Raw genomic sequence first — 72,089 nt, 5'->3', positions numbered from 1 at the left:
ACAAAAATTGGTTAACTTATTGCATGTAGTAAATGTTTTCTGTATACTAATTTTATAATCAAAACTTGATAGAAATATATTCATTTAATACTTATTTATATAACATCCCTTTCAGATAAACTAAACAGCCCATTTTATTATATTTCACATGGACATTTTTACCAATTATCTATTTATTTTCTTTGATCATTTTTGCTTTGGGCTTATAAGTTTTAAAAATCATTTCCACACCTGTCAAAATGGCTAAAATCAACAACACAATAAACAACAGGTATTGGTGAGGATATGGAAAAACGGGAACCCTCTTGCACTGTTGGTGGGAATACAAACTGGTGCAGCTACTGTGGAAAACAGTATGGAGGGTCCTCAAAAAGTTAAAAATAGAACTACCCTACAATCCATCAATTGAATGACTAGGTATTTACCCAAAAATACAAAATTACTAATTCAAAGGGATACCTGCACCCTGATGTTTATAGCAGCATTATATATGATAGCCAAACTATGGAAAGGGCTCAAGGGTCCATCAACTGATGAATGGATAAAGAAGTGGAAGAATAAGAAGAAGATAAAGAATTCCTTTACTTATAAGGAAATAAAATAATTTGCTTTGCTTATAAGGAAATAAAACACACACAGTGGAATATTACTTAGTCATAAAAAATTAAATCTTTTTTTAAAAGATTTTATTTATTTATTTGAGAGAGAGAGAGAGCACAGGAGTAGAGGGGAGGGGCAGAGGAAAAGGGAGAAGCAGGCTCCCCTTTGAGCAGGGGGCCTGATGCTGGGCTTGATCCCAGGATGCTGGGATCATGACCTGAGCTTAACTGACTGAGACACCCAGGCACCGCAAAAGAATGAAATCTTGCCATCTGCAATAACATGGATGGAGCTAGAGCATCTTATGCTAAGGGAACTAAGTCAGTCAGAGAAAGACAAATACCATATGATTTCATTCATATGTAGAATTTAAGAAACAATACAAATATGCAAAGGGGGAAAAAGAGAGACAAACCAAGAAATAGACTCTTAACTGCAGAGAGCAAACTGATGGTTACCAGAGGGCAGGTGGATGAAGGGATGGGTTAGTGCCCCCCCCCCCCCAGCAGGGGGAAGTGCCTGGTGGCTCAGTCTTGGGATCGGGCCCTGCGTCGGGCTCTCTGCTCAGTGGGAAGCCTGCTTCTCCCTCTCCCACTCCCCCTGATTGTGTTCCCTCTCTCATTGTCTCTCTCCCTCTGTCAAAATAAATAAATAAAATCTTAAAAAAAAAAATAGGTGATGGGGATTAAGGAGTGTACTTGCTGTGATGAACACCAGGTATATGGAAGCACTGAATATATCTTACACCTGAAACTAATACTATACTGTATGTTAACTAACTGGAATTTAAAGATTTTATTTATTTATTTATTTTAGAGAGAGAGAGAGAGATCACTTCCATATGTACCCATGCTTGCCAGTGTGGGGAGGGGCAGAGGGAGAGGGAGAGATCTCAAGCAGGTTCCATGCTGAGTGTGAATCTCCACTCTGGGTTCACCCTCAGGACACTGAGATCATGACCTGAGCTGAAACCAAGAGTTGTACGCTTAACTGACTGAGCCACCCGGGTGCCCCAACTAACTGGAATTTAAATAAAACCTTTAAAAAAAGGTGGCTAGACTTTTAAAGGACTTGCATCTTTTGCTTGGCTTATAAGGAAATAAAAATCCTAATAAACTTTAAAAATATATAGTAATTTTATATATTATAAATAACACTATGGAATCTGCTTTTATGTTACAGGTTTGTGTGTTGTCTTTAAATTTTACCTCTGCTTTATTTTGCTGTACATTGTACTTCATACAATGCCAATGTGCTACAAGTCACTTAATACTTTCCTTTATGCTTTTTTTAATTCCTCAGTATGCTCTTCCATAGATTGTTCTAGTTCTTTTTTTTTTTAAGATTTTATTTATTTATTTGAGAGAGAGAATGAGAGAGAGAGCATGAGAGGGGGAGGGTCAGAGGGAGAAGCAGACTCCCTGCTGAGCAGGGAGCCCGATGTGGGACTCGATCCCGAGACTCCATCACGGGACACCAGGATCATGACCTGAGCCGAAGGCAGTCACTTAACCAACTGAGCCACCCAGGCGCCCAATTGTTCTAGTTCTTAAGAAGATTCTGATTTTTACAAGGAAATTTTAATACATTGATCATTAAATCAATACATGATGTGAGATGAGGAATTCACTCTAATTCTTTTTTCATATTTTTTAGTCCGTTATATCTACATCTTTAATTGAATAAACCATTGTTTTCTCATTTTTTTAAACATGCTGTCTCTATTACATATTGTAGGAAGGATAATAACAGCCCCTCAAAGATGTTCCCTCTTATACTAATACTTGGAACCTGTAAATATATTCAGTCATATGGAAAAGAGGAGTTAAGTTTGTAGATGAACTTAGATGATTGCAGATGATTTTAAGATTGGGAGATTATTCTGGATCACATAGATGGGCTCTTGATAATCAAGAGGATCTTGAAAAGTGGAAGACAGAAGAGGAAGAATCAGAGGGATGGCAGCATGTGAAGAACAGCCAGATGTTGCTAACTTTCAAGACGGAGAGTGGAAGTTGAGCCAACTTCCAGAAGCTGGAAAAGGCAAAGAAACAGATTGTCTTTATAGAGGTTCTGTAAAAAACCTCTCAGAAGAACCTGGGCCTGCTTAATACTTTGATTACCACAACTGTGTGGTAATTTGTTACAGCAACAATAGAAAAAAATGGACATAATATAATATCAAATTGCCCTATGCTTGGTTCACTCAGTGCCTTGGGTCTCCACACCTCTTGCTCTGCAGGCATATTCTCCGTGACTTAATCCAGCCTGGGGCTAGAAAACCATCTCCAACTTTTTATCTCCAGTTATTGCCACTTCCTTGAACTCCGGACTCATCTGCCTAACAGCCTGTTGGACAATTCCCCACATTGGGGTCCAATAGACATCTCAAACATAATTTGCCCATAATCAAACTCTTGATTACCGAAACTTCCCCGAATTACTTCTTCCCTATCTCAGTGAATACAATCCCTACATACACAGTTTCTTAGATCAAAAAGCTTGAAGGCATCCTTAATTCACGCCTTTGCTTCACAGCCAACATGCAATCCATCATGATTCTTCATGTTCCCCTTCAAATCCCAAGTTCAACTATTTCTCACCTTCTTCACCACAAATATCATGGCCTAACATACTACCCTACTGAAATTGTTTTCTAGTTAGTCTTACTCCTGCCATTTTGTCTGTTACTGTTTATGTCTCCTGCTTCTTCCTGTGGCTTTCCATCACACTTAGAATAAAACCAGCATCCCTACAATATATGGTCCCTAGTTCCTTTGACTTAAGCTCCACTGCTCTGGCCTGAGAGCCCTCCATGCTCTCTCCCTTCATATATGTGCAGACCTTCCCATGTGCTTTTTTAAGATCTGTCAAATGTTACGTACTAAGAGGAGACTTGACCAGTGACCACTCTGTCTAAACTAGAACTTCTCCATCACTCTGTCATTTTTATCCTTCTTTATTATTTCTTTAAAATCACTTATCACTACTAAACCTTATAATATAAATCTATGCATTGATATTTTTATTGTCTTTCTGTCTAAGCAAACTAAGAGAACAAGGACATATTCTGTTTTATGTACTAATATACCCCCAGTATTTAGACCAATGCCAGAAAGATAGTATGGGTTCAAGAAATATTTTTAGACTATTTTATTAAAAGTATACTCATTGTTTCTGGATTTTCTATTCTGCCTCATGGGTTTATAACTTTCTAGAAATCTATTCATATTTTTTGTCTGCTTTGTAAATGGGCTGGATTTCTTTTTAGTCTAATTTCACATCAATACATAATCTTTTATTTATTGTAATTTTATTTAAAAAAACTGTTGTCTGCTTTTTAAAAAAACTTTTGCCTTTTTTTCAGATGAAATTTAAAGCACTTTTGTTAAATTAGTAACAAAACACATTGGATTCTGATAGGAAATATGTGAATGCTATTATATTAAGAATGATCAAGAGTCTTACTAGTCTTACATATTAGTTTTCTAATTTATATCTCTTAGTAATTATGGTGTCTCACTTGATTTGGGGTGTTTTATTTTGTTGATTTTATTTCTAGGTGTTTTATACTTTTGTTATGATTTGGGTCTTGTATTATAATCTGAAACTGCAAAATAAGAAAATTATTAATTTTTATGCATTTATTTTGCTGCTAACTATCTGAACTATCTGCTTAGTTCTAACGGTTATCTACATTTTACAAATGAGGAAATGAGGCAATCAGAGACAGCAGACAATGTTCAGAGCCTGACTTCAAACTCTGACGTATCTCAGTTCAAATGAGCTACATCTCTCCTCCTTGAATTGTATGCTTCTGACCTGCAGGGACTATGTAATTTCATAAAGGCTCCACCTTCTCCCCACAAAATTTATTACATTATAAAACAATGGTTCTCAAGATTTTTCCCCAGGGGACATTTGGCAATATCTGGAGACATTTTGTTCACACTGGGTAGATTCTGCTGACATCTAGTGAGTGGAGGGTAAGGATGCTCCCGAACATCCTGCATTGCATAGGACAAGCCCCCAGCACAAAGAATCATGGCTAACACTTTGTTAAACAAGGAGGTATGCCACACAGATGATATGTATCATTACCCGTGTGATCAGCATTATCACTTATCATCATTAAAACTCAAAATAATGGGCGCCTGGGTGGCTCAGATGGTTAAGCATCTGCCTTCGGCTCAGGTCATGATCCCAGGGTCCTGGGATCAAGCCCCACATCTGGCTCCTGGCTCAGCGGGGAGCCTGCTTCTCCCTCTCCCTCTGCCTCTCCCCTGCTCATGCTCTCTCTCTCTGTATCTCTCTGTCTCAAATGAATAAATAAAATATTTTAAAAAATAAATAAAACTCAAAATAACCCCATAGGGTTGGCATTATGTTCATCTCCATCTTTCAGGAATGGATACCAGACATGGCAAACTAAGGTGGGAGGTCATCCAGCCAATGTAAAGCCAAGATTCAGGCTCAGACAGGGTGGCCTCAGAGCCACATTTTACAGTTCCATATGCTACCTTAGGTTTGTTGCATTTAATTAAATTGGAGTTAAGTGCTCCTTTAGCCTTAAAAACATACGGATTTATCGTACAAAAACAAATTAAAAATCAGTAACAATTGACACTTAATTATAAATTTAATTGCATAGAAATGGAAAATTATCAGGTTCTTCCATAGTTAATTTGAAAGTTAATGTTTCATTCTGAAAGATGAAAATATAAAACCAAGGCTCTCCACTATCTGAATTCAGTGCTTTCTCCTAAACTTTTTAATTAGGATCATAAAAGCTGAGGGTGAGAACACTTGAAGTTTTATGTAATACTGCTCAACTATATAATAAGGTAGTGAATATTTCGTAGCATTTAGTGGTTAAGAAAAAAGAGATAGACACACCTTCCTCTGGCACATAAAATCCATAGGAGAATATGATTCACTAAGACCCTTTATAATGACTGATGTCACAGGACATAAAAATTTTAATAAGAGGACAGATAATTGTACTGTGGCCTGAGGAACAAAAGCTTTATACATGTTACCAAACCTTACGACATTCCCAAGAGAGAGGGCAGGAACAGGTGCTACATCTGTTGTTGGTTGTGGGAAAAGTGAGAATAAAGAGCAGCTTAGTGACTTGGCCAAAAGCATTCTACAAATCAGTAACAAGAAAAATATTTTTAGCATCCTCTGCTTTTAAGCACTCTTCTTTGAATTAATAATTCTTTTGTGGGAACAGTCGTAGTATGTTTTGCAATTCTGACATCTTTTCAAGAGTTTTGTTGTCTAGATATTGTGGCCCAGCAATGGCTCAAACTAAATATGCATAATTAACAAGAACATATGTATCAGTTATTAACAGTTTATTCACCAATGTTCAAATGCTCCACCCTCAGGGTGATCTGGCTGTGACATCTGTCATCCCATTGATCACCAGGGTTGATTGGGCTGATCTGGTTGGCTAGGCGGGTGTCCCTTCCTCCCTCACCACTTCATGTGCGTGCCTCCTAAACCTGAACACTCTGCCCCATAGAGGAAGGCTGTTCCTGGGTCAAGGGTATACAAGTAGTTGCTCCCCAGCTAGAACCTCCAAACAAGCTCTCAAGGTCCATTTGTAGGAGAACATAGCTCTGAGACAAGACTTCCAAGACTGAACACACCCAAATGAGGCACTGCATATGGCAGTCTGCCTTTCTTTACAAAAAAAGAAAAAACAGCTCTACCTTCAAAGAGCTTACCATCTACTTTAAGAAACAGGACTGGGGTGCCTGGGTGGCTCAGTCATTAAGTGTCTGCCTTCGGCTCAGGTCATGATCCCAGGGTCCTGGAATCGAGCCCTGCATCAGGCTCCCTGCTCTGTGGGAATCCTGCTTCTTCCTCTTCCACTCCCCCTGCTTGTGTTCCCTCTCTCACTGTGTCTCTTTCTGTCAAATAAATAAATAAAATCTTAAAAAAAAAAAGAAATAGGACGAGTAGTACCTTGGTACTAATCAGAAAAATACCTAATATGTACTAAGAAATTAAAGAATTAATCTTTAATCTTGCAACTGACATGGATTTTCTCCCCACAGCAACCCAGTGAGATAGCTGCCAATTCCATTCACTTTTTACAGATGCGGAAAATGGAAACACGGAGAGGTTGGGTGAGCTGCCCAAGGGCACAGAAGGTATCTGAGATAGAAACCCAGACAGGGAGATTGCCGAGTACACACTCTTGATCACTACATCACATGTACAAACTGTAAAAGTTGTCAAGTATTGAAGAAATGAGAAAATAATGTCCACAGGGATCACTTGTAAATACTCAGGAAGGTGTATTGTTCAAATAGGCCCTTTTAAAAGGATAAGATATTCCTCCACCAGTGGTTCTGAATTGGAGCAATACCATCTTAGGAGCTTTCTTGTAAAGGTGTGTGTGTGTTTGGGGGGGAGTGAAATTTGTTCGCCACAAAGATTGAGAACTTGGCTGGCATTTAATCAATGGAAGCCTACTGGTTATCTTGTACAAACAAGACATAAAAGACAGTCCTGCACAAAGATGTGTTGTCCTGTATATTATGCAATTTCCTAGTGATTTTGTGGATAGTGTGAAAAACCTGTTTATGATTTTGAACATAGAACTTTACTCCACTTTTAAGTAAAAACCTTTTTTTTTTTTTTTTTTTTTTTTAATGAACAAAGAAAAATTCAGGAATGCCGTAACCAGTAATTCAAGGGCAGGTTGAATTTTGTTTTGTTTGGAACTTATACTAAGAGCTGTTCATCATTAAAAAAAAAAAATTCTACTGTCCATGGCAATGGTAGTCAGGGAATTTGAGACACAAATCTAATTTTCCTATTAATCTATTTTTGTAGCTCTCATATTGACAGTGAATCCACATATAAAAGCAAGCATCTAATTTTATATCTTTCAGTGTGGAAGTTCCAATCACATAATGAAATATGTATTATCTTAAATAAATTATTTTCCTTTAAAATTTTCCTTATGTTATAGATAGGACATAATAAAGACATATCCAAATGACTATTTTATATGATCTGTGACTCACATTTCAGAATATTCCATAAGACATGACCAAACATTTTATATAAAAGGAGGCATCAGGTGCAATTGAGCAGTGATATCCTCATTTAGATTAATATATGAGAAAAGGGCATAGAGAGTTAAGACAGTTTCATTGATTCATTTTTTACTTCAGCATATTATGTAAGCACCTACTATGTGTTAGCTCATTCCACTATGCACTGGTCATAGAAGAGTGGGTAAGAATGGTAAAGCCCGGGCGCCTGGGTGGCTCAGTTGGTTAAGCGACTGCCTTCAGCTCAGGTCATGATCCCAGAGTCCCTGGATCGAGTCCCGCATCGGGCTCCCTGCTCAGCAGGGAGTCTGCTTCTCCCTCTGACCCTCCCCCCTCTCATGTGCTCTCTCTCTCCTCTCATCCTCTCTCTCAAATAAATAAATAAAATCTTTAAAAAAAAAAAAAAGAATGGTAAAGCCCTTGCTGTTATAGACTTCACGCCTGTAATAATAATAATTAAAAAAAAAAGATGTACTATTTAGAAATCAGGCAAAGTAAGAAGTACATGTCCTTTCAATGCCATGCAGGAACATTACTCAACAGACTCAACTAAGGATTCTTTAATTTTTTAGGGGATTATACCTTTGTTTTACTTGGTATTTACTACTCGTTAGTGCTCAAACTTTGTGAAATTACATGCTAACTTACAAGTTTTTTTTTTCCTATAAAAATGCAAATAGTTTCTGGGCAGAGATAACTTATGTTTTATGACTCTTGGGACACTAAAGAAGTTTGTCTTTAACTTATCTCAGTGTGGCTTTCTTCAAATACTCTTGCAACCAGCTTTCCTGACCTAGTAGCTCTCATGAATGGGTTAAGTACCTTTTGAAAGCTATATTGGCATAAAAGTCATATTTTTAACCCATTAAAAACATTAACTTTAGACGTTTTAGTAAGATTTATGCAGTAAAAGAATGAGGTTGAGGTAAATACTAGAGAGCCTTAAAAGTAAGAAGAGTTTAGATTTTTTGAGATAGAATATTGAGGCAAATTATAAATCTCTCTTTTTTTTTTTAAGATTTTGTTTACTTATTTTAGAGAGAGAGAGAGAGAGCAGAGGGAGAGAGAGAATCCCAAGCAAGCTCTGTGCTGAGCATGGAGCCCAATGTGGGGCTCTATCTCCCCACTCTGAGATCATAACTTGAACTGAAATCAAGAGTCCTAAGCTTAACCAACTGAGCCACCTAGATGTCTTGCAATTATAAATTTCTTAAGCAGGTTATTTATTTGACAAGAATGGTATTAAAACAAATCATAAAATCTGAGGAATATTTTTTTTGTTAAATTTAATTCAGTGATTATTTAATTTCCATTAGAGAATCTTCTTGTGCTATTAAGCATAGGCTATCAAATCAGCACTTCAGTTAACATTCATCACTTTCCTTGTTTATCTTGGAAACCAATATTCTATCATTTCCTCAGTTAAAAAAAACCAAAAACTAAAATTCTTGAAAGAAAAAATCACCTTATTCAATGCATAGGAAGTTTTCAAGAAAATAGGAGAAATATTTTGAGAATAAGAACAAAGCAGAAACTTTATTCTTAGGAGACTAGCAAAAGAGAAATCGATAAGTGGCCTTAGGGAATCTACCATTCCCTGGTGGTCTAGGAGGCTGGTTGGGATGGATGGCACATGGGACTTGGGCAAAAGCCTGGATTCATATTAGACACTTTAGAATAAGGATGAGATTCTCAAGAGCAACAACTTAAAGAGAGAGGTTAAATTAGAAAGTATTTCTACCAGTAAGTCCAAAAGAAAGTAAATCTGCTTTGTCTCAGACTAGAATTTCAAAAGTAGACATTGTGGGCATGTAGACATTTGGGTCTAGATTAAGACTATTTGCATGGTCCACAAAGTTACAAGCTGAGAATTTTATTTTAAAGCAGATCTGGGTTGGTAATACCTAAAAGTGCCTAACAAAAACAAATGTAGCTCTTTTCTGAAGGAGTCCTTCATGAATTCCCAGTGACAGATTTTCAATAACCAGAGTTCATAGTCACAAAATCCAAAATACACAAGGAAACATCATAATATGTGAGAACTGGCAGAAGAAAAAAAATAGCAGAATCAGATCTCCAAAAACTTGACATTGAGATATTGGACTATAAAATATATAGGTATTCTATAGGATAGAATATAAAATGAATATAGAATATATTCAGAATATAAAATGAGAATACATATAATAAAATAAAATGTAGACTCAAATTAAGAAGATAAAGTTTATCAAAAATGAGCAGGTGTGTTTCAGACAAAACAAAGTAAAGGGAAATTCTAGTAAAGTTAAGCTTTAAAAAATTTTTAAATTGGTTTTACAAGAGATTTAAAAAATGCAGATTATTGGAATATACATTTAAAGAATTATTTACATGTCATAAGGAAAAAAGTCAGAAAAATATTTAAAAATTTCAAGTGTTGTGAGGGTAGAGAAAGTCAAAGTAAGTTTAACAGGAGTTACATTTAATTGGAGATAATATAAATGAAGAAGGCCATAATGAGAAATAATAAGAATTTTCCAGAAAGTCAGAATCTGAAATCAGAATTTTCAAGTAGTCAGAGTTAGGTCTTTTCAACATGTGGTGTTTGGAAAACTGGACAGCTACATGCAAAAAGAATGAAACTGGACTATTACACTATACACAAAAATCATTTCAAAATGGATTAAAGACCTAAATATAAAACCTGAACCCATAAAAATCCTAGAAGAGAGCACAGGCAGTAATTTCTCTGACATCAGCCATAGCCACATTTTTCTAGATATGTCTCCTAAGGCAAGGGAAACAACAACAACAAAAATAAACCATTGGGACTACATCAAAATAAAAAGCTTTCTGCACAGCAAACAATCAACAGAATGAAAAGACAACCAGAGTTAGGAAGCACATTTAATTCTCAGCAGATCAATAAAAAGATACCCTTCCTAGATGTATTATGGTAAATTGCAGAATACCAATGACAAAAGACCTTTATTACAAAGAAACAATTGGAATAACTGCCTGTTTTAATTTTCTTTTTTTATTTTTGCAACTTTATTGAAGTATGACTGGCAAATTCAAATATTTAAGGTGTACAATGTGATGTTTTCAAATGTATATACATTATGAAGTGATTGCCACAATCGTGTTAATTAACATATCTATGAACTCACCTAATTACCTTTGTTCATGTATGTGTGTGTGTATGTGTGTGTTTAATGAGTTCACAAAAGATCTGCTCTTACAGCAAATTTCAAGTACACAAGTCATTATTCTTTATGGTAGTCACCATGCTATATATTAGACCTCTACAACTTACTCACCTTATAACTGAAATCTATACCCTTGACCAACATCTTCCCATTTCCCCAACTCCCAGTCCTTGGTAACTTTTTTTTTTACTCTCTTACTATGAGTTCAATTTTTTTTTTTTTTAAGATTTTATTTATTTATTTGACAGAGAGAATGAGAGAGAGAGCACATGAGAGGGGGGAGGGTCAGAGGGAGAAGCAGACTTCCTGCCAAGCAGGGAGCCCGATGCGGAACTCAATCCAGGGACTCCAGGATCATGACCTGAGCCAAAGGCAGTCACTTAACCAACTGAGCCACCCAGGCGTCCGAGTTCAATTTTTTTAGATTCCAAATATAAGTGAGATTTTTCAGTATTTATCTTTCTGTGTCTAACTTATTGCACTTGGCATTATGTCCTCCAAGTTAATCCATGTTATAATAAATGACAGGATTTCTTTCTTTTTACGACTGGGTAATATTTAATTTTTGTGTGTGTGTGTATCACATTTTCTTTATCTATTCATCAGTCAACGGACACTTGGGTTGTTTCCACATTTTGGAGTAATTATTATTAGTTATTGTGAATAATGCTGCAAAGAAGATAAAGTGCAGCTTTCTCTTTGAGATAGTGATTTTATTTTCTTTGAATATATACCCAGAAGTCAGATTAATCGGTAATATGGTAGTTCTATTTTCAATTTTTTGAGGAACTTCCATAATGGCTATACTGATTTATGTTCCCACCAATGGTGTACAAAGGTGTATCCTTTCTCCACCTCCTTACCAATACTTGTTATCTTTTGACCTTTTGATAATAGTCATCCCAGCAAGTGTGAAGTAAAATCTCATTGTGGTTTTCATTTGCATTTCCCTACTCTGATGTTTGTTATTCTGATAACTTTTGTCTTGGTTTGTTCTTTTTTTAAATTTCTTGATATGTAGGGCGCCTGGGTGGCTCAGTTGGTTAAGCGACTGCCTTCGGTTCAGGTCATGATCCCGGAGTCCCTGGATCGAGTCCCACGTCGGGCTCCCTGCTCAGTGGGGAGTCTGCTTCTCCCTCTGACCCTCCTCCCTCTCATGCTCTCTGTCTCTCATTCTCTCTCTCGCAAATAAATAAAATCTTAAAAAAAAAAATTAAATTTCTTGATATGTACAGTTAAGTCAATTTGATGTCTTTCTTTTTTCTTAATGTAGGTGTTTATCACTATAAACTTTCCTCTTAGAACTATTTTTGCTGCATCCCGTAAGTTTTGATATGTTGTGCCTCCACTATCATGTTCTAAGAGTCTTTTTTTCTATTTCTCTTTTGATTCTTCTTTGATCCATTGGTTGTTTAAGAGTATGTTTTTTAATTTTCAGGTATTTATGAATTTTCCAGTTTTCTCCCATTAGTTGATTTCTAGTTTTATACCACTGTGGCCAGAAAAGATATTTGATGTGATTTCAATCTTCCTAAATTTGTTAAGACTTGTTCATGACTTACCATGTGATCTCTCCTGGAGAATGTTCCATGTGCACTTTAGAAGAATGTGTATGCTGCTGCTGTTGGATGGAGTATTCTATTTATGTCTGGAAGGTCCATTTGATCTAAAGTGTAATTCCATTCCAATGTTTCCTTATTGATTTCCCATCTGAATGATCTATCCATTGTCTTAAGTGGGGCATTGAATTCTCGTACTATTTTTGTATTGCTGGCTATTTCTCCCTTTGGATCTGTTAATATGTGCTTTATAAATTCAGGTGCTCCAAAGTTGGGTGCATATATGTTTACAATAGTTATATTCTCTTGATGATTTGTTCCCCTTATTATAGAACGACCTTCTTTGTCCCTTGTTATAGTTCTTTATTTAAAGTCTATTTTGTCTGCTATAAGTATGGCTACCTCTGCTCTCTTGGTTTCCATTGGAATATCTATTTCCATCCCTTCACTTTCAGCCTATTTGTGTGCCTTCTTCCAATCCTAGAGTTAGGCCAGCTTTCTGCATGTTCTTGCAAGCCTTCTGCAAAGGCTCCCATTCACTGTCCATGGAGGTATGTGCAGGGTGCCAGCCACTAGAGTTTGATGAGGCAAGTGGAGCATTGGGGTGGACATGAGTCAATTGGTGGGTCTTTAAGGGAAGCATTCCAAGTGGCTCCTGGGCGGGCTTCCTAATGGAGTATGTAAAGTAGTAGGATCCATGGCCCTTTAATGAGTTCTGAGCCCTGATTGTCATGCTGCTAGCCTCTTCCAACCCCTCAGCCACATCAGTCACCTCTTCTGAATAGGGCAAGATAGGAGTGGGACTTCTAAACAGCATCCCACTTGGCTGGTCTGGGAAGCTGGGCACTCACTCCCTGTACTTTCACTTTCCCCATAAGAGAAATCAAAGGCCAAGGTGTACCTTCTTGGTACTGAGCTGTGCTGCTTTGGGGGAGGAGTGATGTGGGTAAAGTAAAACTGTTCTTCTCACTCTCTTCATTGCATTTATTCTCAGATTTTTTTTTTTTAAGATTTAATTGGTTTATTTGACAGAGAGAGCACAAGCAGAGGGAGAAGCAGGCTCCCCACCAAGCAGGGAGCCCAACATGGGTCTCCATCCCAGGACTCTGGGATCATGACTTGAGCCGAAGGCAGACGCTTAACCAACTGAGCCACCCAGGCACCCCTATTCTCAGATTTTTTTGTACGACTGTGTGCTGAAACTTATCCACTGAACTCCCAGACTCTCACAAAGCTACTGTTGTCCATCAGTGACTGTCAAAATCAATGTTTTGTGGTGAGGATATTGATAGAAAATGTCTATTCTGCTGTATTGCTGACCTGATAGCTATGTTTTCAACAGCAACAATGAAGCAGGAAAACCATGCAATAATATCTTTAGAAATTAGGATAGGTTTAGCCTCTAAGGGAGATGCAGCCATTTTGAATTGGGTGGGGCACACAGGCAGATTCGGAGAGCTTCTCTTCTAGAGCAGAGAAGTATCTTCCCAACTTGTCTTGCTAATTCCACCTCTCCAAACCCCCAGTACGTAAAACAGATGTAAATTCAGTAACTATCATTTATTTAGCAAGCAGTGTCTACTTGTGATTTCAGAAGTAAATAAAACATAGCCTTAGCCATACAAGGTAGGGTAGACAGAACAATGGCCCTCCCCTCAAAGATAGCCACATCCTGCTCCCCTGAATTTGTGGAAATGTAACCTTACATAGCAAAAAGAACTTTGCAAGTGTGATTAAATTAAGGATCTTGAGATGAGGTCATTGTGCTGGGTTATCTGGGTGGGCCCAGGGTAATCACAGGACCCTCATAAGAAGGAGGCAAAGGGTCAAAGTCAGAAAAAGGAGATGTGGCAATGGCAGCGGAGGTTGGAGTGACACCCTCTAAAGATGGAGGATGGGGCCGTGGATGATGGAATGCAGATATCCTATAGAAGCTAGGAGAGATGAGGGGACAGATTCTTCCCTTCTAGAACCTCCCAAAGAAAGGCAGACCTGCTGACATCTTGATTTAGTCCTATAAGACTCATTTTTGGATACCTGGCCTCCAGGACTGTAAGAGAATAAATGTGTGTTGTTTTAAGCCATTAAATTGGTGATACTTTGTCACAGCAAGAAAGGAAACGAATTGCCAGTATTTTATATTCTCTTACAAGGACTGTGTGCTATATAACACTTACGAGTGGTTAAGAAATTATTATTATTATGTCATGTTTGGCTCAGAGGATGACATGGAGAATTCTGCCAGGTAGAGAAGAAAGGGACAGAAATATTTTTACAGAGAAATGAAACAGGTCCAAGTCTGGAAACTTGTGTGTTTGCCAGGCAAATAAACCCATGGATTATCTCTCCCCACATGCCCTCCCTTTCTCCCTAAGTCTGGGGTTTCAATTAGGTGCTCCTCATATGGGCTCGCAGAGCATGCTGGTCATTGTCAGTTTTGGGTCACCTTGTGCTTTTTGCTACCTGTCATAATAATGGGAATCTTCCTCTACAGAGGTTTGTGTCTCTGACAAAAGAGGAGGACCTGGTAAACAATGGATGTGTGACATATTTTTTTAAATCAATGACTTGCAGAAAAGGCAGTGATATCAAGGACATAGAGATGTGAATCCACCAGTATTTTCAAGGAACCAAGTGTCATTTAGTTTTATTGGGGTATAAGATGCAAGTTAAGATAGGAACAGAGATTGAAGAGCTATATGTATCTCACCTGTTGCTGAATAATATTACATTGGGCAGCTCTGACCATGTAATTCTCTTACTCCATAGCTTCTGATGCTATTAGGGAAGTATTTTCACTTGGCATTCATGGTCCTAGACCCATATTATGTATCCAAACCACTGTTCTCATCAAATTAGTTATTTCCTTTCATTTAATCACAACCCAGTTAAATACACCCTTCACTGTTCCAGCTCCATGCCTTTGTCAAAGTTCTTCCTTCATCCACCTTTACCTGAAAATTTCCAAGTCCTTCACACCCAACCAAATCTCCAACTATTTATCCTTCAAGTTTCATCTTAATTTCCATCTAAATGAACTTTTCCCTGTTTTTTCCCATACTCACCTCCAGATAGGAATTATTTTCTCTCTCCAGTAAAACCTATAGTCTTATGAGAGTCTGTCCCTTTGGATACCAGTCATATGCTTGTTTATGTCACCTTTCTCCTCATGTCTGGATTTAAACATCTCTAGGATGATATCTTACTCATCGATTCAACTTTGTCTCTTTCAATACTTAAGTTAAATTTAAAACACTATATGCTCAATAACAATATACTGAATTAATTTTATTTTGAAACTAACACCAATACACAGTGTGATGAGTGGTTTAGTAGAAATCTAATGTGTTATTTGATTCATTCCTCTGGTGTAATATGTAAAGTGTATTAAATAATGTTCCCAAAAGCTTATGGATAAATTTACCAGTCATGCAAATTTACATTTATGGTGCAAGATAAGTTTTGTCACTTGTCAGAGAAAGTAGAATCTACTCTTAAGGCATTTCAAGATTTGTCCTTTTAAAGCAACAGGTGGTCATTACTCTCCCAGGCAAGTCTGTATTGCACTTTGAAAATAGCAAACAGCCACATAAATCAGCTATACTTTTTCATAGAATTATCAGGGAAATGTACAAAATTACATAGAAAAAAAAAACACATAAAGCCCATGAGAATTCATGATCACAAAAGGTTTCACCTTACTTAATATTTTAGATGGGACTCTCTTAATAAGTAAAAATGGTTTTTGCTCTTTTTGTTGTGCTTAATGTATGTGATTCACATCTAAGGGAATAAAATGTCAAACGTTCATTCACCTGAGTAGAAAACCTTCAAAATTTGATCAAGCGGTGACCTCTAGAATATAACATTTTCTGAAGAATATCCAAAAGCTACCAGTCATAAATAAATAAAAAACCAAAAATGCAGCTCTTAGCTGACCATAAACTCACTAATCAGTGATTTGGAGAGGAAACGTATAAACACTGTGGGTATTTTTTATATTAATTGTAACTCTTGCTCATTATATATGTATATAATAATATTTATCAATAATTGGCTTCCCTAAAATTAAAGGTGAAAGTGTTTTCTTTTTAAAATAATAAGCCATATCTTGGCAAAACTTTAGCCAGTAAACTTAAGCAGGAAAAAAGAAAATAATAATAATATATTTTTTAAAACTTTTTTTTTTTTAAGATTTTATTTATTTATTTGAGACAGAGAATGAGAGACAGAGAGCATGAGAGGGAGGAGGGTCAGAGGGAGAAGCAGACTCCCTGCTGAGCAGGGAGCCCGATGCGGGACTCGATCCCAGGACTCCAGGATCATGACCTGAGCCAAAGGCAGTCGCTTAACCAACTGAGCCACCCAGGCGCCCTCTATTTCTTTTTCTTTTCATAACAACCAGGCAACATGCTGCCCAGGATTCCTTGGACAAATAATTAATTCAATTGTCCTTGTGCTAAGAAGGACAAAAGCCTAATTTATGATAATGATGAAAGTTTCCGTAACTGTATCCTAAAACAGCTGACAGTTCCGTAATACTTTTCCTTGAAAGAGGTCAATTCCAGCTCACGGGTTTTCTCATTCATCTTTAGAACATAGGTATTATCTCCTGGGCTTCCCGTGCTCTTGTTTTTCACTCCACTCAGCTACCCACTCTCATGGTATTCAAACCTTGCCTGCATATTAGAATCATACAGGAGAAATTGAAGGAAATACTAATGTTTGGGATCCATCCCCTGAGATGCTGATTTAATGCGGTTTTGACTTACACTCTCCAGGTGATGCCAATGTGCAGCCCCAGAGATCGGCTTTCTACACATTCTTATTCTCATCAGCTTCACCCTCCCATAGTGTATTCTCAAGCTTCCCACTCTCTGGCCTTCACCACCTCCCTACTCAATTGCCAATAACTCTTTGATCCCACTGAAATCTACAGTTCATTGATTTACCATGTTTTTAATGTCTCTAACTTAAGTTATGTCCTCATTTTCTCCCTAAAACACCTTAGATGCCCTTGCATACACCCTCAATTTCTAACCCCAATTTTCTTTGTTTTATTTCTCTGGCAAAATCTCAGTTTTGTTGAAACCCAACTCTCCACAGATTCTGTAGTCAATCTAGGAGGCTAAATATGACTAAGAAAAAGTTTAAACAGACACTCCATCACCACTAACCTCGAGTGGGTCCTTATTTCTGCCATGCAGTCATATTACTCTTCCCTAGTCTATTATTTGCCCACACTCTTATTGCATACTTTTCCTCAACATACCTCCCCAGTTCTCCAATTTTAGCTGATGCTGTTGATTTGAACTTCACTGAAGAAATTGTGGAAATGCTTCTGCCACTGAATGTATCAACTGATTGCAACTCAATTTTATACTATACCTGTTACTAGAATGAAATCCTACCTATGTCCTTCCCTCTGTGCACCAGATCCCATTTGATATCTCTAAGATACAGGTTGAAAGACATCATTCCAGATGTTTCCATCTCTCCCCTGCCTTATCATTTTCCCTTCTTGATTGTATCATTCCCAACAGCATTGTATTCACTTTTGTTGCTGATATTGCAAATTGCAGCACATTTAGTGGCTTAAAAGAACTCTAATCTATTAACTTACAGATCTGGGGATCAGAAGTACAAAATGGATTTGCAGGGCTATATCCTTTTGGAGTCCCTAGATGAGAATTCATATCTATTTTTCCACCTTCTAGAGGCTACTTTCATCCTTGGCTCACAAGCCTTACTTTGATCTTTAAGTACAGCAATGTAGCATCCTTGAATCTCAAGCGCTCTCTCTCTCTCTATCTCTATCATCTCTCTCTCTATCTCTCTGTCATACACACACACACACACACACACATACACACACTTCCATCACATCTCCTTCTCTGACCCTCTTGCCTCCCTCTCACCCTTATAAGGACTCATGTAGTTACATTGGGTCTACCTGAATAAATAATGGCACTGGATCCACATAGAAAATCAGGACTAATATCCCTCATCAAGATCATTAATCAAATCTTGCAAAATCCTTTTGATTTTGATTTGAATTGATTTGAAAGGTGACATATTCACAGGGTTTGGGGATTAGGACATGGCCATATTTGGTGGGCCATTATTCTGCTTAGCATAAACATCCAAACCTATTGCAATAGAGCCAAACTTAAAAAAACAAAACAAAACAAACACCCAAAACTTTGCCTTTGACCCCCACAGCCCCTTCCTACTGCAGTTTCTTACCTCTTTTTTATTTATTTATTTATTTATTTATTTATTTATTTATTTATTTATTATTCTTATGTTAATCCCCATACATTACATCATTAGTTTTAGATGAAGTGTTTCATGATTCATTGTTTGTGCATAACACCCAGTGCTCCATGCAGAATGTGCCCTCCTCAATACCCATCACCAGGCTAACCCATCCTCCCACCCCCCTCCCCTCTAGAACCCTCAGTTTGTTTTTCAGAGTCCATCGTCTCTCATTCTTACCTCTTTTTTAAGTAAAATTGACAGAGCACTGCTTCTTCTTCCTTACCTGAAATTTACCCTCTCCCATTCTGCCTTTGATTTTTGTTCAAACAGACTTTATTCTTCACAATTCCCATGAAAACTATTGTAAAAGTCATTGACAATTTCTAAATTGTTAAGTTTTATCATCAATTCTTAGTTTTCATCTTACTTAACCCATCAGAAGATCTGTCCTCAGTGACAATGTCCTTATTCTTAGAGTTCTTTTTTTCACTTAGTGTTGGAGAGGCCACTCTCTCTATTGGTTCTTTTTTTTATCTCCCCAGTCACTTTTCTCAGTCCCCTTTGTGAGTTCATTCTCATTTTTCCAACCTTTAAACACTACACTGTTCCAAGGTGACCATTCGAATGGCTTTAACTCTTCATATATGCTGACAGCACCCACACTTTTATCCCCAATCGGAGCTCTCTGTAATTTCCTTTGAACATCTTACAGGAGTCTCAAATTCACTGTGACTAGAACCAAATTGCCAGTTGCCACAAATAGCCACCCAAAAGCACTTCTCCCCTTCCCAGTGGTTTCTCTTTCCTTCCAAGTTCATGCATCCAAAAGCCTTGATTTTTGTCCTCTTATCCTCTTTTTATTTCACCCTTCAGACAATACATCTGTCAGATTTGCCTTCAAACTGGGGTGCCTGGGTGACTCAGTCAGTCAAGTGTCTGATTCTTGGTTTCGACTCAGGTCATGATCTCACGGTGTGGGATCGAGTCCCATGTTGGGCTCTGTGCTCAGTGTGGAGTCTGCTTCAGATTTTCTCTCCTTCTCCTTCTCTCTCTCTCAAATAAGTAAATAAAATCTTAAAAATAAAAAGATTTGCCTTCAAACATATTCAAAACCAAAAAACGTCTCATGAGCTCCACTATACTATCCCCCCATCTAAACCACTGCCATCTTTGTCTGCATTACTGCAACCTGCTCCCTACAGTCTACTTCAACACAACAGTCAGGGTGTTACTTCGAGAACTAAGTCAGATCATGCCATTCCTCTGTTTCAAGTTCCAAAGGTGTCTCTTCTTACTCTAGAGCCTTACTCTAAGGCTCACTGCCTCTCTGAACTCCTACCTGGCCACTCTCTCTCTCTTTCTTGTATTGACTCTGAAAATGTCCATTTTTCAAACCACATAAGCAGTCTCCCCTTCAAGATTGTACTTGCTCTTCCTCATACAGGGATGCCCCTCCCTGGATATCCACACAGCCCAGCCCTCACTTACTTTAGGTCTTTGCTTAAAAAGTCTTGCCTCACCACTGTACATAAAATAAACCTCTCTCCCACAGGTACTCCTATTCCTTAATTATGATTTATTTTTCTCCATAATACTTTTCCAAACCTGTCATATTCTATATATGGAAACAAATAAAGACTAACCAAAGGAAAAAAGCGAAGGCTATTTATTCTGAGCTTGCTATATAGCAAGGAAGTCAGCCACCGTCATCTGTGTTTGACAGAGACTCAAAGGCAGGCAAAAGAAAGGGAAAGTTTCATAGACGAAGGAGGGAAGACGTTAGGTGTGCCCTGATTGCGGGCTGTGGGCATGGGGAAGCTGTAGGCAGACTAACCAGAAGGCAGGCATCCTATGTGATTGGTGAGGGGCACATATTGTGCTTTCTCTAGTTGGTGTTAAGTGGGAAGTAGAGGCAAACGTTAGGGAAGCTATCAATTATTAATCAAGTCCTGGTCATTTGGGTCAATTGTTAAAGAAGTTATTGTTTAACATCCTGGGTTATTACTACAGATAGCAGTTGGACTTCTTAGCAGGCTGATTTATAGCAGGTTGACTTCCTCAATTGTTTATTATAGATAGAGGGGCTGGTGTTATGGGCAGGTTGCAACAGGTTGTGGATCAGAGTTTTATTTTTATATTTGGTTTGGCCATTGTCCATTTACATATTCAGTTTCTCATATATTTGCCTCTTTGGATACCCATTGTCTGTCTCTTCTCACTAAAGTGTAAGCTGGGGTTCAGTTTAATGTCAAGTGATTTGTTATGTGACGAATCAGGATTGATGTTTATGAATTTCCTTATTCCCAAGGCCTCACACGTAGTCCATGCTCAATAAATATTTGTTGAATGAATGAATGAATGAATAAAAATAGGACAGATAGGATCTTACCTATTTTCATGAATGATTAAATGAAGGATAAGTCACATTAGGGAGAAATGGAGACTGAATTATTTAAGTAATTTGACAAACCCCATCATTAGCAAATACTATCTCTCTCCTCTATTTTACTTCTGTAGATACAATATCTCTTGCCTACAAATGACTTGGAAATGACTTTTAAAACTATGGAGTCTCTAAGGAGAGTTTAAAAAAAAAATCCATGTGGTACAGGGCAATGGTGGTCTTAATGTTAGAAATAGCTTTACATTGTTTTCCCATGTATGGCTCTCTTTTGAAATTCAAATAAATAAGAAAAAAAGATTTGTGATGAATTCTAAATTTAAACCACAATAGTGAATTGTTCCAAAAGTCTATCCTGACCTTTAGTACATTTTGACCTTCTCAATATATAAAGGTGATTGGGTGTTTTTTCCCTTAAACTGAGAGCGACCCCTGGTGTCTGGGTGACATCACTACTCCCTCTTCTGTTAACTAATCAGGGCTCTCTGGGTTTCCATAAAGTGTCTGTGTGAGTATAGTCTCCTGAGTGTGAGCAAGAGAGAGGTTTTAAGGTTATAATCTCTGACAATACTGAATGCTGGTCCCAATCAGTTTTTTTATGACCATTTTGATTGTAGAGCACCATTGATCCACTAATTCTCATCTGAGCTTAGAATTCCAATATTTTTTTTTCCAAAATCTTACCTTGTCTTCATCCCAAATACCTAAACATCTATGTGTAATATTTAAGTGGTACACAGATATCACTTACCTTTCAAGAAGGGCCATTTGTAATTCAATTATTATTGGGAATACCTACACTGTTCTGGGCCCTGGTTAAGTGCCTTATAGGCATCATTATATAGAATCTTCTAAGGAACTAATTTATGAAGTTCTGTTATTATTTGATTTTGCAAATGATAAAACTAATTGTCTTAGAGGCTTAATAATTTGTCCAGGTTTTCACAAGCAGTGGGTCACAAAGGTGGGATCTGCTGCTGGGTCTATATGACCTAATGGCCTAGCTAGCTTAACTAGTCTACTAGATGGTCTTCTTCTTACATGCTATATTTTGATTTGTCCAGATTCTTTTCTTTTTCATGAATAAAACAGTCCTATCCCCACAACGATATGTACACAGATTCCTTGTTTTCCAAGGATATTCTTGTGATCCTCTTAATTGAAGCTCAAGTTTCAACACTAAAGGACATACCTGGTCCTAAGAAAAATTATGAGACAGATCAATTATTTAGATCCCAAGAATCCTGCAATTTCAGTCTAAACTCCCTTCATCATCCATTGTCTTATTTTAGCTTTTTCTCAGATGCTTCAGGCCTGATGCTCTTTTGAGCATCATAAAATCCAGCAAGGAACAGCCTTAAGGTTAATGAAATAAAAATATATTTTAATTATAAAAAGGCCCTTCAGGATAATTCAGGTCTTAAAAGTCAAGATTTAGAAGATGTAGATATATAGGTGCTTATTAATCATTTGCTGAATGAATGAATCATGCGTGCATGTAATCCATTCAGGGTAGTCTACAAAACCCCAGAAATTATGTGCAGACCTCGCATGTCAGTATACATATATGGTATATGTGTGTATAAATTTTTTTTAGGATGAGATTTCATGGCTTTCATCAGATTCTATAACAGTTCTGGAACCCATAAAGGCTAAAGGCTATACCTCTATTTGCCTACATTCTGAATAATCCGGGTTAGGTTCAACTTATCCAGACTTAGAATTTATTATTCACTAGTTTGTTTATATTCTCCTGTTAGAGTCCAACATTTCAGTTTATGAATTTCTTCACACAGATACCATTGAATATGTTTTCGCATAGCTGTGGAGTGATGTGGAGACCCTCCAGCCTGGTCTGGGAGGAATCACTGTCACTGAGCTTGGTGCAGATCATCTGCAAATGTTTGGTGAATTTGAAGGACTGGATCTTTGGAATTACCAATCTGGGAAATTTTTAGAAAAAGAAAATTTCAGGAGATTGATATTAAATTTGGCGAGAGGGAGGAGAAGAGATCCACCAAAATAGGACATGAGAAATAATAGAGTATTAGAAGGATGTCTCTTTTTTAAAAATTTATTTATTTCAGAGAGAGAGAGAGAGAGCAGAGCGAACGGCAGAACGAGTGAAAGAGAACATGAGTGGGGGGAGGGGCAGAGAGAGAGAGAGAGAGAAGCAGGCTCCGCACTGGGCAGGGAGCCCAACGTGGGGCTCCATCCCAGGACCCCAGGATCATGACCTGAGCTGAAGGCAGATGCTTAACTGACTGAGCAACCCAAGCACCCCAGGACCTCTCATTTTTAACTGGATTGTAGATGCTTGGAGAGAAAGCTTCATCCCTGCTTAGGAGTGTGTTTCTCATAAATCTATCCTCTTATGCTATACTTTTGTTCTCCTTTTTAACAGTGATAGATAGGGTTCTTCTAGCATGAACACAGAGCATCCAGAGATAATCTGTCTCATCCTAATAACCAGAACAAGCAAGATAAATTTAAAAAACACCATTTATTCTTTTTAAACCCAATGAATATATGCAATATTGGACCCAATTCTGCAGAAGTAGATACCCGATTAGAAATTTGCAAAACACCCTTTTTTGCCGGCAAATAACTGTCTTTGTTCCATATCTTTCTCACATGTACATGAAGTCTGATCCTGCTGAGAATCTGAAACACATTAGTACATTGAGCGCTGCTTTTACTGGGAGCAAGTAATAATTTGCACATCTAAAGTTAAGCCTTTCGTCTCTTAAGAAGTAGTGTAGTTAGGAAATAACAAAAGGATCCCAAAGATAAAGAAGGAAACACTGAGTGGTAGAAAATGTTTTGCTAGATTTTTAAACAATGTTGGCTTTCCATTCATTCTTGGAAGTGAATCAGTAAGTGAATTTGTTTCAACATATACGTTAAGTTAACAAAAAATAAATCCGTTTGTCTTATTTCCACTGTATAACTACTAAATGGATATTTAAAGGATATTAATTTGAGGTACTAAAAGTATCAACACGTCTGGGATACAAACCAACTCCATCTGCCACAGAGATGGAAGTGATACTAGCTTTCCATGATGGAAAGGCACAGGCTTTGGATTCGGATACATTTACATTTGTGTGCACTCCTCCACTCCCTTATGCTCTTATCTCTTCGGGGTGGAGTTTTGGATGGTATATGGCTAAATTTTTAAATGGAAAGCACTACATAAAATTTCATATATTATATATACATACATATGATATATGTAATCAGAAACAGAACCAGTTAACAAATTGATTTTGAATGCAAAACAATAAGAATGGGTGGGTTTTGGATTTCAGGCTCTAGATTCAAGGAACCTCATCACAGAACTTTGGTCTGAATTAATCCAAGGTTTATTTTCAAACAGCACATGGTAAACACAGTCCTCCGTTATCAAGGAATTTGTGACGCCATGTGCTTGAGACCCAAGGTCATGTACACTGAGATGGTAGACCAATTTCATGCTACCCAGTGATTCAGACAGACTTCATAGTAATCCCAGTGTATTGGGGTCTGTCGAAGACATGACAATCACAAATTGATGCTTCTGGATAGGTTCTCAGTTTAACAGGTTTCAAAAGATTCACTATTAAAAGACTAGTGCTTGTATAATAGGTTTTCAATAAACATTTGCTGCTTTCTGGGTTTACCACTTAGCTACTTGAGCTGTATAAACAAAATCCAGCAATTTCTTTTATCATTTATTAACTTGGCTCTTGTGTAAATGTTATGCAGATACTGAAAACCTTCTCCAGGCACCAAAGGAAAGGAAACATAAAGGATCGTTATTGGTTGTCAGAGATCCATGTATCCTACACTGTGTACTATGGCCATAGTCGTAGATACCTTACCTGTCGGTAAGCCTTGACAAATCTAGTATAGAATTTTTCTTGGATTAAGTCTCCAGATTATCAGTGTGGGCAGACATAAATGAGAGCAAATAGCATAGGAAGATTTGGGTTCCAAAATAGCACTAAAATGACTTCTTAGGGCCATTGGCAAAAATAAAGTGACATCTGTATTTTTGAACCTGATACCAGCCCCTCAAAATTCACAATTTTAGAGATTGATTGAGTTCTAATGTGTCATCTAGTCTACCTCATTAGTCTTTATGTTAGCAGTGAAGAAGCAGATTCAAGAACTAGTTAGATACATTGCTCAAATTTACACAGTTAGTTGGAGAAAGCATTAGAATCCTGACTTCTTAAATGAGGTTCTAGTCTTCTACATCGAGCCTGATAGATTTTTGGTAGAAGGCTTTCTGATTAAACCTTGATTTATAAAAGCCCTCTCCAACTGAATATTGCCAACTGTGTTCTAAACCCAAACTGCTCTTATGTCACAGTGGATTTTGAAATTGGAAAGAATAGATGGGAGCAAGACACTAACTGAGAGTCCCTGTCACAGTTGTTAAAAAAGACAACAACAACAAAAACAAACAAACACAAAAAAACGATTTGATCTGGTCTCCTCATTATTAACACATTTTCTCCTTCTTGGTGTTTATTGTGCAGTGAATTGGGGCAAGCACCCTGTGAAAGTATTTCCGTTAAGAAGTCAGTAGAACTGAAGTATATTTAAGACAAGTATCCACAGACTTGATGAAACTACCAGTCTTTATATCAATTAGTGATAATCTACTTTTAAAAGATCCAGAGATCAATGAAGCAGAATAAATAGCCCAGAAACAGACAGTGAGACATGTATGCATTTACTACTTGATAAATAATGCATCAGCAAACGACAGGGAATGGATTTTTTAACAAATGGAGCTTAAAAAATTAGCTACTTGGAAATTTAAACGTTTATATTTACCTGTTACCATGCTAAAAAGAAGTGAATTCTCTCTACAGAATAAGACAGTTTAAAGGATTAAATGCCAAAGTCAAAGTCAAACGACAGAATGGAACAAAAACTATTTGCTATTGTTTAAGGGTAGAACTCGAACATACACCTTATAGTTCATTTGATTGGACCATTTTTTTTTTTTTAATTTAGGTATTTCCAAAATGCTTTATCAGACTTATTCTTCACTTAACATTATTAATTTTGCTTGAAACATTGTAAACTGGCTGGTTTTCCTTCACAAGTCTTTCTTTCCACAGGTCTGGAAAAATGTGCTTTGATTCTTCCTTTTGTTTTCCTATCCACCCATCATTTCGTATTCTGTTTTGTCATTTGTCATCACCTTTCCCCATAGTTTTATGATTTTCCTCAGAGTTTAATGATCTTTCCTAATCCGTTTCCACCACAGTTCTGTTTTGATTTTCTGCCAAGTTAATCACCTACTGTTTTCTGTATACTTCTAGCCTTAAAATGTACTCATTTATAAGTTTATTTATTTATTTTTCACCATGAAAATACTTGTTCATTAGAAAATGAAAGTACAGGGGTTCCTGGGTGGCTCAGTTGGTTAAACGTCTGCCTTTGGCTCAGGTCATGATCCTGGGGTCCTGGGAATCGAGCCCCACATCGGGCTCCTTGCTCAGCAGGGGAGTCTGCTTCTCCCTCTTCCCCTACCCCTCCCTCCACTCATTAATGTGCAGGTGCACTTTCTCTCTCTCTGTCTCGTTCTCTCTCTCTCTCAAATAAATAAAATCTTTTTTTTTTTAAATGTAAGCACAGAAAATATTTAAAAGAAAGTAATCACATATAAGTTTACATTTCAATCAATTTTTCCTAGCTGTTTGTTTGTGTGTATCTGTGTGTGTGTATATGAGAGACAGAGAGAGAGAGATTTAATCATGGTTGTGGTGAGTATGGAATTTTATTTTATTTTATTTTATTTTATTTATTTTTAAGATTTTATTTATTTATTTGACAGAGAGAGACACAGCGAGAGAGGGAACACAAGCAGGGGGAGTAGGAGAGGGAGAAGCAGGCTTCCTTCCGAGCAGGGAGCCCGATGTGGGACTCGATCCCAGGGCCCTGGGATCATGACTTGAGCCAAAGGCAGACGCTTAACGACTGAGCCACCCAGGTGCCCAGTATGGAATTTTAAAACTGGTTTTATTCTATTTTCATAACATTATATGAGAAACAATATGTATGTCATTAAGGATTCCTCGGTAGCAGGAAAATATACAATTGCATGGACAGGCTCACCATCTCTTATATAACCTCTCTCTGTGGATCACTTAGATTGTTTCCAATTTCCATCATTGTAAGTAGGGCTTCTACGTCCATTTGCAAAACATTTGGAAACATCTCTGATTATTACCAGGCATAAATTTCTAGATTATGGAAATTTTTCTCATCTGTGTTTTTTTCTTATCATGGCTTATGTTGGGGAAATGTAATTAAAAACAAAATTTTCCCACCCAGAAACTTTTCCACAAACGTAGTAGGGAAAGAAATCAATTTCATTATTATTATTATTTATTATTATTATTATTTTAGAGAGAGTGAGCACACGTGTGTGAGTGGAGAGGGTGGGGAGAGGGAGAGAGAAAGTCACACGCAGACTGTGCTGAGATCATGACCTGAGCCAAAATCAAGAGTCAGGCGCTTAACCGGCTGAGCCACCCAGGTGCCCCAAAATCAGTTTCATTATTGAATAAGCATTTTTTTTAAGATTTTTATTTATTTATTTAAGAGAGAGAGTGTGTGCACATGAGCAGGGGGAAGGGCAAAGGGAGAGGGAGAAGCAGGCTACCTGCTGAGCAGGGAACCCGATGCGGGGCTCGATCCCAGGACCCCGGGATCATGACCACAGCCGAAGGCAGATGCTTAACCGACTAAGCCACCCAGGCGCCCCTCATTATTGAATAAGCATTAAATCAGAATGTGATGTGCATGACAGGCGATCTGCTAAAGGATTACAAAGACAGAAAGAAAGATCACCTTTTTACATAGTCAGGTGGATACGACCCACTACATACATGTTTTCGAGATAAACAGCTATTCCTCAAGCAAAAGGACTTGACAACACCTTTCTCACACAGAGTTCATCCCAAATTTGCCTGGTAATTAAGGTGATCATCTATGTTAGCTAATGACTTTATTCAGAAGAAAAACAAACTTCTCATATTTTTATGATTAATCATTTTGCAACTTGGCACAAGACTTACACTCCCACAAAAACCAGAGATGGGGTGCTGTCTCCCCTCGTGCTTACATTTAAAAGGGAGAGCTCCCAAGTCCTACAGAAAAACATTCCTGGATCACAAAGCTGACAGAAGTCCTGTCTAGTACTTAAAGGATTTATATACATTTCAAAGAAAGGAGAAAGCACTTACACGTTTTCTAAAGCAAATGCTCTAAGAAAAAGGATTCGAGCGAAATCTCCTCCTTTATTTTCAACAGGAAGAAATAAGCCTCTTATTTTTAATTCATATTTGTCCTTACACCTGCTTTTGTCCAATAGAAAACATGTTTCCTTTTATCTAATTTAAAATACAAGACACCATTTAAATTGTGCCTGTGTTTCATGAAGTGAGTCCATTGGAAAGAAAAAATTCTCTTTCAATTCTTAAAATCTCACTTGGACCTAGAGTGGATTGAAGATGGTCTGTGTTCTTTGGCCGTCCTCCCTTTGTACAATAGAGTTTATTTTCCCTCTCTTTGACCCGTGACGCCTTTGACCAATTGCAAATGGTGAAAACTATGCCAGGCCTATCAAAAGTATTGTTTCTTTCCCTTGGATCCTGAGAGCTCCCATCCACCATGCTCGGTGTCTGACTACCTTGCTGGAAAGAGATGGTGAAGAAGCCCTAAAACCACATGTACAAGAAGAGGGGTCCATTTGAGTCCAGACTTTCAGACATCATTGCCAAGTGCTAGGCAGTGAGGGAAATTGTCGTCATGGGCTCTTTGGACCCAAGCTACCAGCTGTGGTCAGTCTATAGGCCAGCTAGCCCTGCTGGGATTTCTAACCTACAAAATCATGATATATTAAACAGTTATTGTTTTAAGCCACCAAGTTCTGGGACAGTTTGTCATTTAGTAAGAAATAACCAGAATGGAGCCCAACGCTAAATCTTTTTTTTTTTCTCTTTTCATTATCCCTTTGATAAATGTAAAAGCATTGTATCAAGATTCAGTGTTGGACCACAGTTGGGCTGTAAGATTAGGCTTCGTTGCCTTCAGAAGGCTTCTCTGCTTTAAAGCTGGAGGGCAGTTTAATTTCTAAAGCATTTCTACAATTTAGCATCTAATAAATCACAGTACCCTCTTCAAAGAGGATCTCAAGGTATCTACCTGTATTTCTACTCTGAGGGGGATAAAAGCATAAGAAAGCTGGTCCAATTCAGAAAAAAATAAGAGAGAGAGGTAGAAAGATTCATTTACAGTTCTTGCACAAGTATATTCTTACTAGCTTGCAGACAAAAACAAAGAAAAAAGTCTTCAACCATGGGCTTTCTTCCTTCCCACCACCCCCCCCACACACACATATCAATTGCAAAATGCAAAAAATAACCAAAGATAGGAACAAAGTTAATGATTTTAGAGACTTGTAGTTAAGGAAGAAGATGGGGTATCTGGAGAAAAGCCAAGTAAGAAATAGGTGGGTACATGGATGGTTTTCCTATTTGTTTTGTTTTGCTGCCTGCTAGTAAAATTTATCCTATCTTTTAAAAAATTAAAAGTAAAACAAGAAAAGCCAATTTTTCTCTTAGCCCATTGCTAAGAAGGACTGTATAAATTCTTTCCTGAATCAGGAAAATGTTCAATTTAGATTTTTTTGTCTTTTTTCACTGCATTTTTTGAATGCAGTATTTCTTTTCTCTATTTTTTTTTACAATGGAATATTATTTTTTCTGCATTTTTAAATGGAATATTTTTTCTCCTGATTTTTTTGTATTTTTATAAAAGTTTCTTTCTGTCTCAAATACATTCATATGCATTTATTGGCATATGAAGAAGAGTCGGGGAAAGGGGCAGACAATGGGATTAAGCAATATAGGGCAAAGAAGATTTATGATCCACAGTGATTTGAGGGACTAGGAGGGGGACCCACAGAGCTCTTAGTCTAAGAAAAACTAAGCTTGCTTTCCAGGTGGAGAGGCAGGCCAGCTGGTACACATCTGTCTTAGAGCAGGACCCGGCTGACACTGGGCTGGCCTGGCACAGGGGGTGCATGGGCGAAGCCAAAGGAATCCAGGATAACAGCTCAAGGGCTCAACCATCTCTGATGATAAAGGATGATGAGGGCATTGCAGACAATCAAGGTCTTGGGTAAAGAATTCCTGGGTGGCAAAGAAATGACATGGAGCCTGATGGGCTAGAATATGGACTCTGTGGAGCCTGGAGCAGAAGATCAGAAGAAAAAAGAACTCTGAGGCTGGACCATTAGATGACTTTGTATTCTTCTGTTTTCCATGCTAAAGGAGTCCAGTTATCTGCAGGATGGGGAAGGCAGTGCTTCTGAACTTGAGCGCCAATGGTGACATATTTGTAGTAGTTTCCTGGAGCAAATGTTCCTCCCAGTTCTGGGACCAGCCAATTCCTTCTGTTTATTGCACGAGTCATGGCTGACCAAAGCTCCCCTCCTTTCCATGTTGCCTTCCTTGCAGTGACCTCCACCATTCATTGCTTTAGTATTGGCTTCAGATTAGCTTTAGGAAGAATAGAGTTGCTAGATCCTAGACTAGCCACAAAATGCCTTTCTCTCTTACTCACAGAAGAATGCGGTTCTTCCTGGGAGTAGACTCCTTAGGTTGGGGATTTGCTCTCCCATGGCCTTTACTTAGTAATCCACAATCTAGCTTCTAGGTTTGTGGTGGAAATATTGGGTGCAAGTATGATTTTTTTTTTTTGTTACTGTTATTAAGTAATTTCTTATGGTTGGTGAAATCGTGCATACTTGGGTTTTTTGTTTGTTTGTTTTTGTTTTGTTTTGTTGTCACTTTAAGAATTTAACTACGAACTTTCTTTTTAGTTTTCCCAGGACCTCAAAGAGCTCTTTCTATCTGCGAGTTTGAGCCTTTCATTTTAAATACTGATTTTTCATGTCAAAGGACTGCTCCTCCTTCCATCTGGTCTTTATTCTTCTCTCCAAATTTGCTCTTTAGGTCCTTGAATTTGTTCTCAGAGTCCTCTATTTTTCCTCATGAATTGCATCTTTTCCTCTGTTTGCTCTGTGTTATGAGCTTGTCTTCTACTTGGTCTTCCAAACATCCAATTCTTACTTCAGCATTGACTCCCCTCAACTCTCCGTTTCTTGCAGATTTTTTAAATGTGGGAACTATATTATTCAAGTAACAAGAAGCCTTTTAATCCTGAAATTGGATCTACTTTAGGCTCTTATAGGTATTTGTTTGTTTGTGTAAGATGTCCTCTCTTTCCCAGCAGGTCTATTTCCTCAAAGGTTGCCTGCCAGTTATGAGCATTCAGCCCACACTTCCTTTTGCTGGCTGTTGAACTCTGTACAGGATTCTAGCATCTCTTTTCCTTGTGGAAGTTAAGTTGCCATAATCAGCCACAGCACACTGTAGCATGGCAGGAGCCCTCATTGTTGGCTGGTGACCTAGTGACCTGAAAGTTGCCATCTCCCTGCTGGGGCCCTGCAAAGTCACCTCTGAGCTCCCAGCCCTCAGTATCCTCACTCTCCCAGGCCCCAGAATAAGAGGGAACCCAGTCCCTGTGTGGGCCTCCCATAGTTTTTCTGACCTCTGAAGTTATCCCCCTTGAAGACACAGGAGTACAAATGTCTCCCTCCTCCTAGGACTATTTGTGAGGCAGGCAGAACCTACAGGTCTCCCTTTGGCTCCCTCACCCCCAGCACAGAGCTTCAGGCCTGGCCTGAAGTGATCCCTGCCTTCTCACTATTCTCAGCGTTGAATGCTTCCCTGCTCTTTCCTCTTAGAATCTGGCAGAGCCTGAAGATCTGCAAGAAAGCAGGCCTCTGGGCTCTGCCTTTTGGCTGGGTCCCAGCTGCTGCCCTGCGTTGCACATGGAGGGAGTGGGGTCAGGGCTGGAAGGAGGGGTCGCAGGGATCCAGGCAGCTCTGGGAGTCCTTCTCAGGACAACAAAGAAGGCCTGGAGAATTTGAAATACGAGACCTATGACAGGGGTCTAGAAAAATACAATATATTCCAAGGGAAAAAAAAATGATGGATGTCAGAAACTAAGAAGCAGCAAATCCTGTAGAGTTTAAGACAGGGGAGAAAGGGAATAAAAGTGTAGCAAAAACTGATGGTGAGGTCTACCCTGGGGTCAGGGGGAAAGGGTACTGTGACCAGGGAGGTATAGGGAGCCTAGGAGATGAGGTGGTGAGATCACACCTACTGTTCACAGAGTTTACTCTGGAAGGGATGTCTTTGGACAATATTGCAGTAGGAAGAACACAGGCTCTTGAATATATATATATATATATATATATATATATATATATATATATATATATACACACACACACACACACACAAATACACATGTATGTATATATGATGTTATATATAACATAATCTGAGACACAGTGTTCTCATGGTCTCATATGTAATTCACAGAATTGTTAGTTTGATATGGTAGAGAAAGAAAAGCACCAAGCACGTGGTAGGCATGCAGTGAAGGCTACAATTCTTGCTCTTGCCTCTTATTATTAGATCATAGATTCCTTCAAAACAAAAACATCCCTGAATTCCTGAAACTCAGCATGGTGCAGCCTAATGACTCTTTCAGCAGTGCATGAGAGAGTCCTTTTGAATACGGAATCAGTGAAAGGGGTTCCTGGTGGGGTAGCAAGTAGTACAGTGAAAAACAAGGAGTAAAACAAAAAAAAAACCACCCAGCCCTAAGGTCAGGTTATAAAACTACATCCTCTGTGTTCTTTCCATCACGTCACCTTGTTTCTCCATAAAACTACATTATAAAACAACATTATAAAATGTCCTCTTGTACATAATGTGCTACTAAGCAAGTCATTTCCCAATTCCAGTGCTTCTCTTTCAAGATATTGAAGAAGCCCTTTGGCATGTGAATTATTCTAGTGTCTGGACATTGGCTTCGTAATTGTAATCATACTGGTTATATGCCAGTGGACTGTGTGATACATTTTGTCTCCCTCCCCATAGTTATCATCCACTAAGACATGTCTACCTCCTTTCTGCCTGTGGAGCATTCCTACAAGGATTATGGGGGTTGAGATGCATTTTAGGAAGAACTGAGATAGGATCGTGGTGGGGGGCTGGGACAAGAAGATCCTGCTGGTCGTGACACAAGTCTGGAAGGCTTTTTCAACCAGGCAGGCAAAGAGCTGAGGTGACAGGAAGTGTGGAAAGTTGGAGAAAGATTTCAGAGGTACTCAAGAGGTGGTGACAAAGAAAAACTAGCAGGGTTATAATTCTGTTGTAGAGAAAAGAAGGGGAAAATAAAAATTGAATTTGGGGCTTTCCAGAGAGCTTTCTAGGTAAAGAGGATGTTTGACCGGTATTTAGAAGATTGGATTATTTCTCCAAGGCACTCAGTTTTCCCTACTTTCTGCTCTCATGAATGGTGCAACCCAAGGGGGCAAGCCTTCCTAGGATAAATTAGCACTTAGCTCTTGCAAAATCACCAACCCCCAAAAAACAGAACAAAACAAAAAACACTGAAAGTTTTCCCAACTAATACTAGTGAAGCAGGTCATTTCCACATACAAAGATTAGTTGATAAACTGAACGCTCCTAAAGAAAATCTACTTTCCCTGAAAAGAAAGAGCATGAGCTATGAAGTCAGATGGTCCTTTTCTTTCCCCTGCCTCTATTAGGTCATCACTGAACTGTCCCCATGTGTCCTCATCTGTGATGATCGTTAGTGATATAATTCATATAAAGCAGTAGAGGTCCTAGCATATAATATGTGCCCCTAAAACATTAGCCACTAGTATTAATTAATGTTATTTCTCAGAAGTAGAAACTTCTTTAGCTATGGAAAGCTTTTATAGAAATGGCTTAACAGTAGTTTAATAGAAATGGCTTAAACATACATATTTATAGTATATAGATTTGTTGGACCCTACAGCACTATCTTAATAATTACAAATACATTGTCCGCGTCAAATATTAGTGTATGGATGCAATGATTATAAGGAATAATGTTGTTAAATAATATGTAGTATTTTATATTCTCAAAAATTAATGCTGAATCTAACTTTATATTTAAAATGTGGCCTCTTTTTAAAATTGGAAAGCTAAAAATATCAGGATTTTAAAAACTCTTCACAAGTTAATAAACAAAAAAAAGAATGAAAAAATATCAAATTTATATAAAAGGCACAATTTATTAATATAAAGGACATAAAGCACATACATATATATATATATATATATAGTCATTTAAGCTAGAAAAATATGGATACAAACTTTCAAAGTGAATTATCAGTTGCATCAGGTTTGGGGGAAACACAAAGATATAGTATTTCTCTATACCTTAGTAAGACTGAATAAAAAATGGAATAAGTAAAATATTTACTTTTGATGGGATTGAAATGACAATTTGAACTCAGTATCTACCGATATCTTAGGAGCAGATAGAGTATACAAAGAATAAATTGTTTTTGTTTTTTGGTAAGCAACTAAAAACTAAGACATATTATTGTCCTATCCTGTTATTTATATTAATAAAAACCCAAAGTCTATATTCAAATAGTTACGAAAATATTCACGTACATACATGATTTCTTGTCAAAATGTATCCTTCCCTGACCATAAAAACTTCAGAGGAAAAAGAAAAATTCACTTTCCTGAAGTCTTTAATGTTTCTTAGACTATGGTTTTATCTTTCTTCTTAGTATAGCCCTGGAAAAGCAGTTTGAATGCAAAGCCCCTTGACAAAATATCTGCCTTCTAAAAGATGTTCATTTAATATACAAGAAAAGAAAGGCCTCTGGGGAAAGAGGATAAAGGAGTTAGGATTTCTAACTTCTAGGTTGAAAAACAAGATATCAGAAAGCCATTTATTTTCCTTTACGCTGCTGATTAAAGCCTTCATTTTAACCTTTGTTATAAATCGAGCACGTTAATCACTAAGCTGTTTTTACACAATTAATATTAACATTCTTCAATCTTTTCCCCGACTCCCCTGAAAAGCAATAGTTGTTGGATTTTATTTATTCAGTGTATTGAATCAGTATTTCATTTAAAATAGAACCCTGTAAGCCTGTCTCTATTTATGTGAGATATAAACATCATGCTGATCTATATACATAATGCTGTGTCATAGAGAAATCACAGCTGTAAAATAATACAGCCTTTAACAATGTCGTTTTGAAGTAACTGGTGAAAGGAAAAGATGCATGAATCATTTTAGAAAACATATTATTGCACTTCCTAGAACAATCAAAGCACTGGGTGTAATATCTCATTCTGCGAAATAGCTTATAGAATCATAAATAGCCAATGCTCAGTTCCTGTAATTAATGTTAGGCAATTAAGAATGGCAAATCAATGTTCCTTTGGGTTCCATTTTTAGAAAACAGTGGGCATTTCAGCCATTTGCTGGCTTTATCAGTAAAGTTAGAAACTAGACCCAACTACACATACTGACTTCTGGAGTACACGCTCGGTGACTTCTTTTCCATGTGATAGCTTTTCTGGGTTGTGCGATGGGAAGGGACAGAGTATCTGTAGCTTCGGCTCTTTTCACTGTAACAGGAAACACAGCAGAACAGTGCCCCTCCAGCGATCAGCACCAGCGCCGTGGTCCAGCCTATGTAGAGAGCATCTCCAAGCTCGTGCTTTTGGGCAGTCTCCACTATCGGGTTGTAGAACTCTCTGATGATGGAATTGGCAACCCAGCTCACCGGGATGAGCACCAGGATGCCTGTGACGATGAAGATGATCCCAGCCGTTAGCAAGATGTGACCCTTCACTTTCTCGTCGTCCCCAGTGCACCTGGTGCATTTCATGCCCAGGACAGCGGTCATGAAAGCCAGGAAGGAGAGCACAGAGGCAGCACACATCAGCCCTCTGGATGCCTGTAGGTCTGGAGAGAGAGCCAACAGGGAATCATAGACTTTGCATTGCATCCTGATGTTAGCTTGCCTCACGCAATTCATCCACAGTCCTTCCCAGAAGTTTTCAAAAACCACAATGTTGCTTCCGATGAAGGCAGACACTCTCCACTGAGGCATGATGGTGACAGCTAGCGTGCCCACCATGCCAACACCACCAAGCACCAGTCCAGCGATTTGCAGGGCATAGGTAGCCATTGTCCTCCTGGATGGGTTTTATCCCACCAAACTCCTGAGCCGGTAGGAGCAAGTTTCTCTGTGCCTCAGGAGAGAACAGTTTTCCTGTAGTAATGAACTCAGAGCCCAGTGGTTTTTCAGAGCTGCTTTGCTACTTCTAGCTGGATTAAATCCAGTGTTGGCTGGCTGAAGTGCCACCGCCGCCCCCCCCCCCCCCCCATTCACTAGGACAGGTAAACTTACAAATCAGGTGGGGCAACTTTCTCAGCCAATAAGAGGGGGATGGTAACCCAGGTGTGTCTAAACCGACAAGAGATACTTGGAACGACTGGACCTGCACATAAACATTCTTTGTAGTTCTCAGTTTTCCAAGAAGACAGCAATATGTTTACCTGCAGGCACAATTACGAGTGTTTGCACAATCATCAAGAAATGCACCAATCTCTTGCAACATCAAAGGTGTACTTTGTACAGGCAATTCTGAAACTCTTTATAAGAGCTTCTGTGACCAAGGCATAAAATAAAATAATCTGCCTAAGAAATTGGTTAGGACTGTCAGAATGCCAAAGTGAAAGGAGAGTAGGGGATTGATAGATTGCTCATACCTGGGAAACCACATTCTTTAGGACACATGTGATCTGAGTGGTTGATTTAATTGTGTCTACAATTTCAAAGCAAGCTTGACTGTGGTGAAATCAGGGAACTGATCACACCGAGGACAAAATAAGACGAAAGTAATTAAATATAAAGGTTGTTCTCCTCCATGGTACCAAACACATATTGTTCTCTTTTGAACCAGAAAAACTATTTGATTGGTACTTTCCTGATAATCTTGATTTATAAGAGAAACAGTCACAGAAACAATAAATTAATCCATATGATCTTCTTACGTAGCAAGCATGCGTGATAACAAGCAATGAAGTGATTTACAAATCTATCTTCTTTTGTGGCTCTATCTTTGCTGCTCTGTCTTCCTAGACTGGAGGAACTCGAATTCTGTAGATAGTACAAGAGCCCTGGGTCTATGTAATGGCTGATATTTCTATATGAAATATTTACAGGATAAGGTGACTGTGTTCTTGAATTGAATTGTACTACGTATTGACTAAACTGGTCTTTAATACCATGTCTGTAGGGGGAGATAGAAGCCCCTAAATGTAAAGCAATTTGGACTGTTTCTTCTCAAAATAATGGTGTTGACAGTGGTGGTGCAGAAATAAACATGCGTGTTGATTTGGTAAACTCCACTAGCAATTTTCCCCGGATATCCACTGGAGTGCCTTTCCTTTTCAAATCTTTTCAAATTTTGAGCTGTACTTTAATCTTATCTTTACATCATAAAAACAGTCTTTTCTTTACAATTTTACTTCTTCCCTGCTTCCTTGTATGACCTGAACTCTGAGTATGGGGGAAGGCGTTTCTTGCTCACTTATTAAACTTTAAAATTTTAATGGTTTCAAAAAATCTTGAGTAGTTTGCAGAGGTTATGGAAACAAAAGTGGTACACGGTAGGGAGGGGAAGAGGAAGATGCCAGAGTGAACTGTCTTTGGAAAAACAAATAAAACAAAAGAAATGGATAGTAGTCCAAACTGTTAATTTATTAGAGGGGACAGGTTGAAAGTTAAGAAATTAACACTTGATATTTGCAATAATTTTCTCATTTGTTGCCTTGTTAAGGACTAAACTATAGGGTGTTCCTTATGCTGACAGAACTATCTAGCATTTTCTCCTTCAGGCTTGTATCGGTTACAGATTTGTGATGGAGAGGGAAATAGGTTGATCTTGGAAAAATAATCTGTCATCCACAGTAAAACAGTTGAAATCAAAACAGCAGATTAATTTTTGTCTTTAATTGCCAATCTGGGAAAAGGAGTGGCATAGCTGGTTGAACCAATGACTAAATATAAATTACATAAATATTATACACACACATATACACACATATATATATATATATATATACACACATGTAGGGAATCAACTCAAAATTTCTTTTTTTAAATTCACATGTGACATATTTTTAGGAGCTCTGTTAAGATAGAGCTGAATATCCCCATAAAAATGGGAAAACTTGAGACAGGAACAGGAAATTACATACATGAGCTTCATAGGAGCTGCTTCCCAGGCTCACACCAATGGACCCGTTGACTTCGCGTACTATCAAAACTCTCCTTCCTTAAGCATTGAGCTGAACCTGGACCTTACTTCACAAAAAATATTTTTCTCATTTCAAAAATATTAGTACTCTACCACTGAAATTGTCCTGGCCAGAAGATTAGGATCAGAATGAGAAACCAACCCTGGGTTCACATTAGAATAATTATAGAGGTAGCTTGTCCTAGCAGAAACTAGCCCAGGGCATCCAGATAGGTTTCTTATCACACAGTGATCCAGCTAACCCCATGATATTTTGAAATAATTGTGCTCTAAAGGTCATAGGAAATGAGAAAGACAGAGAAAACTGGCAATACCAAGTTTGCCAGGGACAGAAAGGCCTAAATTCAGAGATTAAACAGTCGAGTTAACTGCTTACCTGCTTTTCTATAATATTATGTCTCTACGAAATGACTAACTTGCCTGCGAAATTCAGAAAGCAGTGATGGTTGGAGAATAAACACATTGATAACATTTTTGCTGTTCTTAAGTTCAGAACTGCAGAGCAACCAACACAGATAGTTCTATAATCTGTACTTCCATTTCTACGAAAGAAGCGAAAGACACCAAGAAGCTGTGAAAGAAAAGCATGCTCATGTTGACCCACTGTCTTCACTCTCTGGAGATCTCCCTTTTGTCTATATTATCAGAAGCATGATTTAAGTTTAGCAATTAAATTTACTAAATTAAATTCAGCCCTGATAACTACATAACACATGCGAATGCTTTCCCTTTATAAACGATAACACACAGTGTCACTATCAGACTGAACTTGGTTTTGTCATCCTTATTTCTACAGCAATTAATCTTTAACCAACAATTCTTTAGTCTGGGGTTTCTATTAATTCTTATCACTACTTGAAATAATCTTTGCTTCTGCCAATCAAGCAGTTGCCAATTTCTATTGTTTTCTGGATTTGCTTTTGTATTTATTTTTCTCTGTTGTGTTGACAGTTTCAACCTGTATTTATTTTTAATTATTTTTCACGGTTAATTAACTGTACTTGGCTGATCATCTTGTCCTGAGAAAACAAGTGAACATATCAATAGATCTCTTTGTATGTGGTTCCCAAAAAAATATTGTGCATTGCTACATGTTCTTGAGCTATTTGTCCTTCATGATGACCAGCTGTTCATGTTCTGTGTTCTCAAAGGCCTGTATCCATTAGCAGTTCCCTCCATATTTGCCCCCTCTATGGTTTATAGTTAATTGCTCTATGAACTCCTTCCTGTATACTAATTATCTAGTGTCTTAGTCACTTCAGGTTGCTTTAACAAAATACAATAGACTGGGAGCTTAAATAACAGAAATTAATTTTTCCCAGCTCTGGATGCTGGGAAGTCTGAAATCAGGGGACCAGCTGGTGGAGTTCTGGGGGGAGGCTTTTTTTTTTTTTTTTTCTGGTTTGCAAATGGCCATTTCCTTGCTCTTTCTGGCAGTGAAAGAGAGAAAGAGAGAGAGTTCCACGTTCTTTTCTAATAAGGACACTAATCCCATCATGAGGGTGGAGCCCTCATGACCTCATCCATCTAAACCTAATCACTTCTCAATGACCCCCACCTCTAAAAACCACTGCATTAGGATTTAAAATGAGAATTTTGGGGGGAGACGAAGCTGCAATCCATGACATCTAGATACTAGCAAATCAGATTAGTTAATCCACATCTGAAAGGTCTATTCTTAATGTCTCAGGAGTTTTCTTTATTGCAGAACTCCCTCCCCAAGAAAACATAAATGTAAATAAAAAATAGACCGTGGGAATGATTACTGAAATGTTTTTATCTTTCTTTTACTGAAAACATAAATGTAAATAAAAAATAGACCGTGGGAATAATGATTACTGAAATGTTTTTATCTTTCTTCTACTTTCCACTGCATTTTTAAAAATGAAAATCTGAGTTGCCGAGAATTCTGACATATTTGAAGAAATAGGTCCATGTACTTTACGGGCCTTGTCTATGTGATATCCCCACTAAAGGACTGGAAATCCAGGGAAATAATTCTTTTAAAAATTAAGTTATATACTGTGCGATTATTTTGTGTGAGAATTAATGAGTAATTTCTGTGGACAGAATTGAGATGAACTGCCCTAATTCTAATGAGCTGGGAAAACTTTTTCAAGGAGCTGGAATTTACTAGTAATAATAACTAATGGGTATTAAATGTTGCCCATGTCAAAGATTCCTTATATGCACTACACCTTATGTTTAAAATATCCCTAGAAAGCACCCTTTTCTAATTGAATACATTAAAACACAACAGAGACTACAACTTTCTTAAAGCTACACAGCTTTTGGGGTGCCTGGGTGGCTCAGTCAGTTAAGCGGCTGCCTTCGGCTCAGGTCATGATCCCAGGGTCCTGGGATCGAGCCCCACATCGGGCTCTCTGCTCAGCGGAGAGCCTGCTTCTCCCTTTCCCTCTGCCTGCCACTCTGCCTACTTGTGCTATCTCTCTGCCAAATAAATAAATTTAAAAAAACAAAAAATCTTTAAAGCTACACAGCTTTTACTTGCTGACTCCCCACAAATGGAGCCCAGATTTGGACCTAAAGCCTGAGTCTTTTCCTGTATGTCTAATATCTCCCCCCACAAAAAAGAAAATAACAACAACAACAACAAAACTAGAGAAAGAGAATGTCTATGAAACAGGTGGTCAAAGTTAATGAAAACAATGGAATTTGTTCAAAGTTATGCTCTTTTTTCCTTCCTAGCATGTTGTTGAAAACTATTTATAATGCCAAGCTTTGTGATTTTTTTTTCCAAATATCTGAGACACTGATATTTGCTTTCTATTTCTTTAGATACTCTATTCAGAGACATTTTTACTGGGGCAATCACACCACCATTATTCCTTATTATTTAGATTTTCAGAGTCCCCTCAATGAAGTCGCCATTGGTACTCCTTTCTTACCAATCTCCCATTCTCATCTCCATCAATAACAGACTTGGTCATGGTATTAATTAATAATCTAACCGCCACTGAACGTATTTTTGGCTAAAATAAGAATTAAACAAAATCAGTGCAATGAAGTGAACAGCCTCAGGTACTGGAGCCCTAGGCTTATTGTAATATAGGACAATTTCCCTTTTATGTTTTGCAGAGACTTATTAGTGGCCCACAAAGGTGTGACGTCATGGTTACCTTCATTAGTTCACTAGAATGCTCTTTTCAGTGACTCACTAACACCTCTTCTACCTTTGACCAAAAGCCAAAATAAACAGTTTTAAGTTGCATAAACTGCATTCCACACAGTTACTTGGGGAATTATTTGTGAAACAAATTTTTTTTAAATCTCTTTATTTCATGTCATAATCTTTTCTGTTGAAATGTAAAGGATGATGTGCACCTTTTTAAGATTTTTTTAAATTTATTTTTATTTCTTTACTTAAATTCAATATATAGTACCCCAACATATAGTGTACTATTAGCTTCAAGGGTGGAATTTAGTGATTCATCAGTTGCATATAACACCCAATGCTCGTTACATCAAGTGCCCTCCTTAATGCCCATCACCCAATTACTCCATCCCCCCTCCAGCAACCCTCAGTTTATGAGCACCTTTGAATGAGGAGAATGAAGGATCTATGACAGAACTTAGACACAAAGTCATCATCTCCCTTAAAAAAGGAAACACATTTTTGGCCTGGTAGAGGCCTTAATTAGGACTAGAAATAATAACATCAGATAATGGATAAAGGCCTAAAAGAGCACGTCTCATAATTTTATTTTGAACCCATAGCAATTTACATCAAGCTTAAGTCAGGTTACTTACAAAAAGGAAGAGAAAGAAAAATGCACATAGGATAATATCATCAAAATGACTTCATATGCTTAATACAATATATTGTAAGAACTATTACTAACACTATTATGCTAATCATGAGAACTACCCAATAATTAAGTTATGTTAACAATTAAGATTATTAAGCGATACAATTAATTCTATGATGTGACCCTCCCAATCACCTTATTAGAACAGTATTATCATTGTATCAATTTTACTGAGGAAACCAAGACTTACAGAGTTTAAATAACTCTCCCGAGGACTCATGATTAACAGGTAGAAAGTCCAGTGTAGGAAGTCAAGCCTTTAGGCACCTGAGGCCATGCTCTTTACCCACTGTCATAGGCTCTAACCCTAACTCATTGCTTGCAACGTTTTATAGCTTTATCTCTTGCTGTTCTCTGGAATAATGCTCAGCACATTGTGGTTTTCAACAGCATTTCAAACAGGACAAAGAAAAATAAGGTGTTTGTTTCCTATAGCAAAAGCCATTGTGCAATATGAGAAATCATAAGACAGAAATTTATGGGTGAAAAGGTCACATGCATAGAAAACACTAACACACACACATGACCTTATGAGCAAACAGTGAATATGGGAGCACAAAAAAATGACTTCTCTTGTAAAGTTGGAGTTAACAGGACAGGGAAAAGTAATTAACCAGGCAAATAGAGCTACCCCATGTTACTGATTAATTTACAAAACAATTAACTTTCCACTTACAATTCAAATTAAGATTCTGTCTGCCTTAGGCAACCAGTGTTTGCAAATTTTAATAGGGTTAGACATTAAGTGCCTTACTTAAAACCAACTTCAGACAACACGAGTAAGAATATTATTGGAACAAGCAGTGCATGGCATTCTTGGTTTTCAGTTATTTCGAAAAAGACAAAATATTACAATATATTACAACATGCTGGACTTACTAATATCTCTTCAAGAAAATATGAGGAAGGGCGCCTGGGTGGCTCAGTCATTAAGCGAGCGTCTGCCTTCGGCTCAGGTCATGATCTCAGGGTCCTGGAATCAGGCCCGCACTGGGCTCCCTGCTCAGCAGGAAGCCTGCTTCTCCCTTTCCCACTCCCCCTGCTCGTGTTCCCTCTCTCGCTGTGTCTCTCTCTGTCAAAGAAATAAATAAAATCTTTAAAAAAAAAGAAAAGAAAATATGAGGAAAGGTAGAAGTCGTACAAATTCTCATCTCAAAACTTCATAGACATATTGTAATTTTTGCAAACTTTTCAAAATGATGTCTCAAAATATCTGCTGAACATTTCCAATTGTCCAACAAGTACACTATGTATGGGCACCAGGATAGAATCCAGGGATTGAGAAATATAGGTCGTATCACTGTTCTTTATGATTTTATAGATGCACAGCACTCAGGGGGCCAGTGGGAGAAAGAGCTGCTAGTCAATTAACTTTGTAATCTTAAACCAAATCATTAAAAATAATAATGTCAGTCTATGATCTTACAGCTTTAAAAATGCCAGATTTGTCTATTCCAGGATGATAAACAAAAGGTCATCCCCCAGTCCTTTATGCATATGTCAATTGGAGGGGCTTGCAAGGGCACTACCAAATATCTCTTTTGAGGATCTTTTGATAAAGCAACTGTGTGTTTTCATATTCTTATGGTGTTCTTGCAACACTGCAGACCTGGTCTCCTCAAGAGCAGGAGCCTTCCCCTGCTTTATATTCTTAATGTTCACCCTGAGCTCAGTCCATAAAAGACACTGGGTAATTAATTGTGTGCTACACTGAGTCAGGGTTCTAAGTTTGGTGCTGATCTGGTCAGTAGCTCTTGCTTTGTTCCATGGTAAGACATTGCTCCAATGATCCAAACCATTCTTTTCACCTTAAAAGAACACACTGTTAACTGCCCAGACAGATGAGAAGAGCAGCCCATCTTCATCCCCATAAAAAAGCAGCTCCAAGGCATTTGGTACCTTTTTGATGAAATCAAACAGCCCTAAAAGCACTTCTAGGAGCCTGTAAACGTTCAATAGAGGCAAGTCAGCTGTCCCTGGTAGGCACAAAATTTCCTGGGTTCATTCAGCCTGCTATGTCTTGTCTCACCTCCCCTTCTCTCCGACCCTTGTTCTTGCCGTCTTCTTTAGGATTCCTACTCCAAGGACCTGTGTGTGATTATGGGACTGGCTTCTAGAAGTCTCTCTCAGACAGTTTCAGCTAGCCCTCTGGTCTTATACTCAGCCACAACATGTCACCTCATTCCTTTGTTACGAAACTGGTTGGTTGAACCTTCCAGGCCTCCTTCCAGGTCAAGAGCTTGGAACAGGAAAGCGTGTCTCTACTCAACAGCAGAATGAAACATTAGACCCAAAACAGGGGTGAGTGGTCATCCGCCCACCTTGTCCTATAGATCAGGGGACCAAAAACTCCATGAAGGCAGGAGCCATCTCTGTTCTACCCACCCTTGTATCAAAGAACTCATACAGTTCCAGGAACATAGAAAGTGCTCAATATTGATTTACTATCACACAGAGAGTACTGAATTCTCTATGCCCCAGCTCTTGATATTTCCTTGGTGACTCTGTCTGGTAACTAGGATACTGCAACCAAGAGAACTACTTGTTGCTTATTTATGTATTTGTCTATTTTTTTATTGTTTGTTTTCTCCAATAGAATGTAAACACTACGGGCAAAATGACTGTCTCGTTCACTAAGGTCATCATCAACTACTAGAACATTGCCAGGTTCATAGTAAGAGCTCAAGAAATTGTTGATAAATAAAATGATTAAAGAAAAAGCTCTAAGAAGACAGAATTTTGTTAATCCCCTCCATGTACATTATATAACTTATTCAGACCTTCTCCGGTCAATACCTAAGCAGAAAAGAATTTAAAATAATACTCTAGCAGCCAATCATTATACCCTTTAGGAGGTCAAAATAGTGTCCCAGTGGACCCGTGTATTTTGCTTCAGCTTTTGTGAGGTTTCTTAAGTATTTTCTGCATATCCACTTCCATGTTCTTACTTATTCTACCTCCTTTCTCTCTCTTAAGTACACAAGTCTCCATTTTTCTACTGCTTACTATTATTAGTCTAATACTCCTCCAATAATCGTGGCAAATATTGGTGGACTGGGAACCGAGGCTGCCATTCTTGTTTAATATATAATTTCAATGTACTGGGGAATTATTGATTATAATTATTATTCTCTAAGTATGCTAACAAAAATAGAAGAGAAGATACGATATAGAATATTAAGTAACTTATTAAAAATGAATACTCTTGTAACATGTATTTTTTTTTAATTTCAAAAGGAGCCTGTATATATATTTCATGCATTCTCTCATTAGAAAAGTAAAATGTATTCTCCTGCCACTACTTGGGAGTTGTTCTGATGTCTTTAGAAACTTCTGTTTTCTCTGACCATCTTTGAAGAGTTTATTTATTTATTTGAGAGAGTGATAGTGAGAGGAGAAGTGCAGAGGGAGAGGGACAAGCAGCAGATCCCAATGCAGGGCTTGATCCCATGACCCCGAGATCATGAACTGAGCCGAAATCAAGAGTCTGACTCTCAACCAACTGAGCCACCCAGGCGCTCCTCTGAGCATCTTTAAATTGGAATTCTTATGAGTTAATGATGTTGCCAGGAAGGGATTTCATTTAGAAAGAGTATTGAGCTACTTAAATAGCAATCTCAATGGCCTCAGCCTACCTTTATCAATTTGCCTTGTTCTGACTTACTCTGAACTCAGAAAGGAAAGAGCATGAATGTCCACTACAGATGAGTTAATGATAAGGCCATCAGTGAGCTGTCATTAGAGACTTACTTGGGCTTCCAGTGAACAGACTAAACTGTAACCTTGAAACAATGATTTCATTTGAAAATAATTAGAAATTTGCATGGATCACCATTTCTGTGTGTATGTTTCCTTTACCTTTCAGTCAATTTTGTTTCAAATTATATGCTATTTTGAACAACTATTTTTAGAATTAACAAAACATTAAACATTACTAGGAGAAAATTAACATTATTTAAATATGCTTTTGGCATCTTGTATTGTGGATGGTGGCTCTCTCAGGGGTAGTAACCCAGATGTGTGTATATGTATATGGGTAGGGACATAAAGGAATGACTTTCAGATTCTACTTTACTCTACGTTGGTTGAATTCTGTACATGAAAAGATGTCTATGTAACACACAAAAAATACAATTTTGAATGTAACATCTATCTAAATGCAAATATAATTCTTACCACTCACTTGAGATTAGGTGCCATTTAAGTAACATTTGTTGATCTTCTAGCACATGCTAGAAAAATTATATATACTATTGTAATTGAATTAGGCTATTCCTTAATTTGGAAATGGGAAATTCCCCTTTGGCCCAGATTCTAGCACACACACACACACACACACACAAACACACGATCTCCTGGTCATGCAAATTTCACAAAGAAAAAGACATTCTTTTCTCTTCACAGAGCAATTCACAGATGACTCTCTGAAATCATGGTGGGGAACCTCAGAATAGAACAGACTTACAGTGAACAGACTTATTTAGTGAATAGACGTACTCGTACAGTGAATAGACTAGAAGACAAAGGCGGTAGCATATCTGAATTCTGATACTCCCAAGCTCTGATCTCACAGACCATTGTCTAACTTTATATCTTACCACATCTCACTCATCGACGCACTTGTTATGTTCTGTGGCCACACCCTATCACTCTTGACTCTAGGCTTGAAACCCCAATTACAATGAGTCCTGAGTGTCAGACATTGGTCATAAGAGAAAACATAAAATCAATCCACAAAGTTCAATTCTGGAAAAATTATCAAGTCCATTTTTTATCTACAGAGAAAGTTTCCTGTTGTAAACACTCCCAGTAATGAATAGCCTGACTCATTTTCAGTCCTTCACTTGTTTTCCCTTTGTGAGGTCAGCAGTATCAGTTCTCCAGTGACTACAGGACCGACAAGGTCCTAAGCATTGAAGACCAAACCCTGAAGAAGGCACAGTCCCTGCCTCAAGGAGCCTATGGGCTACTTAGAAGAGAACAGTTGCTGTTAGCAATTACAACCACCCCTCCAGTCAGTTGTGAAATCATAGGACTTACCACATGGTGTCTCAAATGCCTGCAGGGCCCAGGGCGAGAGTAAAAAAGAATGAAGCCAGACAACTGAGGACAGTGCATGCTCTCCTAGTGAAGCAAAAGCTAGGTCCAGCTGATGTTTGGCACATGGGAGTGCACCCTAGTGTTCCTAGTGGTCTCCATTCTCATGAGTCAGAAATCTGGGTTTTTTAATGGAACTCTCCAATTTCCAACATTGCCAGTAGTGTGGGTGCTGAACAAAACATATGGAACAAATTCGGCTCAAAGTTTGCCAGTTTCTCACCACTTGTCAAGACCTAGTGGCCCCTAGGTATCAATTCCCATCAAGAAAGTTCCTTCCTTGAGTGGTCACTGGCCCCACCTATGTTTCAGTTTCTCTGTCAACACCAGGAAAGCAGAACCAGCTAGTTGCTTCCATGGAATATTACAAGAATTAATGGCCCGGTGAAGGACTTAGATCTTGGATAAACTGTAGAAACAAACATTGTGATCTCTGATATTATATTTCACCTGGAAGAGTTGCACTGGTTGTCTCAAATCATGGTAGTCCAGTTCTGCATGTTGCACAAACACAGTAGAGGACAAAGTAGTTAGAGCCACTTAATATCAACTTCTAGATCTTTCCTTAAGTAAACTTTCAATTTATTTATTTGTAAACTACCTAGAGCAGTTTTAAAGGCTCCCAAAGGAAATGTAATTCTGCTTTCAAAAACAGTCTTCATTTTCAAAGGTAACCTTAATAATTTACAAGCTGCTTATATTAGTTTTTCCACATCAAAGAAATTGCGGGGATGTGAAGTGCTATTAAAATATTAGAAAAGGGGATGGGCCGGTATGTGCTCAAATTCTCTTATGGTACACAGTATACCAAGATTTCCACTCTCCAAAGGGCACCAGTTTGCCTGGTGGAGAGATAACAATAGATTAGTATATGTGCTGCCGAAGGGAGCACGAGATAACAATAGATTAGAACCCCTCTGCTGACCTTTCCACCGATTGATGATCCCTGAAACAAAAAAGTGGATAGAATGAAACTGGTTTCTGTAGATACACCTTTTCCCTAACAGAAATTCTGTTTTGATAATATCGTTGCTCAGACAAAAAACTATATTTACCTGGGGCAATGTATTGTGTGCTTTCTGTTGTTTTTCTGGTTCTGCCAGTGCTTGGGAAACAGAGGTCAATGTCACGTGTTGTTTAGGCTGGTAGCATGAGGTATGCTCTGTTACTCAGCTTCATCTTCGCTGTACTTCTTTGAGTAGTACACAACGGCCTGTGACAGACACAAATTCCAAAAAGATCCATACTATCCAGTGTTGAACAGGAAAAATTAGCATATGTCAGATAAATAACACAATCCAATCAGATTCATCGTCCAGTGACTTTTTTTGTGTTCTCTCAAATATGTATGAGGGCAATAAATTAATCTACATCTCCTTTCCCTCAGGAAATGTCACTGGACAGGTTTGGGGGTAATTAAATCTGGCTAACCATGTATCTGACTCCAGTGGGTTGCTGGAGCCTCTGCCCTAACTGGAAACAATTGTGTCCATCACCCAAGTTATACCATAAGTGTGAATAGAAGATGTCCACTCTTGGATCAGACAAACACAGGCTTCTTAAGCATTCAATTCAGAGCACTATGTAGCATTGCTCCCTGATATGTATCAACTCAAGAAATAGATACTCTTACCCAAGTGCAAGAAATGTCAAATCCTGAGAAGATGTTGGTCCTACGAGAACTTATATACTATATAACTTCTTTCACCTTATGCTCACATGATGTTGGTATTAGTCACCCATTTGAAAAAACAAAAATACAAACCAAACAACAACAAACAAAACAAAACAAACCAAAACAAAAAAACACTGTGCTAGAGACCAAAAAAAAAAAAAAAAAAATCTTAAGCTTTTCTAGTGGCATTTGTCACATGGCTCAAGATACGAAATACCCAGTCTTGGAAATTACTTAACTTGCCACCAATGTATAAACATTAAGATAATTCAAAACTCACATGGCAACTTTGAAGCACCGATAATAGAAAGGAATTTTTTCTTGTTTTTTCCTACAATAAAATTGCACAGTCTAATAAGATTGTTACATATACTATCTAGGCTAGGATTGGATGTATTCAAAATAAAATTATTCTCACAGGACTCATTTATTTCACAGTTGCCATATGGTCATGATGACCACCAAAGGGGCAATATGAACTCAGAGATAGAAGAATATACTGGGATTAAATAAGCTGAGAGTCATGTACTCAACACTGACTATCCTAGCGGTGTTGGAAAAGTAATGCAGGCTTATGTTCTCATTCCCAAAACACAAAACACAGACCTAAATGTTTTGAGGTATTTGGTTATGAGTTCATCAAACTACCAGGTGTATTATCATTACTCTTTTTTTTTAAAGACCCTGAAGAATAATTAAAATGCATAACCCAATTAATATTCAAATATATGTGTCCTCTATAAAATTGTGCCTTGGATAACACCATGATTTGTGTCTGGTAATGCAGGTGTAGAATTGATGAGTTTTAGCTCCAGAGAAAAGGCTGCAGCCTACTGAAAAATCACAGGGTCTTCTTGGAACCCAAGGGCATTTCCTTAAGAAACTCCACTGCTAATGTAATCAATGTTTCTAAATGACATAAAATGAAATTTGAAGTGTCACGGTCTTCTTTCTGGTACTTAAACCAATTTTTAAAAGGGCTAAATGTAAATGAGGCTGAATGGCAAAGGTGTTTTGTGTATATGGAGGGTCAACCATAGAGTGGGGATGAGGAGGGTATCAGTAACTTAGAACACTTAGGACTATTGAAACCTACAATTTGCCAGATGCTTTGAAAGAAATTAGTCTTAATCCTTGTGACATCCCTCCAAAGTAGATATATTGCCTCCACAGGGATTTAACTATACAACTAAATGGACTCTACATGGCAGAGTTGGAACACCGACTTGACTCTCTCTTCCCCCAAAAGTCCATACTCTCTCTACTTCAGTACACTCAGTCTTCAACCTCAGTTCATTATAAAAAAGCAACCTGAGTAGAATGTTTCCTTAAAGGAATGTTACACATTCAACTCAATGTTGCAATATCAATGTCTTAAAGAATAAAAAAATTAAATTTACCTTAAAAAAGTATTAAAAATTGCCTAAAAGTATCTGAGTTTTAGATTATGGTCAAATTTGAAGGGGGAAAAATCTGTTGGTGCAGTGAAATATAAAAAAAAAGATATAAACATGGAGAGAAATGGGGAGAAAATGGGACTCTGAGCATAGAGATCACAAAATTCTAGACAGGAGAGTGGAATCAGCATAGAGGTAGAGGGAAAGAACAGGGAGGCACACATAAACCATAGACTGGAAGAAGGCATGATGGAGTTTACCCACCACCAGCCAGTCCTGCTGTAATGTGCCATGATGTATTGAAAACGTTGACGTGTGAAAAATTATTTTCTCCACACTGCTTTTCTGGTTATTCTGGATTATTTAGATTGCAAAAATTGAATGAACTTGTGTGAAACGTGTTTGGACACCAGGTTACATATGAAGAGAGTGGGTGGTTGCTGCGTGTCCTTTTTGTTGGCAGTGACAGAGGAGATACGTTTCTGGAAATACGTTTGTAGTGGTGACTAGCTAACATGGAAAGAAGCTTCTAGATACTTCAAATTTCACATCCTGACTGAGGTGGTACCTCCCATGGTGGCTCAAATTTGTTCTGTAGTTTGGGGGCTCATTCCTAAAGTCTCAGGCTATAGTCTGTGTGGTCACTCTTCGCAACAATTCTGTGAGTCGACACTTTCTGTAGAAACACTCCTCTGTGGACTAACTGGCAGGAATTTGTGGGCCTCGGTCATGGATTCTGACTAATACAGAAGGAGAGAGTTGAGCTGGGTGGGACAAAAAGCAGAGAGATTCCTTAGTTTTCAATACCAGTGTTGTTGAATGGACTGGGGGCTTCCTTCCCACTCAAATTTAGAATGTTGACTGATGAATCTCTGTTTATGGGGGCTCTTTTTTTGGTCTTTAAACTTTTTGTGGGCCCAGTTGGAATGTAATAATACTCATATTCTATCGGCGGACAAATTCATTAGGACCCATCAATGACATCTACATCTTAGTCACATAAAATCAAATCAGTGTGCCGAAGTTCCTGACTCCTGGTGGACATTTAAATACCGGTAATAGCTTTTATTTTGTTTGTTTTGTTTTTAAAGATCATTATGAAATCAACTGATGGTTTAACTAGGAACAGACTATCAGAAAAGGGCATGGTCGAGAATAGCATGCCAATTTGAATTCATAGTCAGTTAAAATAAGTAAGAAAGAACTAAGTGCAGTGAGAGGCAGAAACAATGAGTTTGTGCCAGCCCACATGAGGTGGAGAGAATGGCTTTCACCAATATGTCAAGAAATAGAAATATATCAGAGGAAATAGGTCCATTAACAAATGACTGGATAAAGTGAACGGGACATGTGATATATATATATATATATATATATATATTTTTTTTTTTCAGGTACAACAGCAGGTTCTTTTATGATTCCTCAAAGTGCCGCACATGGTGGGAGCAGAGACAGAAGAAAATGTAAACATTGGGTTCCATCCCCTGGAGCTCAAGGGAAGACCCCTTTCCTAGATGGGGGCTGGAGGGGAAACAAGGTAAAAGGTGGGGACCCTGGTGAGACAAAGCAGGAGAGGCCTGAGAATACATGGGAAGGTGGGTGAAGAGGAAAGAGAGCAAGGAGGATGGTGGGTGGGGAGAGGGGTGACATTTCCTGTTCCAGTGCATGTCCCCTTAAATAAATGAGTGCAAGAACATTGTGGAAGGAGAACTAAAGGACAGAAGATAGAGCGAACACTCCCTCCCTGGACCCACCAGGTCCTCTGCACATAATTACAACACAGAGATGTCCAGAAGTAGAGTGAGGAGAGCCTTGGCCCCCAGGCAGGAAGAGGGGGAGACCAGCAGAGCTGAAGAAGGGAAAAAGGAACCCAGCTCCACTCATGGATAAGGGAAGTAACTGGTGTAAGAATCTGAAAACTGCTGACTCCCATCGCCAAGTCACCCCTGAGGTGACAAAAGGCCAATCAGGACTGCACTTGGGAAGGACCCCAGAAGAAATTGGGGCAAGAGTGACAGAAACCCCAGTTGGGCCCAACTGGAGGTGAGGGGCTCGAGATTGTTCATGGCTGCCCCAAGGCAAGGCAGCTGTCCCATGTACTCAATGTCCCAGCTGTGTAGGGATCAGCAGCTGACAAGGAGATGGGGAACCAAACTGTTTTCCCCAGAAAGAGTGACAGCCTGCCCATATATATATGGTAAACAGGGTAATTACTATAGGTCCATTAAAAAAAAAGAAAGAAAGCTGAAGAATGCACTGAGGTTAAGGACTGAGAAGAGCTGCTCTCCCCAAGAGAGATGGAAAAGGAAGAATCTAAGGTCTAAGGAAATGCTCATTAAGAAACAACCCTCCCCCCAAAAAAAGGATTTCCATGTCTGAAATTACAAGTTTCTTAGAAGTGACAATTTCAGGTGCTCAGTCACTTCATGGGAGGGAATCAAAGTAGATCTCAAATGGAAAAATCAAGATCATGTGGAAGCCACCCAAGTCCCTGGCCATTCACCAACTGTGATAATGGCTTCTGATGTGGGGGAGGATTTACATTAAACAATAACAAACAGAGCAAGAGCAATATTCCACCCATGGACTGATACACAGTACAAGTCAATAGGCCTTGAAAGTGGGGTAATATGCCATAGAATTTGGCTTTATGGTTTTATGGTGTGTGAATACCTTTAATTATAGAGAGACTGCTAGTGGTGGGGAGGGTGGGGAATGAGGAAAGGAGCACGATGTTCACCAAGGGGCACACCTCTCAGCTTAGGACCTCGAGTGACTATATGACTCTTCCCAGAGGTGGTTCCTTGGGTGCAATCTTAAGCATTGTTACCCCTGTGTAAGCCAGACAATACTGGTGTGATTTCACACTGAAATTCAACTCGCTTTTCCGAAGAAGATAGTTAATAACTTGATGTTTAAATTGTCACTCTGTGTAAATGGGAAGATAATGTTATTTTTGCTTCCCAGCAGGAAGGAGACTTTTCCCAGCAAAGGGTCTTTATCTCAGCCATGTTCTCCCTCACAGGGAGCAGATGGATATTAATTCCCATAGAGAATGTTGAAACAGTAAGCCCAGTTGAGATTGTCATGTCACAATCTTTGGCAAAGTGAGAGTTTTTCAGAGATATTAGGAAGGAGAGTCATTTTATATCTTCTATCTCCCAATTAATAAATAAGCCAAGACCAAAATTTAGCAATAAGGATCTCAAGAATAGTGACCGAAACTCCTAAGTGATTAAGTAACACAGGAACAATGTAGGAGTCAGCCTAGGGAAGATTTGCTTAATCACACCTGCTATGGACTCTTGCCAGTTCCTTATGGAAGAATGAAGAAGGATTCCATGCTCCTCTAGGAATCCTTTACAGAGTTTTATCCTATATAGATATGTAAAATATACGCAGGTTTTATTGCAGGCAGAAATACAGTAAACCAACATTTGACTCAGTAGTATTGAGGCTCCATGCCATCATCAAAACTCTCAAATAACTCCCATCATTTAAAAAAAAGAGAATCAGAGATTGTTATAAAATTAGTAGTATGTATTTGGTTTAGCCAGGTAGAGTCATCAGATTTGTTATAGAATACTATAATGTCAATAGGAGACATCCTCAGAGTTTAAATGCCTGATAGATATCCTACTAAGAGTTTATTCCATTTGCTCATTCTCTTAACTGCTACCTGCAGAGAAGACAAATTGATATTTTCACTTAAGTGATTCCAGATGAGTAAGGCCCATTAAAAAATAACTCACTGATTGGCATATATCTGCAAATCTACAGATTTTCACACATTCATCTGTAACATACAACTAACCCTGCCAGATCTTTCCAAATCTGAAAAAAAAATATATATATATATTATTTATGTAATAATTTTAAGCTAAAAAAATGGGCTATAGCAGTGAATTGCTTAATTACTATGTTTACTTTGCTAAAGCTGTCCTCAGCATGAAGACTATTGCATTCAATAAAATTGCCCTTTGATCTTCTGGCTAAAATAAGAGATAAATACATGAATAAACACATGAATAATTTATGTATGCATTTATCGAACTTATGTTTACTCAAAAATTTGCTGTTTGCTGGCTCACTGAAAATACTGTACTGCTTTGGGTAACCCCAACTATTTGTAAGTAACCCTGTTGATTTGGGATGGACAATATGTGTCATCCATGGTAGCACTTTCCCTTCCTGCACCCACAGAATTTGTTGCCAAATGATCGTATTTACTGACCCCAGATTTGGCCTCTGAATCCTTCTCAAAATAATTCTCTGGACAGGAGTTGCTTTGGGTTCTAAAATCTAATTGCCATCACTGATCTAAATATTTGATGCAAAGCAGTGATGGTTGGGAACTGCCTTTCACGGTTAGCTGGTCCCAACGTAGTTTAGGTTGGAGGAAATGCCTGGCAGTTCTGCTCCTTAATGGAGAGCAGAACTAGGCAGATACCAAAGAGGGTATCTGTTGGGATATGCCCAAGAATTCCAGACTTCAGCCCTGAAAAGCAGATTGAGTTATATCTAATAAAGTAATGAACCAATTTGGTTTTTAATCTTAACGCTGCCCTGAGGATCTGCAACATCACCATCCCCATAACTCATGGGTATCGGTATCTCTTGTCATAACTGTTGTTATGTAAAAAAGCCTGTTCTCACTTTGCCATACTGATCATTTTGCATTCTTTACTTCTCAAAATATCACAAGAAAATGGGTATCGGTTACTTCTAGTTATTCGGATGGTTGTTATCTTTAACCTATGTCTAGTTTGATTGATTTTGTCATGTTTGTATATTAGAAGATACTGTATTTAATGACCAAAGAATCACAAATCTCACCTGCTAGGGTTAAAGGATTCATCTGTTCCCAAGATATTCTGTCCTCAAACACAGGAGAGCTGGCCTACCACCATTAAACGGATCTTAAGGAACAGAGTGCTTATAAGGTTAGGTCACCTGGCCCTGCTTCATTTGCCATATTTAAGCATATTAAAACCAAACCAAAAAGAAGGCAAGAACATTAATCCAGTTTTAATTAATGGTTGCTAAAAACTAAGTTAGCCAAGTTATGTTCCTATTAGCTTGTTTCTAGAGCCCATTATGTTAAATCACATTTTTAAAATGATAAATTGCACTTAGAAGTTGTGTAAGAAAGAGAGGCAAGTAGGGCAGATGATTCTAACTTATAACCTACGACTACTATACTTGGTTTCTTATGCTTCTTGCCCACTTTATTAAAAAATAAATAAAAATTCAGTCTTGCCCATACCTAAAACATTCCATGTTGAAGTAGTTAGGGATTAATCAACATTAGTTCATGCACAAGGCACTTTGTTTTTCTACTTGACAACATTGAAGTCCTGCATAGCCATCTCTTTTTTTTTCCTTTTTTAAGCCAGGTACTTAATTACGTCCTTATAGCTATTTATCCTTGTCAATTTATATCAAAACCACATGGCTACAGAGATTTTTCCTTGATTTTTAAAGAGTGGTAGAATAGAATCAATTCATGAGCTAGCAGCCTGCTGAGTGGCCTTTCACATCCTAACATAATTAATGTCAAACAACTGTTTCTGACCTGAAATGTGACTTTGGTGTATGAGTCAACCAAGTTTGCTCATGGAAACAGATTAGCAAGGTTACTGAAAAATCACTCATCCTTCAGGTCCTTCGAATGGGTATGTTTTTCTGAACTCATTAAATTGCCTAAACCAAAACCAGGAGTCAGATGCTCAATCGACTGAGCCACCCGGGTGCGCCGCCAACACTGTATTTCTTCTGCGGAAAACTGTTTTGTTCATATCTGTGGTGCTGACAGGAGTTAGGACCTAACTTTGAATCAGCGTGCTGAGGGGGGGGCCCGTGGGGAAGGAGAGCTGGCTACTGCAACAGCTTTCTTGAGTTCATGTGCTTTGGAGCCCAAAGAGATAGACAGCAAAAGAGATTCCTGAAGGGCAGAGCATCAGGACTCTGGGACCTGCATTTTGTTGTTGGCCTTACTGCTTTGTGATTCCTATTTGATCGCTCTCTCTCTCTTTCTCTGTCTCTCTCTCTCTCACACACACACACTTTGTTCTTAGTTGTTTGTTATTGTTGTTCTTAGTTGCGCAGAGGGAATACTAAGATATTGCCTGTCTATGCTTAGGGTTTGTGTGTGTGTGTGCGTGTGTGTGCATGTGTGCACACATGTGTATGCACTATGGACTTGCTTCTATTTGAAGGAAATTGACTCAAGATTATGGAGGTATCCTTAAGAAAACCTGAATTCCATTCTGCAGCTAGACAGGGAGGATGATATTTGGTAGACTAGAATTTCTAGAGCCTAGGGGGACTCCCAGACCATTGAAATGTAGGCTTGAAAGAGATATCTGATTCCCAAAGCCTTTATGAAGCCTTATAAATGTAGAAACTAAGGTTTAGAGGGAAGAAAGTAGCTAATAAGTGACACGGAAGTAATTTTCTTATTTCAAATCTTAATTGTTAATTCTGATTCAGGTTATGATGGGATAGCCTGCATCAGAACAATTCTCCCATTAAAAACAACATTATCAGCTGGATTTAAAAAAAGAAAAAGAAAAGACACACACACATGCAAACTGTTTAAAGGCATCCAAGACTTACCAGGCAGCCAGGACTTAAGCGGTCAATATTCCAGAAGGAAGAGGTGCTCATTAGAGTAGACCAAATATTACATCATGTTTTCCCTCAAGACATTTGTCAGTTCATGAGAGGGGTGGACAGAAAAGTTGAGAAGCCGAGCCAAAGCTGGTAATAAAAGGCAAAAGTACTGAGTAGAGACTTTGACAGTCTCAGGGGTGGGAGAATCCAAATGGTATCAGGGCTACCAACGTGGCCAGTAATTGAGATTCCATGATCCTGGAGGGAAAAGAGGCATGGAGAAGTGAGCCCAATTGCTGAGTCTCTTTCCCCCCAAAGCATTCATCAGAAGCAGCTTAGGCCAAGAGATGGAGAAACTTAGCAAAAGAGCTGCTCCCATGAGGCTGAAAAGCTGTGCAGGGTTCTGGCAGTACTCAACTCTGGGGAGCTAAACATTGAACTTCCACATGGAGAGCCCCTTGTAAACAAGCCAGGCTCTCAGTTGGTGCCCCTGAAGGACTGCATCGTGGAAATAAAGGTAGAACCGAAGTATATCAGACTTTACTAAGACTGAAGCCCACTGTAAATCTGCTCAAACACAGAGTATTAATGTTATCTAGTCTTCCCCACCCTTCCAACCAGAAACTGAAAGAGATCAGGAGAAAAATAACATCAATGCAAAACCTCTACAAAGTCTTGCATTCAGCTACAAATAATAACAGTCCAGGAAATGTGACAAAAGAAGAAAAAGAAGAAGAAGAAGAAAAAGGAGGAGGAGGAGAAGAAGAAAGAAAAGAAGGAGAAGAAGGAGAAGAAAGAAGAAGAAGGAGAAAGAAGAAAGAAGAAGAAGAAGAAGAAGAAGAAGAAGAAGAAGAAGAAGAAGAAGAAGAAGAAGAAAGAAGGCAAAGAAAGATGAGAAGGAGAAGAAGAAGAAGAAAGGAGAAGGAGAAGGAGAAGAAAAAGAAGAAGAAGAAGAAGAAGAAGAAGAAGAAGAAGAAGAAGAAGAAGAAGAAGAAGAAGAAGAGGAAGAAGAAGGAGAAGAAAAAGAAAGAAGAGAAGGGCGCCTGGGTGGCTCAGTCAGTTAAGTGTCTGCCTTCGGCTCAGGTCATGATCTCAGGGTCCTGGGATCCAGCCCTCCTTTAGGCTCCTTGCTCAGCGGGGAGCCTGCTTCTCTCTCTCCCTCTGCCGCTCCCCCTGATCATATGTGCTCTATCTCTTTCTCTCAAATAAATAAATAAAATCTTAAAAAAAATAAAAAGGGAGAGACAATGGTTAACATCTCCACAGGCGGCCCAGTTAGTGATGTGGAAATAGGACAAGGACATTGCAAAAATGTGAAACTACATGCCATTCACTCACATGAATTTCGAAGTAAAAATATAAAACCAAATGTTAACAAATGAAATCCTTGCAGCGTTTTAAAATGACAATATAATGCAAACAAAATCTGTTTATTCTGGGATACAAATATTTAATATTGTTTAATATTTATTTACTTTAAAAATTTTTTTTAAATTTTATTATGTTATGTTAGTCACCATACAGTACATCATTAGTTTTTGATATGGTGATTCATGATCCATTGTTTTCGTGTAACACCCAGTGCTCCATGCAGTATGTGCCCTGTTTAATATTTAAGAATAATCACTTAAATTCACAATATGCAGAAAAAAGGGAGTAGCCTAGAATATTCTCAATAAATATAATAAAAACATGTTACAAAACTCAATACTCATTTATGAAAACAAACAAACAAACATTGCAAAATAGGTATAAAAGGGGATTTTCTTAATCCGATAGAAGTTATCTAGAAAAAAAAAAAACCAAACCTACAGCAAATCTTTTGTTCAACAGTAACACACAGAAATTCTTCCTCATCAAGTCTGAGGATGGCTGAAGGAAGTTAGAGTTAGCTCTGCTATTCAATTTTATACCGAAGGTTCTATCCACTGTAATTCAAGGAGGAAAAAAATACAAGAATTGAGCAATAATAAGTGACACAAACATTATCCAAAATGATATGACTATAGGGGCACCTGGGTGGCTCAGTCAGTTGAGCATCTGACTCTTGATTTCAGCTCAGGTCATGAGCTGAGGATTGGGCTCTGCGCTGGGCATGGAGTCTGCTTGGGATTCTCTCTCTCCCTCTCCCTCTGCCCCTCCCCCCCACTTGCTCCCACTCTCTCTGAAAAAAAGAAAAAAAGACAAAATGATATGATTATATATGTAGGTAATCTAAAATATCCTACTGATAAACTATTGCAATTAATAAATGAATTGAGCAAAGTCACTGAATACAATGAATACAAAATCAATGCATTCCTTTATATCAGCAATAAAATGTTAAGAAATCAAAGACCTGACAATTGCATTTAAACAAAGATCTTACTATAAATGTAATTAAAGAGAATCTAAATAAATGGAGGTATTTACCACATGTGTTGATTGCAAGATGCCAGTTCTTCCCAATTGATCTATAGATTTAGGGCCATCACAATCAAAATCTCATCAAGATTTTTCTTAGAAATTACCAAGCTGATTCCAAAATTTGTATGGACATGCAAGGGACAAAAATAGCTAAGATAACATAAAAAAGAACTAAGCCAGGGTGCTTACAAAATAAGATATCCATACCTTTTACAGAGTTGTAGTAGTTGAGGTAGTGTGGGTCTTGGTGTAAATGTAGATAAATTCATCAATGGAAAAAATAGAGAATCTCGAAATAGACTCACATATATGGATTTGATTATGACAAAGTTTTCACTGTAGTGGAGAAACCATAGTTCATTAAATGGTAAATTCATAAGTAATATAAGTCTTTTCAATAAATGGTAAATTCATAAGTAACAGTAAACTGGATATTCATAAGGAAAAAATTGAAAATTGACTCCCTACATCACACTATGTGCAAAAATAAATCCCAGACATACTTTAGACTTAAGTACAAAAAGTAAAACATTAAAATTGGGGGTGGGAGGGATGGGTTGGCTGAGTGATAGACATTGGGGAGGGTATGTGCTATGGTGAGCGCTGTGAATTGTGTAAGACTGTTGAATCACAGATCTGTACCTCTGAAACAAATAATACATTATATGTTAAAAAAAAAAAAAAGAAGATAGTAGGAAGGGAAAAATGAAGGGGGGGAATCGGAGGGGGAGACGAACCATGAGAGACGATGGACTCTGAGAAACAAGCTGAGGGTTCTAGAGGGGAGGGGGTGGGGGGATGGGTTAGCCTGGTGATGGGTATTAAGGAGGGCACGTACTGAATGGAACACTGGGTGTTATACGCAAACAATGAATCATGGAACACTACATCAAAAACTAATGATGTAGGGCGCCTGGGTGGCTCAGTCGTTAAGCGTCTGACTTCGGCTCAGGTCATGATCCCAGGGTCCTGGGATCGAGTCCCACATCAGGCTCCCTGCTCAACGGGAAGGCTGCTTCTCCCTCTCCTACTCCCCCTGCTTGTGTTCCTGTTCTCGCTGTCTCTCTCTGTCATATAAATAAATAAAATCTTTAAAAACAAAACAAAACAAAAAAAACTAATGATGTAATGTATGGTGATTAACATAACATAATAAAATAAAATAAAACAAATTTCTAGGATATAAAAGACAGGAGGAATATATTCATGACTTTAGAGGCAGGCAACAACTCTTAAGTTGATCACAATAAGCACTAACATAAAGTAAGGAAATGAAAAATGGACCATATTATAGATAAGAACTCAAAAAAATACTATGAAATCCATGAAAATTAAACCTCAGAGCATGGGAGAAGATATTTGCAATATACACAAAAGTATACAGAAATTTTACTTATTTATTTTTTATCATGTATATATGATAGAGTCAGAGTGAGAATAAAAAAAAAATCAGCAAAAACTTGAACAGACTCTTCACAAAAAAGAATGTCAAAATGGCCAATACACATTAAAAAACACCATTCAGCCTCATTTGTGCAAAGTAACATGCAGAGTAAAAACCAGACAGACATACCATTGATGCACACACAGCAGGATGGCTAAACTGAAAGGGAAAGAGCACGTATTGCTGAGCAGGTAACATGGACAGCTGGAGCTCTCCTATGTTGCCGGCTGTGTATAAATGAACGCTCTGCCAAAGATACTGCAGTATCTCCTAAAGCTGAACATCAGCATGCCCCGTATCTCAGAATTCTACTCCCACGTACATACTGCACAGAGATGTGAACATATGTGCACCCAAAGATATGCACAGTAATATCCCTAACAGCACTACTTGCCTGTCAAAAAATTGAAATCATCCACATGCCCATAATACTGGAATACAGAAATAAAATCTTCATGCTTACACTGTATACTGTCCAGCAGTGAAAATGATCAAACCGTAGGCACAATTTTGAGCGAAAAACAGACTTCAGAAAGTGTATACTTTTTTTTTTTTTTAAGATTTTATTTATTTATTTGAGACAGAGAGAATGAGAGAGAGCACATGAGAGGGGGAACGGTCAGAGGGAGAAGCAGGCTCCCTGCCGAGCAGGGAGCCCGATGCGGGACTCGATCCTGGGACTCCAGGATCATGACCTGAGCCGAAGGCAGTCGCTTAACCAACTGAGCCACCCAGGCGCCCCAGAAAGTGTATACTTTATATCAAGTTCAACAAAAGGCAAAACTAATTTATGGTAAAGGTCAGGGCGGGGATTGCCTTTGGGAAGGACAGGTGGTTAGTGACTGGGAGGGAGTTTCTGGGACTTTGACAATATCCTCTTCGCTGATGCAAGCACTGGTTATGCAAGTGTGTGCTCTTTTTGATGATTTATCAGCCTGCAATGTTCACATTTGTCACTTTTCTTTTTTATATAATATCTGAGTAAGGATATTTACTAAAACAATGGAATTAAATTAAAAGCACAATGTGGTGAACACTATAATGCCTTCCACCAAGAAGGCGATCAAAACGTTCTTGTCGAATGAAAACCTTCACAAGGAACGTGGAGATGCTGGGAAAAGTGGGAGTAACTCTCCACTGGGGTGTCTGGGAGATGCTGGGCTAATGCCTTAGACAGGACTGTGGAAATAAATCAGTGTATTCTGGGCACAGACTGAAAAGGACTGTAAATGAAAAGAACAGCATGCCCTGAGAAGCTTCCCAAGACAAAACTCAAAATGTAGCAAGCTCCCGCAAATGCTGAATTAATTGCTAAAATGTTGCTTCTTGGAGCCCTTTACTGCATTTCCCCTTCTATGAAACAGAAATGCTGTGAAAGAGTATCTGCTCTTCATGGGGCTGATTATCTATTTCCTCCCTCCTGCTGTCTACCTACTAGACATGTGGCTACTCATTAGCCCCAGAAGGCGGGCTCAGGAAAGGTGAAGGGGGAAAGTCGAATTAGTTAATTAAGCAGCCCTGGCCAGAGGTTTGGTAGGAGGAGGAGGAGGAGGTTCAAACTAAGGGTGAAAATGAGACTGTTAGATTTAATGAAACTCTTAGTTTTGGCTTCCCCATGACTATATGGAGAAATGAGAATTCGCTTTAATTTCCTTTTTAATAGTGTCCCATCTGACACAATCTCTGGTACACTTAATTCAACCATTAAAAGTTTTAACGTATAGACGATGTTGAGGAAAACAACACATCTTTGAACTTTAGGTATCAATTGCCTGAACAAATGCAAAATATGAAAGCAAAAACTACTTTAAGAAGTCTAGTTTTAGGGGCGCCTGGGTGGCTCAGTCGTTAAGCGTCTACCTTCGGCTCAGGTCATGATCCCAGGGTCCTGGGATCGAGCCCCACATCGAGCTCCCTGCTCGGCGGGAAGCCTGCTGCTCCCTCTCCCTCTCCCCCTGCTTGTGTTCCCTCTCTCGCTGTGTCTCTTTCTGTCAAATAAATAAATAAAATCTTAAAAAAAAAAAAGGAATCTAGTTTTAGGGGCGCCTGGGTGGCTCAGTAGGTTAAACAGCTGCCTTTGGCTTGGGTCATGGTTTCAGGGTCCCGGGATCTAGTCCTGCATCCAGGTCCCTGCTCAGCAGGGAGCCTGCTTCTCCCTCTCCCTCTGCTGCTCCCCCTTCTTGTGCGTTCTCACTTGCGAGCTCTCTCCGTCTCTCAAGTAGATAAATAAAATCTTTTTTAAAGATTTTTAAAGATTTTTGTTTAAAGAACAAAAAAATTACATTTGCATTCTAAGGTGTGTATAGCAAATGACATTACAATTTTTTTAAGCACCATCTCCCTAATTTTTGTCCTCAAACTATGGGACAGATACCAGTTCTAAAAATAACAATACCTTCTTGCATTAGAATTTTTCTTTGGGGGGCGCCTGGGTGGCTCAGTTGTTAAGCGTCTGCCTTCGGCTCGGGTCGTGATCCCAGGGTCCTGGGATCGAGCCCCACATCAGGCTCCCTGCTCCGCGGGGAAGCCTGCTTCTCCCCTCCTTCTCCCCCTGCTTGTGTTCCCTCCCTCGCTATGTCTCTCTCTGTCAAATAAATAAATAAATAAATAAATAAATAAATAAATAAATAAATAAAAAAGAATTTTCCTTTGGATCATTCAACTTTAATCAATGCCTTCTAAAATGGAGAGGATTTCATTTGTTAGGAATATATTTCAAAGCTACCTAAGAAATACAGTTCCTGCATGCAAATTCATTGGCAAGAGGCTTATTGAAACCTGCAAAGGTTTATTTTAATGTATCTTCAGAAAACAGTCATAGGATTAAGACAGTGCACTTCCCATATCAGTTTGGTTACTGATCATTTGGGGCCTCAAACATGGTGGAACCCACATATGAATAGGCAAAATATGGAAACCTGGTTAACCAGTTTCAATGAGGCACAAATGGGAAATAATCACAATGGAGAGAGGCAGAGGAGGAATGAAGAGGGTTTACACTGAGCTAAGAGGAAGTAACCACACAGACAGTGGCCCCATTCAATAGAGGCCATCCATTTCTGAAATCTAATTATACCTGTCAAAAGCCTATAGGAGAAAGGCATGTCGTGGTGGTCACATTTGCCGAGCCTCCTCAAAAACAGATAGTATTCACATGAATCTATGTCATAGTAAATTGTCTTAGCACTAGGATGTTAACATACTGTGGATGGAGACTCTGCACTTTGAAGTCTGATGTTTGGGCAAATTATGATTTAGACAGAAGTCCGAAATATTCTTCAGTCTCTGAGCCAAGGAAGTTACTGGTTTGCTTCCCTTTGGTACCAGCAAGTTTGTAAATCGTCCGTAAAGCTGATCAACGGAGAGCCATGAAAAAAGTGAGGTAATAAGATGCTTAATTATCTTTTTCAAAATGAATTTTCGGGTATGGGATGCATGATTCACGAACACTACTATCCCCTGTCACGATTTCCAGGTATTGAATTATTTGATCTATGAGAACAACCATTACATGGATTTCTACCTTAGTAGTAAAAATAGAGCAGAATTTGGAGCATGCATTAGTAATTTTTCCAAAGGCACTATGCTTCCAAGATTATTTTGTTATATAGCATCATAGATGGGAAGGTGTAATATTAGTTAAACTGTTCTCAAGTGATCCACCTTAGCTTAGGGTTGTCTCGAAAAACAAAGACAATAGGAGATACAGGTATATCTATACATGGACAGAGGGATTTATTTTAAGAAATTGAGGGTTTATATGATTATGGGAACGAGCAAGTTGAAAATCTTCAGAACAGTCTGGCAAGCTGGAGACCCAGGGGACAGTTGATGCTGCAGCTCGAGTCTGAACGCAATCTGGACGAAGAATTCGTCTTCCTTAGGGGATCTCAGTCTTCTGTCTCTTAAGGTCTTCAACTGATTGGACAAAGCCCACCCACCTTAAGGAGGTGAAACTGCTTACTCAGAATTTACTGATTGAAATGTTAATCTCATCCAAAAAAGATGTTCACAGAGACATTTAGACTAGTGTTTGACCACATAACTGAGTAGTGTGGCCTGACCAAGCTGACGTAACATTAACCAGCACACTAGCATTCATACTTCTCAGTAAAATTGAATCTTGATTTGGTTAGATTGTCACTTTCTGGTATGGAGCACTGCACCAGGAAACGTTTTTCACCCACGTGTTATAGGCCGTCGGCTTCTTTCAACTCGGCTCTGTGTTTTTTACCTTTGATTCTTGCACTGATCCCTGGTACCTTTGATTGTGAGCAAAGACCTCTGTGTTTTTTACCTTTGATTCTTGCACTGATCCCTGGTACCTTTGATTGTGAGCAAAGACCTCTGTGTTTTTTACCTTTGATTCTTGCACTGATCCCTGGTACCTTTGATTGTGAGCAAAGTTCTCCTGGATGCTCATGAACCATGACAAATGCAGAGAGAAGTGCTGGAGGCTGCTTTCGTTCAAAACGCTCCGGGAACGGCAGGCACTTGGAGTTTCAGCAATTCCTCCCCATCATACATCCAAATGTGTCTGTCAATTTACAATGCTATCAGCAATGCATATGCTCCAAATAGAAATTTGAGATGTTATCACTGCCTTTTAAATGTCCTCATTTCTCTACCAGGTACACAATGAAATGCCAGATTGTTTTCAGTTATGTAAAACCCAGTGAGGAATAAAGTTCCCCAAGTGTGTTTTTTTTTTTCCTTTTTCTCCTTGAGCAAATTGTTTATTCATATTACTTATCTATTCATCTGCTGGAATCTTACAGTTTTCCTTATCCATTTGAATAAGCTTTTTAAAATGTAGTGGTGATATTAACCTCTTTATACCTTTATCGTATCAAATACAAACATTTTACATTTAGATGCTTTCCTTTTAGTTATATGTACTTTAATCACATGGAGATATAAAATTGAATACTTTGAAATCTATCAATCTTTTCTTTAATAATTTCTTATACTGTTTCAAAACTTATTCCTTTGCACATCTAATAAGCATTGTCTTATTCTTGGCTACTGTAAGTATACTTTAAAAAAAAATAAGTTTCAAGACCATTGACAGTCTATTTTAGAGAACGGTATTTAGTATGGAACCAACAGGGTTTTTCTCCAGCTACTGCAAGGCAATTCTTTAAATACTCTTTTTTGGGGCGCCTGGGTGGCTCAGTTGGATAAGCGACTGCCTTCGGCTCAGGTCATGATCCCGGAGTCCCTGGATCGAGTCCCTGGATCGAGTCCCACATCGGGCTCCCTGCTCGGCAGGGAGTCTGCTTCTCCCTCTGACCCTCCCCCCTCTCATGTGCTCTCTCTTATTCTCTCTCAAATAAATAAATAAAATCTTTAAAAAAAATAAAAATAAAAAATAAATAAATACTCTTTTTTGTCTTCCTATATTTTTATAAAATGTATGTAATTCATTAAAAATAGCACATACATGTATATGGATGTACACAAACATATGTATATATGTAAATGTGTATCTATCAACATACATATGTGTATATGTAGATACAGATATCTATTATTTTCTACATCTGTTTATCTATCTATTGAGAAAAAAGAGAGGGAAAGATATTTCTAGCTGTCTATTCAATACAAGATTTCAAGGTGTATGTCAAGGTTGGAAGCATACCAATTTCTTTTTTTTTTTAAGAGTTTATTTATTTATTTGAGAGAGAGAGCAAGGGAGAGCACACAAGCCTGGGAGAGTGGCAGAGGGAGAGGGAGAAGCAGACTTCCTGCTGAACAGGGAGCCCCACGTGGGGCTCGATCCCAGGACCCTGAGATCATGACCTGAGCTGAAGGCAGACCCTCAACTGACTGAGCCACCCAGGCAGCCCAGCATGTCAATTTCTTTTTTTTTTTTCAAAGATTTTGTTTATTTATTTGAGAGAGAGAGAGAATGAGAGAGAGCATATAGAGAGGGGGGAGGGTCAGAGGGAGAAGCAGACTCCCTGCCGAGCAGGGAGCCCGATGCGGGACTCGATTCAGGGACTCCAGGATCATGACCTGAGCCGAAGGCAGTTGCTTAACCAACTGAGCCACCCAGGCGCCCCCCAGCATGTCAATTTCTAAACGTACACAATTCCTATTTTGTTCTGGGAAGCAACATGTTTAGTTATAAATTTTAAGCCCCCCATACTTCTCTGCAATAGGAAGAGGGATGTGACCAAGTCTGCCCATGAGATGTAAACAGAAGTCAACTGATAGGGCACCTGTGGAACAATTTAGGAGGGGCTATACTTAGCTGGTGCAGTTTATCCTTCTTTTCTTCTTCGTCCTGTCTAGAATACAGATCTGATACCTGGCAGTAGAATTGCTCCATCCTCGTCCCTGCCTTCCTTCCTTTCTCCCCCCCTCATCTCTTTAATTATATTTACCCATTATACTCTAATGCCTTGTTAATATATTTGTACTTCCAAAAAGTCTGAATTCCCTGCAGCAGAAGACTTTGTGTTATAAGGGGACTTTTTTTAATGCAGAGGGTAGGATCTAATTTCATAACATAAGGGATTACTGTTAAAAGTCTCTTGAATCCTCCATAAAATTATTATTATTAAGAAGAGTAACAACTAGGGCACCTGGGTGGCTCAGTTGGTTAAGCGACTGCCTAGGGCTCAGGTCATGGTCCTGGAGTCCCGGGATCGAGTCCCGCATCGGGCTCCCTGCTCGGCAGGGAGCCTGCTTCTGCCTCTGACCCTCCTCCCTCTCATGTGCTCTCTCTCATTCTGTCTCAAATAAATAAATAAAATCTTTAAAAAAGAAAAAAAAAAGAAGAGTAACAACTAATATCTATACTAGCATTATTATGTGACAAGCCTTATTTATGAGTATTCCATATGCATTGGCTTGTGTGTGTACAACATTATAAATACATAATGTATATGGTAATACGCATGATATGGAACATTAGAAAATGTATAATCAGTTTTTAAAATTCTAATTTTTTGCTGAAGTCTGAGTGTAAATTAAATACATATTATGTGGTAACTCAATTACCTTCTATTTTCTTTATTGTCCAAAATTTGATTAAGATTTATTCTTTAATCTTTCTGAAGTGGGCTTAGGGTACAGAACCAGAGGTAAATCTAATAAAGCTATTCAGGCCTCATCAACATTTCCCTGGTGGGTTATTTACCTCCAGTGCCTCAAAACCAGGCCTAGATCTCCACATTCCTAACATCTGAAAATGCTACTCCCACTACAGAGCTTCATGCCGACCTTGATCAGACAATAGTCTTTCTCTGTCCATAGTATCCTGGGTCCAACTCTTAGGAAAAAAAAAACACTTGGTTATGAGTTATTTTCAGAGCTGTCCATCTCAAACTCAGAAGGCTAGTAACCGCCCCCTGGTGGCAAAATGTGTGTGCCTTTAGGAAAGCAAAGGCTTTGGTGACTTTTCCAGGGGAAGGAAGAAACACCTTTCATTCTTCCTAAAAAGCTCACGGTCACTGCACAAAATCTGATACAATTTCTCAGCAGGTCACCCTGGTATTTTAACTTTTCATTCACTATCTCTGCTCCGTATTTCAACTTTAAATTCTGATTCAGTTATTCTGATTATCTGCTCAAGCAGCTCTTGGGTAAAGCCATTCAGCTGGGCCAGGTTTAGTGGCAGATGCGCTTGGGGGAAGGCCAGTCCTAAAGGCATGTCAGCCTGGGCACCAGACTCTAAGACCAGATCCTATTTTTTTTCAATCCCAAGCTCCCAAGTGATGTGGAATTCAGAAGGGTGGACAAAAAGTTAATTCCCAACAACTCCCAAGCCATGTTTAGGGCCCTGTCATCTAAAACTTTCAGGGCCTACTTAAAACATCTTTTTTTTTTTTTCTTAAAGATTTTATTTATTTGACAGAGAGAGGCACAGTGAGAGAGGGAACACAAGCAGGGGGAGTGGGAGAGGGAGAAGCAGGCTCCCCGCCGAGCAGGGAGCCCGAGGTGGGGCTCGATCCCAGCACCCTGGGATCATGACCTGAGCCGAAGGCAGACGCTTAGCGACTGAGCCACCCAGGCGCCCCTTAAAACATCTTTTAAGTGGCTTTGATGTTCCCTTCTGAGATGATGAAATGGCGGGCGAGCAGTAGAGTGTCAAGCAGTAGTTCTCAACCGGGGCGATTTTGCCGCTCCCCCCCCACCCCAGGTGACAACTTGATAAAACCTGGAGATATTTTTTATTTTCCCATCTTGCAGGGGCTGGAACAGGGCTGGAATCACTGGTGTCTAGTGGGCAGAGATCAGAGATATTGCTGAGCATCTTATGATATGCAGGAAAGCTCTCTCCCCCAAACAAATGATCTGGTCCGAAATATCGTTAGCTCCATGGTTGGGAGACACTGATAGAGAGGATCAGAGGTTCTGGAATCAGTCACACTTGCTTCATATCTTAACCTAATAGCCTAAGTGTCTTCACGTGTAAAATGGGAATAATAATAATTCTTAGGTTAGAGTGGGGAGATAGCAAAACAAGATAATCCATCCAGAATTATCATGTTGGCCCTAGAAGAAGCAGTCTATATATATGTTATCGCCATCACTATTTTTATTGCCAATTTTCAACTGAAGAAGAATAAAAAACTTTTTAAATTTACATGAGAGGAAAACATATTTAGGAATACTTATAAAGATACGTTTTATACACAAAAAGTTTATGTACAATATTAACCATCCTGCATTAGAAGCAAGATCTTTTTTGCATGGCCACTCCATTGGTACAGTTCTGTGCTTCAGAACCGTCTCTCACAAAGGAAAGTGGTCCCTGAAGTATTTCTAAGTTAAAGCAAAGGAGTGACTCAGTGTTTTTGCAGACCAGTCAGTTTAAAATAGTTAGCAAGTATTAACAAACATATTGTTTCTCTCCTGTTTCAGCTCTACCTGTCAAGAGTCAGTATTCTTGGAGTTGGTAGAAAGATTTTCTCTATTGTCACTATAGATGTTGCTTCTTTTTTTTTTTAAGATTTATTTATTTATTTATTTATTAAAGATTTTATTTATTTATTTTACAGAGAGAGACACAGCGAGAGAGGGAACACAAGTAGGGGGAGTGGGAGAGGGAGAAGCAGGCTTCCCGCCGAGCAGGGAGCCCGATGCGGGGCTCGATCCCAGGACCATGGGATCATGACCTGAGCCGAAGGCAGACGCTTAACGACTGAGCCACCCAGGTGCCCCAAGATTTATTTATTTTGAGAGAGAGAGAGGGAGCGGGGGAGGGGCAGAGGCAGAGGGAGAGAATCCTAAAGCAGAACCCCTGCTGAGCATGGAGCCCAAGGGGCAACAGTCAGGGAGTGGAGGCTATCCCAGGACCCTGAGATCATGACGTGAGCAGAAACCAAGTCAGCCACTTAACTGACTGAGCCACACAGACGCCCTAAATATTGGCACTTTTGAGATAACTTATGGCTATGAATATCTTGCTATCTTTCCATGCTCACGGAGTCATCAGTGGCTAAGTGTACAGAACATGACAGGGTCCTTTCCCCAATACTGGGCCACCTTTTGCCATGGGCACCTGGGCATCTCACAAAGTCTGTCATGAAAGCGATCTCTTTAACAATTTCTCTCTAGTCCTCATTTCTTACAAGCAACTCCTTATGTGCTTGAAAAAAGTTCCTTTTCACAGTAACAGAAATAATTCAGACACAACTCTGTGCCTACATCCCTTAAAAAAAAAAAAACAAACTCTATCCTTTGCAACGTCATCCTAATAAAAACATGCAAATAAAACAATAACTCTAGAGATGTTGTTTGATTAAGCATAAGATTTTATATTCTCAAAAAGCAAAGAACTTTATAATAGAAGTTTGTTTCGTATTTGTATATCTAAAGGACTTATGATTTATATAACACAAAGACACAGACTGTCCTGGAAACATGGTAAAGTCTTTGTATCTGAGGATAGAAAATTGATTCTGATTCCTTTCCTCTCTCCCCTCCCTTTGCTAACTCCACCCACTGTCAGATCTGATTAGCTAGAACATCTTAGGTACAGCATTCATTCAGAAGACACTCATATAGATTTTGTGTGTTGTCTTCACTTTTGATAAGGTGGTAGTAATGTCCTATTCCACATTAGTTTATAACTCTTGGTAGAAGTCATGGGATCAGAAAATTCTTCATTGGAATGAGCCTTGTAGATCAAAGAACACTGGATTGGAATATGTTTTGTAGGCTACTGAGTTCTAAATGTAGATACAAGGAAAGCAAAATGAAAGAAAGGAGATGACATAAACAGGCCCCACAGCTAAGTGGTGGAAAGTTCTTAAGTCCATCCCAGGTCTCCAGTTCCATGAGGAGTCACTGAACTTAAAAAAAAAAAAAATACAATATAATAATCTGGCTTACTTAAGAAAGACGTTTAAGACATGACCTTGAACACAGAATTATAGAGAACCTGAATCATAAACACATACCATCTAGCTTACCTGCTCATTTAGTCATAAAAACCAAGGTTTAAAAAATGTCTTAAATGTTATATCCTCCACCCTCTGTCACCCAATGGTTCGATGCCCTCAGCTATGTAAAGAGGGGATAGTCAGCTGTTAGTATTGAATCATTCTGAAAAAGATATATTCAGTCAAATATCCCAAAGTCACCTACCTTCTACCTTCTATCTGCTGGTGGAGTTCTGATTTTCTTTTCTTTTTTTTTTTTTAAGATTTTGTTTATTTATTTGACAGAGACACAGCGAGAGAGGGAATGCAAGCAGAGGGAGTGGGAGAGGGGGAAGCAGGCTTCCCGCTGAGCAGGGAGGATGTGGAGCTCAATCCCAGGACCCTGGAATCATGACCTGAGCTGAAGGCAGACGCTTAACGACTGAGCCACCCAGGTGCCACCTTGAGTTCTGATTTTCAAATGACTTCCTTTCCACAACTAGTGGGTGAATTCTAGATGTCTCAAGTCCTCCACCAGTGCTGGACTTAGGCGTGGACATGTAGCCCAGTGTTAGACAGTGGACTGAAGCACAGAGCATCTATAACTTTGATCTCCTTTTTGGTCAGCTGTTTTGTTTGTATGTGATATTTGACACTATGGAAACTGTCTTGAACTTAGAAGGGGGTAAACTTAGAAGTTTGCCAATATATCAAAGATGGTGAAGATGAACAAAATCAAAATTTTGATCCTTAATGATATCATAGTGCTATCAAATTTATCCTGGCAAATCACTGCCACAGGAATTTATTTTTAGTAAAATTATAAGCCCAGTGGTTTAAGCCACTTTAAATTATTTATTCTGTTACTTGTAGACATAAGCACCT

The 72,089-nt window shown here is 38.6% G+C and overlaps 1 protein-coding gene across 1 annotated transcript; it reads right to left on the bottom strand.

Annotated features, from left to right (window-relative positions):
• Positions 1-35,549: 35,549 nt before the first annotated feature.
• On the bottom strand, positions 35,550-36,227 carry CLDN8 (claudin 8). Its single transcript, XM_045863607.1, has one exon. The coding sequence runs from the start codon at positions 36,225-36,227 to the stop codon at positions 35,550-35,552; it is 678 nt and encodes a 225-aa protein (XP_045719563.1).
• Positions 36,228-72,089: the final 35,862 nt, after the last annotated feature.

This window comes from Mirounga angustirostris, unplaced genomic scaffold (assembly GCF_029215605.1).
Source record: "Mirounga angustirostris isolate CCGP_5_RB_7025 unplaced genomic scaffold, mMirAng1.0.hap1 SCAF_1, whole genome shotgun sequence".
In the NCBI taxonomy this organism is placed as follows: domain Eukaryota; kingdom Metazoa; phylum Chordata; class Mammalia; order Carnivora; family Phocidae; genus Mirounga; species Mirounga angustirostris.
This window is presented reverse-complemented; position numbering and strand designations above follow the sequence as displayed.

What these genes read in the sequence shown, in the direction of transcription:
- CLDN8 (XM_045863607.1), bottom strand. Translation starts at nt 36,227, where the DNA reads ATGGCTACCTATGCCCTGCAAATCGCTGGACTGGTGCTTGGTGGTGTT.